The following is a 72,089-nucleotide window of genomic DNA, read 5'->3' as shown; positions in this document are numbered from 1 at the left end:
CCGCCAGTTCAATGGATCTCAATGGCGGCACAGCCACTAAATTTATACCTGATGTTACCCCAAGTTAGTTTCCCCCTATGGTTCCTCTGCCTTCAGGAGGTAGTTCCCGACTCCCACGATCCCTCACCAGAGCTGCGTCTCCAAAAGCCACCACAAGCCTCGGTGCTGCTCATCTACCTACTCTGACCCGCGAGGACAGGGATCCGTGTGTAGAGCCACACTTTTTCCAATTACACGTAAGCCTTCTTCATGAACGGTAGATTGGTAAATAAAATACCACAGATATCCATGACCTTTTGGAACGGTATGAATCTGACTTCTGCGGGTCACCGAAACCTGGTTCACAGACAACTATGGTGGCCATCCTCCTTACAGCAGGGTACAAGACCTGTATAAAGAACAGATTCTGTGATCCAGGTTGTGGGGTTACCCTCATCTCACATGGACACTGCTCTACCACTAAGACCCCGCACTAACCCAACTTCCTCTTTTGAAAGCTTGGCCTGTAAATGCACCATAAACCCCCAACACATGCACGACTATCATGATCAACAGCAGACCCCCAGGGGACTCCTCTATGTCCTCTAACGAATGGGCTGTACACTGTTGTAATCTCCAAATCATCTCGGACAAAATCCTCATAATCATGGACTTCGGAATTGTACTCAACATACTTATGAACAAGCGCCCTTCTCGAACTAGTGTGACCGCTTGTGTCTTAGCCTTTGGTCCTTCTCACAAACACATGCAGGAATTCACACCCTTTCTGGCTTTCTTTGGTCGATTCTATTATAGATGTCAAGGTTTGTCCTATTCCCAGGTCTGACCATATGCTCCTCTCCTCACACCCGCTGTTCCTAGAAAGGTGTCATGCTCCTGAGTCTATGATATGATATGATAATTTATTTATAGCGCGCCCATACACAAGTGTTTAAGTGTCTAAGTAAGCTGGAGGGTGCATCTTGGTTCGACCCACGCAAAGAGTCTCTCCCGCAACTTTTACAGAAAACCTTTCAAACTCCTGCCATCCTCAGTGACTTGCCTGAAGATCTCTTTGTAAAACCACGCAGGGATCTTACCAGAAGACTTGGAATCTTGGCTCCTACCTATTCAAATTAAGATCCCAACCAAAAATAGCAATTAATGTTTTTACATTTTATATGTCTTACTGAAACAACAAAACTATGTGCTTCAATGACATTGGTGACAAATACTGCCAAGGGAAAAAATAATAATAATTAGACACTTAAGAGGATATAATAATGTCATGAGACGCAAAAAGAAAGCCTAGCAGCACAACCAAATTCTCATGCCACCAATATATCTGGTAAAAGTTTCCAAACCTGAAAAAGCCACAGAGGAACTTGCGGACAATCCTACCTGCTGTTCTGATGTAAGATGAAAAATATCCAATCTGACATCACTCGGCAGATCAGATCCTCCTGTGCCACTCTCATGGAAACTAAACCCACAGCATCCTTCTCCCCCTTCCAACGGATTACCGCTACCAGTATCATCATAGCAGTGCCGACAGACTGCAGAACATATCTTCCATTGGTGAGCAACTCCAATAATGGAGGACTTTGCCTTCCATGCACCTGCATTATCTGTGCTAATAAACAACCTGTTTCAACATGGGAGGTTTCCCGGCTTCCGAAAAGGTTCCTGCATTTCCCAGTTCCTAAATTAACCAATGGATGACCTTGATGTCCTTGCCAATTATCTCCTTATTTCCAATGCTCCATTTATTGGGGAGATCCTGCAGAAAATTGCCATCCAAGAGCTGCTTGAACAATCCTTGAACCTTCTCGTTGAGCAGGAATAGGGATTTTGTCCTACCAGAGGAGCGGGACCACTGCCTCATGAGGGAAGAGTTCCTGAAATCGCTGGACCCCAACACTCCTGCTATCTTCAACTTTTGATACTGTGACCCAGTGCTCATGACTCGGGCACCCGGTAGCCTCTTAGGGTAAGGCAGGATGTACTCTAACATGGACCTCCTTCTTCCTGGATGCTGGAGCAGTGCAAGTAAAATTGGGGTCCTTTCACTCCAAGGTCTACGCAAGAATGGTGAAGATCCTCAACGTTAAGTGCTATCTCTGCGGCTCTTCCATGCCTACGTGAAGCCTTGAGCAGACCTCATTGCTTCTTCCTCTATGGCATTTAAAACGCATTCAGCCGGCACTCTGATTACCTTCGGTCTAGAAGGGTCCACCAATGTCCATTACACCATATCATCCCGTCTCTCACTTTCTTAGGATTTGCCGATAGACAACTGAGTGCTTATAAAATAGCGATGATCCGGTCAATGCCCAGCAACCTTTCACCTGGTGACCTAACATGGGAACCTGTCATACTCCTGTTTCTTCAGCATTATGTCTGATAGATTGCCCTCTTTACCCCAAGTCCACAACCTCACAAACAGCTCACACTTCCACTTACTTGTGCTCTAAAGAATCCTTACTTCCCTGAAGACGTCTCACAAGGTGAACGTAAACAGAGCCACAGTCCTATGACATCTGGATTACTTTCATTCTGTTCATCTTGGCCTGCCAAACACATGATGTCCCAGGAGGATAACTCAGCGGCAATGTGCTCGCCTTGGAAACAAGACGACACGAAGCAACACAGGTTCGATAACCGGGTCTGCGCTTAGAAACCTCCGAGTATTAAGCGAGTTATAAATACCCAACATAAGAGAAATATTCCTGTAACAGCACCTCGATGCCCCGGGCTGTGTGAGTGCTTTAAAAATTCAAATGAATAAATGATCCAGGATATGCAATAACTTTAGACTAAGGCAGAGAGGCTTATTCTTGGACTCACGTCCAAAGATCACATTACTCAGTCCTTTATAATCCCTCCATTTGTCTCCTAAAGCAAGAATTGATTTAAAGCCCCTCTGTTCCATTCTCTATAATAACCAAGGTAATTGGCCAACCAAGCTTATGCAGGAAAATAAAACATTGCTCCTCACATCCACAATGTCCACAGCACTCACAGTGGTCAAGGTCAAGAAGCAGAGGTTGGTGCCACTTTGTGGAACATCCTCCATATTGGTCTCAAACAAGAAGTGATCCTTTTGAGATTCCAAAGACATCTCACAACTTGACTCTTCAAGAAAGGTTTCTACCCCTGTTCCTCCTCTACGGTCCTTACAGTGCAGCGTGAGGCTTCTCCACCGTCTCTGTCTGCGGGTAAGTGGACTGTCTGGGTGTGATGCCAGCATGGGTGATGTCATTATAGAATGTGTTTCCGCTTCGTGTTCAGCTCAGGAACATTGGAGATCAGTTACCCGGGAACCGGTTTAAACCCGAAGGCCCTTTAAGTGAGGTAGCGCTATATGTGATGGATGAGGATGAGGAAGTTACTCATACACTAATAATATGACCGACTCAGTTGGGAAATTTTGCTGTTTAATTAACAATTATCTAAAACAGGGAGTACCACGGACATCAACGGACGTCTCAAAAGCTAACTCAGTGAATTACGTTAAAAAAAGACATCTATATAGTAAAAACGTATCATCATTGACATCATACTACGTGGCAAACTAAGAAAACCTAAGTTGGATTGTGGTAGGTCAATGGAGAACATCTAGGTATACTTTCTATGGGGGATTGTGATTGGGTCCCTACAGTCAGGTGGACAACTATGCCCACCCCTAGTGCAAGTCATCTTTAGTGCCATGAAATACACAACGTTTCATTGGTTCTCAAACTATAGGGCTCTTTGCAATGTGGCCCTCTATAATTGGTTGGCACGCTTGTACGCTTCTGGAATATTCCACTCGCTAGCACGCAAGCTGGTACCCCAGGTGCTGGAGAGTTGGACTTGACCATGCCTCCCCACCCAAATAGCCCATCATCCATCATCACTCAAGCTGTCTCAAGCCATTCGGATTGTCTTTGATCTTGGCCTTGCAAAGTATCACTGCTCCTGAGAATAGAAGGGAGTGTGAGCATGCTCTTTATCTTCAAGTCTCGGTGTAGCTTGTCCAAAGTCTATTTCCATCTAGACAATGTGACAGGAGAACGTGTTTTAAGATCCTTCTTCGTATTTAATCCTATTAAAATGAATAAAATTTGGCACTTATTGTCTTTCCTTCGCACCTTAACAGGAGCTTGTCTCACCTCTCATGTTCATTGAATCTTTCCATGATAGATATCCTGTTGCTTGGCTGCCTTAACCTTGATACTTGGCCAGACAAGCCTTCTCGATTCTTCCTCCATCGTCAGCTGTTTTTATTCTACTGCGCCACACTTTTCAGCCCTTCTGTTCATGCGGTCCTAGTTTGCTAAAACACGACGTGGAACATCCACATTCTATATTATTGCGGCACCGCCTGCAGTCTATTCACTACGTATAGCCAGGCTTCATGAATACTTACTTGCTACTTGTTACTACTTGCGTTACTGTATCTGTACAATTATAAAACGGCTTGCATTTTCTGCAGTGCTCTTTGCACATACAATCCTCATTCCGCACGTAAAGGGTCACTCGATCCTCTACTTCGATATCAGATTCTATATGGTCTATTCACCTTCTCTCTTGGCATCTCTTCTTAGCGCGTCATCTTTGCTTCATGTGACGGCACCAGTCTCCTCTTTCATTCATCTTTACACATCTTCAGGGATCCCTCTCAAGAGACTGCCAGCTCTCCGCGCACACATGAAGAAAGATTTTCTCACTGGATACCTTGTCTCAAGGACGTTTCGTGTTATAAGCATCATTACCGGTGTTGTGCTTGTCACTATTTCTGGTTCCCAACATATAGGCAAAATGGGGGCAGCACATCTGGTAGAGGCGTTTGGCTCCTCCTCTACAGGTTGGTCCCCTCTGAGGATAGCTCATTAGCTATCTGAAACATTCATTTTAGGACTTACCTGCAATTTACCAGAACTCTAGAGTACTTCGCGAGTGTGTCTGTACTTCACGAAACATATGTGCAATGTGCTTCTCTCTACCTTAGTTCCCGGCTAGCTCCTAGACACGGATATGCTATCTCAAGCTAAGAACTTTCAGTGGTTCCCTTCCCCTCTTTGTCCAAGACGCTGGGCCCCTCAAAATGATTGTTTTGCAGCAGGCACTATATACAATAACGCAATACAAGTAAATGCAAGCCAACACACACTGTATTTAGAGTGCATTACACATGTCTATATTTTGAGGCACAGAGTGCTTTTCACAGAAATCACAGTCTTTGGTAAAGTCAGCAAATTAGTAAGTAGACCACAAACCCGCTACTGAAATACAAGTTATTTTTGGATAGCCCGTCTTTCTCATCTTTTTAAACAACTGAAGATGTCTTCACTTTATATTGAATTACCTGTATGCCTTTATGAATGTCTAGCAAACCTCTGGGCACCAGAGCGGTTGTGGAGGCCTATGCAGCTCTGGGTGGATCCCTTCCAGGGGTGGAGGTTTCAGGAACCATCAACGGCATGTGCCACCCAACCCATCTGCCTAGAGAAGCCTAAGAAAGCACAGCCAAGGCTTTGTGGATGAAAATCTCTCAATTAGGACCATAAGTCATGGTCCAGCGCCATGGCTTCCAAACCTTCCAAGCAGTAAAGAACACTCTGTTTTGCAGTTTGAGGGAACACTTGGCTGAGCCTCAATGTCCACATTGTCCTCCTAGGCCGGTGGCGGGAAATACTGCCTGTGTATAAGATTTATTAACAGCATCTTGTGCTCTAATATCCCAAACTCCTTTGAAGGAAACTGAGCATTGCCAAGCAGTCAAATTATACAACTTAATTTCAAGGCCCATCTAACATCCTGTACAAGGACCTCGCACTTTGCGGGAATCGATGGATAGCCATGAAGTCACGCTCTGTAATCATCATTACGGTCCGGGGCGTCGAGGACGTCATGGGGACCATATTGAGCAAGTTCACAGAGAGTTGATTTGGAGATGTGGGCCTGGGTTTCTGGCTTGATAGATCTTTTGTGGGTTCCTGGTCAGGACTGGGGGTTGCGGTGACCACTTACAATTGGCTTCTGACTATGGTGATTTATTCACATTTCCACAATGCCTTCTGGGTTTTCTAACATTACCTCTCTGATCGGCAGACGATCTTGACCATCTGGCTTCCTGTCCGTTACCCTGATGCCAGGATAAAAGTCATCTTGGCAAGAAGCTTTGCAACTATTCCTGTTCCTCGCCTTCGTGGTTGCTATGCGAGGGCATCTGCGTGATCTTTGCTGGATCGGTCCTGTGAGTTTGGATGGATATGTCTCAGAACTAGTGGTTTTACTAACTGGCTCTTCTGGATCAGTTCTGGGGTGCAACTCCTGTTATATTTTACATAACTCTGTTTGATACAACACAGATCCAACAGATCCAACACAGCAACTTTCTGGAAGGTTAATCCAATTTGTGTGCAAAGACCTCTCAATCCCAACAGGTTGTAATACCTACTAATGTTTTGCCCAGCTATTGGCCATTAATCTATCCAATCAAGGCGAGTCTCTTAAAGGGGAGAGCGCTTACATCACGGCTGATAGGTAATCTATCGGATCCACCCAAACCTGTGCTTTTCTATTTGTGAATGCTAGTGGCCCCCTCTTTGGCAATTATACTAATTTATTGGCCTCAGGCAGTTGTTCCTTTTGCCCAACGAAGTTTTATCCACCCACGTGGTCAGAAGAAGTAATTGGCTGCATAAACCCTGTGCTTAGTGGGGACTCGGGACTTGCCATTTCTCAAGGGAAGCGGAGGATGACAGTGAAGATAAGGCTGTGAGGATAGCGAACCCAGGCACATCTCTAGTCATGATTGATTTGGAGCTGAAAGCCCTGTTATCCCCTTTGAGTAAATCTGGAAGAAGAGTGATATCAGAGCTTAAGGCCAAACATCTCAGCTGGCTCTGAGGTACACCAGTTGTTTACACTGGAGGAGTAGAGCCAATGGTGGGTGGGGGAGTGGTGATGTTGATTGTGAGGAATTGCCATCAGGCTTGGGTGCCAAGCCCTAGCTCTTTTGATTTTTATTAGTAGATCCCCTTTGTCGCAACTCCGTACCAAAAGCATAGTGTACTTATGCCCTGCTGCATCAGAAGCTTGATCCACAGCACCCGGTCGGCTCATGGCACAGGGCAGGTTCCAAACTATGATGATCATAAGTGCCCTATGCGGGTGGCATCATGATCACTAAGAATAAGCTATGCCTGAGTTTAGGCAGAGTGCATGGCGATACTTATAATCATGGCCACTGCGTTCCAATTGATATTGCACATGTGTTAGTGCACAATTTTCTAATCCTAGTGGCTTGACAGGCCAACGCCACCACTGTCTGCTTCAAAATGGTATGTGAAGTCAACTTGTTATCTCCTCCCAATATTTGAAACCCTCGATAGACAAATGTAGACACAACCTTGAGATCAAAATAATTTAATTTCCACTTAAAATTGATCTTGGTTCTTTTTTTGTGGGTGGCGGGGACACATGACCACACCTTAGTTTTCATAGTGTTAAGTGTTAAATAATTTTATTTTACGTATAACTACAGAGCAATGGGCATCTCGTCTATGATCACAAGATCTTCTGCGTAGGCTAGCCAATACACACGGCAAGCACCCATTTTAGGAAGTAATGAGATAGTCTCTCCTAGATCTTCTCCAATATCAGATATAGATACATTAATAAGAATAGGGGCCAGCACACCGCCTTGTTGCAGACCATGCAGGGTAGAAATGGGAGAAGATAAAGGGCTGTCACTTTTTAGGCTGACCTGGATGACTGTGTTTGCATGTAAATATCTGAAAACCTCCACAAGGTGAAGAGGGCATCCCCATTTTAACAGTGTATGCGAAAGGAGGGAGCAGTTACTATGATGGAATGCCATGGCAAAGTCAACAAAAGCTATATAAACTGACCTGCCGGTAGAAATTATGCTATCTTTAAAAAGTGTGCAGAAGAAAACCATTCTGGTCCCTATACCTTTCATGCAGCCAGACTGATGAGTCTCAAATATCCTATTTTCATCAGCCCTTTAGAAATGTGTATTCGTTATAGAGGCAAAGATTTAGCTACAGAGTTCCTAAGAGTGGGCTAGGTCTATAATTCAAGGGGTCTGACCTATTGCCCTTTTTATAGATAGGAACATCAAAAGAGGTATTCCAAGAAATCGGCAGTAAGCAAGTAACCGATATATGTTGAATAACTGCATACAATATGGAAGCCCATAGAAAAGAGTCACCCTTTAAGGTGACGTTCGAGAAGACATCTAGTCCAGGGGTACGAGAGTTTTTACTCTTAACAATGATACCATAGATGTCCTCAACGTCAAAAGGCAATATCCAATGAAACACTTGAGTAAGAACCACATCAAGACACTGACCATGACCCATAGAATGAATAGCTTGAAAGTGGTGGATCCATACATTTTCAGAAATACAATTTATTTGTGAGTAAGCTGGTAGATTAATGTTTGGATCAAGAAGTTTCCAAAAATCAAACATATAAATTTGGACCAAACCTTCTGTATAATTATGAACTGAGAAAAAGAGATCTGTCAACACCAGAAGTGCCACCAAGCCCATGTTCTAGGTGAGATTTCAACTTTATAATTGTTCTAAATTGCATATGAGCCTTTTTAGCCCCGGTGTTATATCCAGGTCACAAGTACATAATCTGTTGACAAAGTCCTGACCTGTAATTATCCATTCCATGTGTAAAGGCAAGTGATCACTTAAGCTAGTATCACCAATTTTGAAGCCAACGCACCCTTGGAAAATGTCGTCTGGTACAAAGATATAATCCAGTATAGCCCTATGACTCCCCAGGAACCATGTGTGCCGGGCAGGTATATCGCCACTGATATTTCCGTTAAGTTTCTGGAAACTGCAGATCTACATTAGGGCTATCAATGAATTACCCCGAAGAAGAGCCTCGGACTGACCTTTAGACAAGAGCAGAGAGGTCTTGTTAGGGTCCAGACAGGTAGAATTAAACTCTCCGCAAATCAGTACACTTTTTGAGTTGCGTGCCACCTGCCACTTATCAAGGGTTTCTTCGATGGCATCAAAGAAGGTTTCTTGGGATCCAATATACGTTGTATTTGTATTTGTATTTGTTTATTTATAACGCGCAGACCATCAGTCCCGGGGGCATCAGGGCGCAATTTGTACAGGGTTGCAAGAAAAGAACATACAGGCAGATAGATTACAATAAAAGTATACCAATACAACATAATAACAATCTTAATAATTACATATATTACACATGGTACGTTCATCGAAAGGGAAACATTTAGGCCTGAATCCAGACTCTTATTCCAAGCAATTTTGACCACTTGGACATAAGGGATTCGGATGGGACCAGCTGAAAGCAGTAAGCCCCGCCCCGTACCGAATGCCCACCAGGAGGCCCTGCAAGGGTTTCAGAAAAAGGGTGCAGCTGTCGAGGAGGAGTTTCTCTAGGAGTCAAACCTCTTGGAACAAAAATATACCATATGCATTGAAGGGAAAATTATCTGATTGGAAGAGATGTAAAAAAAAAACTTGTGTTCCATGATACAATACGAATGTGCCTACTACTAAAGTCGTAATCTATCTTTGACTTTCTTTGTATACTTTGATTGAGGCGCTCCCGCCAACCACGACCAAATTTCTACATTATTTGATTTTGGATTTGGATTGGATTTGAGACCTCTATTTTTTCTAACATTACTTTTGTTGAATAAAGCTGTCATTAGCACAGGTGATCTGTAGCGGACAAACCCTTAAGGTTTGGTAAGTATGGTTGTTATAGAACACTCTGGTTTCAGGCAAACATCTAGGAGTTTTTTTCTCTTAGTTCATAGCCTAAGGGAAATAATTGAGAAGCTGATGATAATGGTGCATTCTCTATAAATTTAGACCGCACGTGAGGTATATATACGTAGACCTAAAGTGTAATCATTAGTGAACTCTACTTGGTCAATGTCACTAGAGACAATAGACCGAAGACTAGGAATAGAGCTGAACCGAGCCAAGATATTTGACCTATTGAGGATAATTTCCTCCGAAGATACAGGAAATCTTTGCAATAATAGACTTTTTTAAATCAGTCGCTTTAGTCGGGAGTTTGAATGTCTTCTCTTGAATTGCTTCATTTGGTCTAATAGCATTGAACAAGGTTGCGATTCTTCTTTGTTCCAATGTAGAAAAAACACAACTACAAGAATCTGAGTGATTTTTCAAAAGGTATGCCTTGTCAGTAGCGACAATAAGGGCTGTATTGACTGACGTTGATAGAGCCGGATTTCGTGGCAATGACACTGGCTGCATTACAGGAGCTTCGGGAGAGGACAGAGACCGAGGCACACACCTCATTAGAATATGTTGGAATATTATGTAGGATATCCAAAGTCTTGTCGTGTAAGAGGCCTTTTGAGCCTCTAGGAACAACCACAGAGGGTTTGTTATTAGTTTGGAGTATGCCAGAGCGATTCGCAGAGAGCCCCACATAATTTTTGAAAATATTCTTCCTGTTTCTCCCATTTTTTTCTTTCTATACAAGAAGGGTCTCAGGCTCCACTAAAGGGAGCTGGATATAACGGGAGGAACTTTCTTGATCCATAGTTATTTTTAACCCTCGTAGATTTCATGTTCTTTGATTTTATTTTCCTCTGTGCAACAGGAGGTTTGCGAGAAATGTTCCTTCTTTGTCGCCGATTCAAGATATTGGGTATTGTGGACTCGGTCTCCTGCTCCACACTTATTTGTTCCTCGTGATGTACTTCCGGTAATATCATCTTCTGTGTTTCATGGATAGGGCTAAAGGAAGGGTACCCAAAAGATGGAAGTGGTGAGTGAACCATGGCTTGGCAAGTATCTTTCAAGGCATGTGCCGAGTGTGTTCATCCATCCAAGTATTGGCTAAAATAAAGCCTTCTAAGAATGCAAGCTTTGAGCTGATCCGGGTAAGGACTGACTTTGGATTGTTTATGCTTGTGTTGATGTTGTCGTACAGTCTAACCAGCGAGTTCAAAACATAATTTAGTAAATAATCTTGTAGTACCAAGTGTTGGTTGTGAATTAGAGCTATTCAATAGCTCAGGCAAGAAAAGAGGAGGAGTTAAGGGAGGCACAATGTGTCTATCTTCTTGCGAATTATGAAAGAAAACTGGAGAAGGCTCCAAGTAACGTGATAAACAAAAGGTTGGTGGTGTAGTGCCTGGGCCAGCAGCAAGACTTACCGGCAGGTAGGAATCCGTTTGTCAGCTTTTCATAAGTTCATCGTCAGAAATATCGATGTGAGTCAAAGCCACTATCGTATTAAATACAAAAGAGCTCTTCAGTTGAAGGCTCACCAATGGGGGCCGCATCTTTATTAGGGAAGAACGCTGTAATTTTGGCGAAACGGGCTGGATCACCACCCAAGTGGCCTCGACACTTGCGTTTGGGAACGCTTCCGAAGGCGGGAGCCACACGGACATGTTTCGAGGAGGTAACTTGATTTGTTTTGAGGTTCGATGGTGAGGTCGAGGGCAGGTTAGTGTTGTTCAAGACCGTAATAGGCGGGTCAGAGCTCCCATTCGACAGTTTAGGAGAGCGGGAGGAAGTTGGGACTTTGCTCCGTAATTCATACATGGAAGTTTCTTAAAACAACAGGAAATGGAGCACACTCACCGGTTGTTATATCGAAGAGGCAGAGTGAAATGATCTTATCCATGGGCAACGGCAGACTTCAACAGGCTGCACTCGCCACCATGCAGGGATAAATCTTCCAGGTAGAATGAGGAACGGAAATAATGGCCCCCAGCTGCCCCTTCCTTCACCTTCTACTAGCCTCAACTGCCCACAACTCCATTTCCCTGCACTTGGCTGCGCTTCGCGCTGGGGTAGCTTATTTAAGCGTCATTGCCGTCCAGGCTTGATGCCGGCCTCTGATGGGAATCAAAAAGCAATAGACTCCAACAGTTCCAAGGGGCCTTGTGAATACCGGTTCTCTGATAGAGGTGCACCGCCTTGCCGGACCATACACTCTGTGTGAATGGACTCAAAGGGGTCAGCATCCAAGAGAACTGTAATTACACCGATGCCAGCCCGCAACTTCACTTCTCCACACTTCTGGCAATAATCAATAAAACCGCCTTTGGCCCTTCAACTGGAAATAATTGAAGGCACAACCCTTTGGAAGTCTCCCACCATGGAGGATTGCATCCAGAACTATTGTTCCATGTCCTGCCTTAAACTGATGAATAGAAGCATCTAGGCTTTGATTGGAGAGAGCTGTTAATATGGGCCCTTGGGTATTGAATTCCATTGGATTACTACAGTGGACAACCACAGAAATAACTTAGCAGGGTTGTCCCAGCCAAGGGTTTCCAATGGCTTTCTTGTAGTGCAAAGATGTGCTGGCCTAATGAGCGGCAGAGGCTGTGTCCATTCTGAACAGGAATTGACTATTGGCTCTAGCTCTCCACTAGACGTTGGAGGGTTGTGACCTACTGACGGGTTGTGTTGCTTCCTCAGGGCCTCACTTGTCTCCAGTGGAGAAATGTCTGCAACACTGAGCCCAAGCTATGCAGCTGGCATCAGACACAGTATCGACATCTTGGGATTTGCTGAGATCTCGACGCCGTCCCAAGCCTTCTCAGGCACCAGCCATGAGAAGAGCATTTCATTGTTTTGTGACAGAAGGTAATTATGTTGGCGAAAATAAATGATTTTATAATCTCTAGAGTGCTCTGTGCTGCAGGTGCACTGTCATGATATGACACCTCGGGTGATAATTCCCTTCCTCCCTCAGGAGGAATTAACTCAGGAGATAACATCCTACGACTAAAGAAAAAGTGTTTTCACACAGAACTTCACGCTCATTTTTTGAGAGAATATTTGCGAGCCAGCATTATTCCTAGTGGCCTGGTCATTCGAAACACTCCTTGTCTCTTTCTAGACGACAAGGAATACGTGACAAATTTCAGTTACGTGGCAACCAAGTGTAGCCGTGATCTCATGGTATTAACCATCAACATTGCACTAGGAATCGCCACAAATATCAAAAAAGATCTTGACCTTGAGGAAACTACTTTCTCTACTAACGCAGCAATTGCCAATGCCAAGAACTTACTAACAGACATCAATAAGCAATTTGATGACTTCAAGACTGCTACCCTGAATCGCAAAACTAGGAAACTCCAAAAAGATACTAAAGAGTTCAACTTGGAAGTAATTTATCCTTACATCTGCGACAATTACCTAAATAATTTAAATCAGGGTCCACCACAAGGCAACCAAAGGAATCGCAGAAGAGGGGTAACATTCTCAGGTTCCAGCAGTGGATCATCCTCTGATGACCAATCTCGACAACAACCTTGATCAGAAGGCCCACCACCAGTAAATTTTGGATATCCTGGTCCATCTCCATTTTTTCCTTTTTTAGGGGGTGGGGGGTCTGGCAACTCCCAATGGGGCCCGCCGCAATGGGGGTTCCAACCCCGAGGAGGAAGAACAAATCAACGCCCCAGACGCCGCAGACAGAGATTCTAAATCCATCTGAAAACCCTGAAACTATTACAATTTTCAATCTGGCCAATATTTCATTGGCAGAAGCCGAGACTTCACTGCTCACCAAGGGTCTGTCCTTTGTGCTGACAGCACAGACTGACTGGTATAACTCCGAAATGGAGATCCGCACCTTTTTAAGGAAAGTTAGATTAAGAACTTTCTTCCATGACCACAATTTGGAACCAGAGGAAACCGACGAAGATACCGGCCTACATAACCCATCGTCCTTCACCCCCTCTGATGGCCAAATACCGAACAAGCTCTTAACATTTGGAAGATGTGTGTTGGAAGACTTGATCGCTTACGGAAGAAAACTAGCAAAACCAAATACAACATGTTCTTAGCTGAGAAACAGGCATTAACACCGCTATAAACCAATAAAAGTATTATTATCAAACCAGCGGACAAAGGCGGAGGTCTAGTGATTATGACTATAGACCAATACAAAAACATGGTTCTGGCACTACTTGACGATCGAGAAAGCTACTCAGTACTTCGCAAAGACCCCACTCGGGAAATATCCCAAGAAATTTCTGAATCTGTGAACTTTGAATTACAGCGCAAGTGGATCTCGCAAAAAGAAGCGGGATACCTAATAAAACCAGCTGGCAGGACTCCCTGCTTCTATTCTTTGCCTAAAATACACAAAGACCCTACAAACCCACCGGGACGACCGATAGTTTCAGGATGCGGCTCAATCATTGAACCACTATGCAAATTTGTAGACATCTTTTTGCAACCGATAAGCATTCTTACTCCAACCTACCACCGGGACACTACTCACACAATAACAATATTTGAAAACCTAGAATTCAATCCATCGGAACAACTGCTGGTCAGTATGGATATTAAATCACTGTACACCAGTATCCCACAAGAAGATGCCATCGAATGCATTAGGGAATGGCTAACTTCGAATCCTCCCACAACCAGGACCCCAGCGAATTTCATTATTGAAATTATGACCATTGCACTCCGTCAAAACTTTTTTACTTTTGACAACACTACATACCTGCAAACGAAGGGCACCGCAATGGGTGCAGCCTTCACGCCCAGCCTGGCCATCTTGTTCATGGCCAAATTTGAGAAAGACTTTGTATTCTCCAACCTTAACAACTGGCAAACCTGTATCAGCCATTGACACCGCTACATCGATGATGTTATTTTTATCTGGACCGGTAGCCCATCTGAACTCACTTACTTTTGGACCTGGCTCAACACTTGTAATCCAAATAACCAGTTTACAATTGACCAAAGTTATTCTGAAATAAAATTTCTTGATCTATCGATTCGCTCCAAAGATGGGAAACTTATGTGTGATCTATATCGCAAAACAACAGCTCGCAATACCCTTCTACACTTTACCAGCAATCACCCGGAACACACAAAAAACAATCTACCTTACGGACAATATTTACGAATACGCCGAAACTGTTCCTCTCCAGATGATTACAAGCAACATTCACAGAGTTTGACCATACGCCTTAAAGCACGAGGCTATCCCAAGAAACAACTAGATCAAGCCAATAAGAGAGCTTGCAACTGCAACCGTGAAACCCTTTTACAACTACAACAAGGGAATGTAGACTCTACGGATACACAGTTTACTTGCGTAGTAACCTTTGGAGCCCATACTTCGAGAATCAAACAGATCATTAACAAGCACTGGCACATAGCTCGCCTGAACCTACCTGAGGACCCTGCTCCCAGATTCGCCTACAAACGAGGAAAAAACCTAAGAGAACATCTTGTTCATTCACTGTTCCAACCAATTCCAAGTGCCACCCGTACTCTCCGACCTCTGCAAGACCACCACCCTTGTGGAAACTGTGTTGCCTGCAAATTTACCAAAAGAATGAGCTTCTTGCAAATAGGCACACGAAAATGGACACTCAGGGACCTGACAAACTGTAAAAGCCAAAATGTAGTCTACTGTATAGTGTCCTTGTGGCCTCACATATATTGGCCAAACAACACGAGCAATAAACACCAGAATATCGGAACACAGGTCAAAAATCCGGTGTAAAAATCTGACAGCGCCCTTGGTTGAACATTTTTTGTCTGAGAACCATACTCCTAACAACATCTTGTGGTGGGTGATAGACAAAGTCAAAGGAGGACCTGACATCCACCATAGCCTCATGAAGAAGGAAGCATGATGGATTCACAGGCTAGACACATACCATCACGGCCTGAATGAGATTTTTCAACCTCTATCATAATGATTAATGGTGCTGGCTCAATACTCTCTCAATGTTATACGCATCACCAAACTATGTCTTGATCAACTCGATTCTGGCCCCTCAGGGTGCTCGGTAGCAACAAAGTTCCTAATATCAAGTTTTCAATGAGACACACTAGATATTTCATGAGGTGCATTAGCCACGCCCTTACTACAATAACACAGAACCAAATAGTACCTCTGCCTTCAGTTGCGCCTGTATACTTTTTCACTGAACATACATTTTTTGCCCTCTAAAACCCCCGAATCGAGCTCATTATATCTCAACTTTCTCCACCTACCGCCAAAGTTCTTGCGTGACACTGGCGCCTTGCGGAGTGTTGATCGACCCCCCTCTGTTGCTCAAACTGATTGCCATACTCGCATTCGGCTATGTCAAACAAGGGGGCATGTGTGCCTGCCAACACCGGGTTTGTCAATAATGACAAAGAGGCAAGCGTGCATGCGTGGCGTCTCTAGCAACGAGCATATTGCTCGTCCTACATGACGGGTGGATTTCTCCTTCCGCATTCCTGGAAGCACGTCTCGGGGATTCACTCGCAATAGAGACAGCGCCGACTTCAGCAGCAGCACACCATGACTCAGCGTTTTAGCAACAAGGTGAGCCCGGGGTCGCCGGTCTGTGCGCATATACGTGGCTGTCTGGCCCACGGGCTCAGCCCACGTGTGATGCACCGGACCACGCTTCCCCCTCACACCGCACCAATTTTAAAGCATTGAATCTCTTTTCACTTAAAAAAGCACTGAATAATCATGCGAGCCAATTTCTGGCACTAATCTGTCAATTTCTCAAATATTGCTGAAACACTGGATGTTCCCTCCCTCTCCTTCATCGCCACATGACTTCACCTAGACCTCAGCGGTTGACAGTAGCAGCACCAATTGCCAAACACCAGATTGGATATACTTTTGGGGTCACATGCCTCCTTTTGCTCGCCGCTTTTAATCTGTACACTAACACACTGGAATGCCACTAGGCACCTAGCTTGTAAATATTAAGGGCCAACTCTCAATTTGCACTCAATTCCTTTCCCAAACCGCCTGTACCTAAGTATGATAGCAGTCTCTGTGCTTTACTTACCTCGTGACTTTTGGAGCAGTAACTAAACTACTGGCTCTCCATTTTCAAAACGGTCTTTCCGTATGATTTGTCCACTCTTCACAGCCTCGCGACCACCCCTGAATCTTCTGCCCACATTGGGAAGTTCATCAATCCTGTCCTGGCATCTGCATTTTTGGGTCCCGGCATCTGACGGATTCCTCTTTTCCAAAACGTGGCTACACCAATGCGCTTGAGATAATGCGCACCGGCAAGTAAGTTCATAAACCGGTCGCTATGAGAACAAACTTAGTCTAAACATAAGTCCCATTGATTGGGACTCCTGCGGTACTATACCCACTCACACCATACCAATGTTATCCCTTACAGGGCCCCTGATTATGAGCCCTGATGAAGGCGGACTTCGCATCCACCCACTACCGCCGAAACGTAATAACTACAGGGAACAGTGATATACCTGTATACTAGGAATCTTTGCCACCAACCAGCTCTTGATCACGTTGGCTAATGATCAGATATCTCGTGTCAAAAGACCCTGCATCATTCATTGACTTTCCAATTAAATGACTTTCAGCACCAAATAAGGGAAACGCATGATGCTGAGAATTTATTAGTAAAATTGCACATGCATTTAGAAAAATCTATTTTTCAATTTTCGAACCAAATCAGAAGTATCATTTCCTTCGAGTTGTTGGATTTTACTTTTTCAAAAGATGTTAATTGTATATATCATTTGTTCACAACTTGTTTCACAATGTGTTGACTATTTTTTGAATGTAAATAACCATTCATAACAACTTAATATTTTGTATTGTTTGTGTTTACATGTTCTGGCTGTTCACTTTATACAGTAGTAAAAGATATTTTATGTATTGCTTGCATTTGTCTACTAATTTTCTACAATCTATTTGTTTAAATGTTTTATTGTTTCCTTAGCTGTTTAGACATAACTTTCCGAATGTGTGGTGATATGTACCTAGCGGCTGATTCATTTAGTGATTGCTAGAATTACCCAACCCATATCTCTTTCTCTTTAAGCACTTCAAGAGACCAGGCCAAATAATTGCATTGACCTGTTCCGCCTGAACTTTGTGATTACTACAAAAACAGTAAGGGTACATCTCTCGTTTCATAGCACTGTCATGATAGCCAGTGGTGGAAATTGAAAAAAAAATGGTGGTGGATCCCACAAGGGCCGGGGTGCTGGCAGAGGTTGGGTGAGGCGCTGCCCAAGGAGGTGGGGTTTAGGGGGGCGGAACTGGCAGTTGACCTCCGATCAAAGGAAATGTCCAAAATAATAGTTTTAAATTGCGATATTTCGATAATGCAGCTTCTTTTCCAAACTATACATCAATTCCACTTTAAAGCACTTCCATGGCACTGGTGATGAGTTACTTCACTCTGCGGATAGTAGTTTTGACCAGTGTTGCTGAGTAAATATTATTTAAAATGCACAATTTGCATTCCATTTTATTTTTAAAAAACTCCACCTTGGGTACTAGTCAAACGGGATTTCTGTTCACCATAAACAATGTTTTCCTTTACTTAAATCATACCCGCAAAGCTCCTGCAGCTCACCACTGAAAGCGGTTTGGGTGGCTGCATCGTGTGTGATGTTAATAGGGGTATTCATTTATGCAATGTTTGTCGGTTACAGGTATCCGACAAACATTGCATAGATAAATAATTAATTTGGGTCCATGTATCTGACAAACATTCCATAAATAAATAAATAAATACACTGGGTCTGTAACTTCCTCTTTTGACCTCTTGCGAGGGGTCGCCAGAGGAAGTTACAGTTTGCTCGGCCCTTCTCCCCTGGACGGCTGACTCTGGCCGGATCCCAAGATCCGGCTACACATCTGGGCCCGGATCTCGGATTCAGCGAGAGGCGGCCCAATAACCAGCGCTGATGATAACCTGAAATCCTGCAGGCAGCATGCCAACAATGAACTATGTCATGTTATGTCATGTAGTCTTGACCGCACACCCTTACAGTTGGCATAGTCTCCAGGCGCTCACGTGGTTCTGTAAGAGAGTGGGTTGGGTAGGTTAGTGAGGGGAGCTAGGATAGTGGTTGTGCTTTTCTGTTGGTGCTTGTAGAACCAGGAGAGAGTGGCGTCTAGTGCGGGTCAGGTGGTCTGGTTGGATTGTGCGCACTGGGGCTTTTCTGCTTCTCTGAACGACTCACACTGTGGTGGGCGGGCTCAAGGCGAGCAGGTGCGTGCACACACAATATCGCGTAGTGTCAAAAGCATATGGCACATCTGTGGTACATGGGCTGCAGCAGGTGGAGTGGGTGGGGCGTGAGTGCGACTGGGGGTTCCAGGAGTGACACCACTGGAGAGGATGGGTGTAGAGGGGCCTCTGGCCTCTCTCTGTCACTCTCTCACGTGCTCCTCCGTCCCTTCTCCTCCCCACCTCTTCAGGTCTGCACTCTCTCCTTCCACCCCTTTGCTCTTTCCTTTCTCATTGGTCCCTCGTATTCTACGTTCACCACCAAGCCCCCTCGCTCGCTAGCCCCCCCTTCGCCCCCCAATGCATTTGAAGGCTATGGGTTCCACCGGAGCGCACGGGACAGTGCAACGCAGTACACAATGCGACACAATACAATGCAACATGACACAGGGTGCAATGCAGCTCAATGCAACGCAGTGCACCACAGACTAGAATCGAACGTGCACCGCACTATACAGTGCATTAAAATGCAGTGGCAATGTCGACGGCGCCACGCGCCAGCACCCGCCTATAGCTAAGGCACGGATGACCTGCTGACAGCGCCCCCTGGCACGCACGTTCTGGGGATGGGGGAGGGGCTGGCTCTGGTGTAAGGACACCTCGTGTCTGCGCAAGTGATAAGGTCTCGCCAATGTCAGGGGCGCCCCGATACGTCCATCGAGGTCTTCCGCGCGCTCCCGCTCCTTCTGCCACCCGTGGCGCCCCTCCCGCTCTAATTCCCACTAATTGCCCAGTGCAGTTTAAGGGGATAGATTACCCGGATGGCTTCCCAGACGTGGAGGGTTGCAGATGGGATCTGGAAGGTGGCTGCCCGCCCGCGGACCCCCGGCCCCTCCCTCAGGCCTGTGAGATGAAGGGCCATCTCTTCAGCGCCGCCAGTCTGCCCTTCCCCAGACTGCCGCCCCTGCCACCCGGGCAGCGTGGCAGTCTGCTCTACGCTACAGTGGGGGGGGGGCACTTGTCCCAGGCCCTAGAGCGTTACGGTGTGGAGGCCGGGTGGTTGCACACTCTGTATGAAGAGAGCATTTAAAACATGTTTTTGTTTTGTGCTGCATGAGACGGGGCTCTTTAAGCTGCTTGTACCTTCTCTGTGCTGCAAACCCCCACCACCCCCAAGGTTCATCCGTTGATTTGTTTTAATGCATGCCATGGCATGCCGGGACCTTTTGCAGTCCCATTCTCACCTCGTGAGAAGCGTTCAAAGGGGTGAAGCTGCGAATGCCAACACTTGCCTGCGGCCCTATAGATTGCACATTTCCTGAGCTGCCAACTGCAGTTAATCACGTGTCTTGAAATCTGACAGTATGATATGGCATTTATAACGCGCCTGTGCACAAGTGTTTCAAGGCGCTATGAGCCAAGGAGGAGGAAACAGAGGGGGGGACACAACACCGATCTTATTAAGGTCTTGTATCATTCAGATCGCGCAAGTGCAGGGAAGAGGGAGGGGAGAAATGCCCAGGGGTGGGGGAAAGGAGGAGTGCAGTTAGCTTACAAGTGCAGCCAGCAGTTGGGTCATACGTGCAGAGAGAAGCGACTGTAGGGTTGCAGATACAAACCCTTAAGTGCTGGGCATCCCGGAGGCAGTGTGAGAGCAACTGGACATGCAGGAGCCTGGGCCCGAGTTCAGAGGGTGACCAGGCGACCAGTGCGCGGAGCAGTCAGTTACATCAGCAGGGGAGAGGAAGAGAGAAAGCGGAAGTGAAGAGGAAGGTCTTGAGTTGTTTCTGGTACCGGAGGTGTTTCTGCTCAAGTTTGAGAGAGGCAGGGAGGCTGTTCCAGACGGAGGCTCCAGCCGAAGAGTTAGATCTGCCCGCAACTGTCTGCTTGGAAAAGCGACTGACCCTCAGAGAGTTGGAGGTGGATGAGTGAAGAGTTCGAGAAGGGTCATGCTTAGGAAGAGAGAGTTGGAGGTACAACGGTCCCAGGCCCCAGAAAGCTTGTGGGCGATGCAGAGGGTCTTGAACTTGATCCTTGCGGCCACTCAGGGCCGGCCTTTGGGGTGCCAGCGCCCTGGGCGAATTAGCGCCCCCTCCTTCCTCTGCGCGCCCCTGGTCAAAAGGGGGCAGGGCCAGGAAGTGCCGGGGGCTAATGGCGCCCTGGGGGGGCGTGGCGCCCCGGACAGTCGCCCGGCTCGCCCCCCCTAAGGCCGGGCCTGCAGCCACTGGGAGCCAATGAAGCCGTATCAGAGTATTGCTTCATTAAGTTTGCCGAATTCTGGAATTTTTATGCACAGCGCGTTTCCGCGCCTTGCTTTTTTGACAGTTCACTGGATAGAATAAAACCAATTAATTACCGATATCTTAATCCATCTGTTTTACTGCGCTGCCTTTTAGCGATGCGTACCCTCTCTCGCGCTCATTCCAGCTTTAAAAGTGAACCATGCTTGCTTTGCCTGTGCCCCCATATTCTTACCCCTTGTAGTGCCCGGATCACTCATGAAGGATGGTTGTGTCACAGAAAAGTCATCCAAATGACTGGCTACACTGGTGGGTGGGGAGATTCCCTGGTGGGTGGGACCAAGTCAATGAATGATACAGTGCCCCCTATGCCCGGAGAAATGATCAACGTTATGCCCCTCATTTCTAGCCATTGCATAATGATTATCTGGTATGGGGTACCCGGCCATGCTAGGAAACCTCCAACTGGCGGTTAATACATTCATTACACTGTCTCCACTCGAAGCGTTTGGGTTTTAATAGCGGAATTCATAAGATAAAGTCAAACCCCTCCTGGAGCTTTCTCGATAGCAATTCGGGAGATACGCTGGCAGCCATGTGTGCACAGCTGGATTCCTTGGAAACCATGTGCAAATAGTCACCAGGAAGTGACACCTCCACTGCACTTGAGGACAAGCACGAGACAGCAGGGTGTCTTTACAGCAATGCTGGGATACCGTGGCTTCTGCAGGGTCCAGTCACTGCTGTGCACTTCGCCGACAGTCAGAGGACGTGCACAAATAGCAGGAAATACAGCCCCCCCTAAGAGCTACCTATATGACGACACAGTAACACATCAAAACACGGCACCGCAATTATACAAATGTGTCAAAAGAAATCCCCCTTACAATAAAATAAACGGCACACATACCCATTCCCACATATTAAAATAGCAAAGAGGGGTGCAGCGTGAAAGGCGAGTAAAGAAAGGAAAGAAAAAAAGCAAAGATGAAAAAAGGAGAATGAAAGAGAAACTTAGAAAAGGTTAGGGGGTCGCGAATTCGTAGTGGGGTGCATGAGTGACCAGCTATAACAATGTCACCTTCATATTACTACAGTGCAGAAGAATTTAGCCCGTCCAGACGTACCCCTCAACACCAAAATAACGATTTAGGTCCTAATGAGCTATGTGCCTCCTCTAATGCAGCAGGAGGGGGTGCAGGCAATAATTGGGGTGAGCAAAGTGAAGGAGGAAGGATGCTTCAGAAAGGGGCCTTTATGGGGCAAAGGGTATGTCCTCTCTAGAGCTGGCTGCTTGCTCTGCTTGGCAAGGGTGCATGGCAGTGCTTGAAGACAGTGAGGGCGACAGTGATGCGCTTGGCACCTGACAGTGGTACTCAGTGCTCTCAAGCGAACCTCTATTGGAAAGACTGCTCCACGTGTTGCCTTTGTGGAAGTTCAAGTCAACTGTTTGCACTTGGTTTATACTGGATCCAGTTGGTAGCGTGTGGGTTTATGCCATCGTTTCTACCTAGGAATTGCTTATTGGTGCGTATGGGTATTAATTGATTAAATAGTTGTCACCCTTTCATTATTGGCTCAAACATGGCTTTGATTTGTTGTATTTGCAGTCATAATAACAAAGCAGATTCCGGTTCTGCCATCCATAAACTCACAGCAGCGTTCCCCTGCCCCCTGTTAGTGGCACTGCACCATAGCCGGTCCAGAGAAAGCGCACTTAACCCTGTGCCAGCCCTGGTCTTCTTCACAGAACCCTGAGGGTTGTGCACCGCCTACAACATCAAGCATGGTGGAGGGGGGGGGATATAGGAGGGCGGATTGGAGAACACTGCGTGAGTAAAGGGGGCCCCAATGTCCACCTTTCCCACCCTCCACCTGCAAGGTGACATGCAGCGCTCCACAAAAACACCTGAAGGCCAGCATAACACATCACAATGCCTTAGGGTGTGTGGCCTAAGTATGGGTGTACAAGGGCCACGCCCTCTAATGAGAGCCCCACCCCCCTCGCCTAAGGGGGTTGAGGGGGCTAGTAAAAGAGTAGAGCTGAGGCACACTGGCATTATTACCTATGATGCGCCCAGGACCCCTTTTAAGCAAAAGAAGGGGCAGTGTGCCCCAGCTCTCACACGCAGCAGGCAGCCCTTTGTTTCAAGGATGCTTTAACCACGAACTCCTTGAAAGAACGGTCTGCCTGCTGCCGATGTCTCTGTACTCAGAATCAGGAGGAGGGCTGGGCAGGGCTGGGCAGTCCAGCCCTCCTCCTGTTTGAGTATATAGATATCCGCCCGTGTAGCCAAAGCACTGCATGGTTACATGGGCTGCTTGAAGGTGTCAGTACTCCAGTTTATTTTTCTAACTGAAGTACGGCACATGCAGGCAGACCATGTAACCATGCAGCGCTTTGGCTACATGGGCTGCCTGAGGTGGGAGACTGCTGGGGCTCTGGCCAGCCCACTTACAGCGCTATGCACTCGTCGCCTGTGCAGTACCATAGCCGCAAGCATTTTCTATAATGGCATATGATCCCCACGGCTCATCGTTTTCAGTGCCACAACGACGGGTTCTGCGGGGTTGCAGGGTTCTGACTCCAGATAGAAACCTCTTGAAGCAAAATAATCAACCGAAGCAATGGGCCTGTTCTTGAAGCCAACTCGATAGCCTTTTCACTCATCGGAGCAGCGTCCATGGACCTGCAAACATATAGTGAAAAACATTACCATTTTCATCATAGCCCAAACAAAACGGTTCCCAAAAAGAGTGTCACCTCGATCCTTCTTAAGAGGAGTCCTTGCCACTTTTATTTCCTGGGTGCTCCTCTTTCTCCAGCTTTTCTGATCAACACCATTCTGTTCTCTAACTGTCTTTCTGGCATTAAGCCACGCATTTTCACCCGCTCTGCATCTTAACTCTACTAACACTGAGATTCTTTTTTTCCCGCCCCCTTCGCCCCATGGCGGCCTCGTCCCCACTCTTCACCTGTCTGGAATCTTGGCATCATCTCTGACCCCTGACCTTGCTTCACTCAACCCGTTTCTTCTCTTGCTCGTTCTTGTCATTTTTAGCTTCATGGCATTCGTAAAACACGCCCTGTTCTCGCCTTCTCTGCTGCCAACACTCTTATTCCCACCCTAGTTTTATCCCGACTCCCTTGCCTCGGGCGTCTCTGCTTCCCCTACTCCTCAGTCTGTGTTAAGCTTGGGCCTTCATCCCCTTACTTGCTGGTCTCTGCTCTCCATTGGCTATCTTTCCCGCCCATCTCCAGTTTCACTGCTTGTGTATTGGTTGGAAATGTGTGCATGCATGGTCTTGCCCCTCCCTATCTTTCTGCTCTCATTTATGTGTATTCTTCCGGTTGCACTCTTTGCTCTCTCCCAAAGATTCTATTAATTGTTCTACGTCCACACAAGTCCAGCTCCTCTTGCACTCATTTCCCTTCTCGTCCCTAAAATTTGGAAGGGTCTTTGTCTCTCCTTACGCTCTGCTTCTACACTTCCTTTCTCTCTCCTTAAGCTCCGCTCCCGCACTTCCTTCCTCTCCCCTTACGCTATGCTCCTACACTTCCTCCCTCTCTCCTTACACTCTGGTTCTACACTTCCTCCCTCTCTCCTTACGCTCTGCTTCTATACTTCCTCCCTCTCTCCTTACGCTCTGATTCTACACTTCCTTCCTCTCTCCTTACACTCTGCTCCTACACTTCCTTCCTCTCTCCTTACACTCTGCTCCTGCACTTCCTTCCTCTCTCCTTACACTCTGATTCTACACTTCCTTCCTCTCTCCTTACACTCTGCTCCTACACTTCCTTCCTCTCTCCTTACACTCTGATTCTACACTTCCTTCCTCTTCCCTTACGCTCTGCTACTGCACTTCCTCCCTCTCTCCTTACGCTCTGCTTCTACACTTCCTCCCTCTCTCCTTACGCTCTGATTCTACACTTCCTTCCTCTCTCCTTACACTCTGCTACTACACTTCCTCCCTCTCTCCTTACACTCTGCTCCTACAGTTCCTTCCTCTCTCCTTAGGCTCTGCTCCTACACTTCTTTGCTCTCTTCTTGCACTCTGCTCCTACACTTCCTTCCTCTCTCCTTATTATCTACTACTACACGTATTGCTCTCGCCTTACATGCTGCTCTTACACTTCCTGCGTCTCTTCTTGTGCTCTGCTCCTACAGTTCCTTCCTCTCTCCTTACGCTCTGCTCCTACAGTTCCTTCCTCTCTCCTTACGCTCTGCTCCTACAGTTCCATCCTCTCTCCTTACACTCTGATTCTACACTTCCTTCCTCTCTCCTTACACTCTGCTCCTACACTTCCTTCCTCTCTTCTTGCGCTCTGCTCCTACAGTTGCTTCCTCTCTCCTTACGCTCCGCTCCCGCACTTCCTTCCTCTCTTCTTGTGCTCTGCTCCTACACTTCCTTCCTCTCTCCTTACGCTCTGCTCCTACACTTCCTCCCTCTCTCCTTACGCTCTGATTCTACACTTCCTTCCTCTCTCCTTACACTCTGCTCCTACACTTCCTTCCTCTCTCCTTACACTCTGCTCCTGCACTTCCTTCCTCTCTCCTTACACTCTGATTCTACACTTCCTTCCTCTCTCCTTACACTCTGCTCCTACACTTCCTTCCTCTCTCCTTACACTCTGATTCTACACTTCCTTCCTCTTCCCTTACGCTCTGCTACTGCACTTCCTCCCTCTCTCCTTACGCTCTGCTTCTACACTTCCTCCCTCTCTCCTTACGCTCTGATTCTACACTTCCTTCCTCTCTCCTTACACTCTGCTACTACACTTCCTCCCTCTCTCCTTACACTCTGCTCCTACAGTTCCTTCCTCTCTCCTTAGGCTCTGCTCCTACACTTCCTTGCTCTCTTCTTGCACTCTGCTCCTGCACTTCCTTCCTCTCTCCTTATTATCTACTACTACACGTATTGCTCTCGCCTTACATGCTGCTCTTACACTTCCTGCGTCTCTTCTTGTGCTCTGCTCCTACAGTTCCTTCCTCTCTCCTTACGCTCTGCTCCTACAGTTCCTTCCTCTCTCCTTACGCTCTGCTCCTACAGTTCCATCCTCTCTCCTTACACTCTGATTCTACACTTCCTTCCTCTCTCCTTACACTCTGCTCCTACACTTCCTTCCTCTCTTCTTGCGCTCTGCTCCTACAGTTGCTTCCTCTCTCCTTACGCTCCGCTCCCGCACTTCCTTCCTCTCTTCTTGTGCTCTGCTCCTACACTTCCTTCCTCTCTCCTTACGCTCTGCTCCTACACTTCCTTCCTCTCTCCTTACGCTCTGCTCCTACAGTTCCTTCCTCTCTCCTTAGGCTCTGCTCCTACACTTCCTTGCTCTCTTCTTGCACTCTGCTCCTACACTTCCTTCCTCTCTCCTTATTATCTACTACTACACGTATTGCTCTCGCCTTACATGCTGCTCTTACACTTCCTGCGTCTCTTCTTGTGCTCTGCTCCTACAGTTCCTTCCTCTCTCCATACGCTCTGCTCCTACAGTTCCTTCCTCTCTCCTTACGCTCTGCTCCTACAGTTCCATCCTCTCTCCTTACACTCTGATTCTACACTTCCTTCCTCTCTCCTTACACTCTGCTCCTACACTTCCTTCCTCTCTTCTTGCGCTCTGCTCCTACAGTTGCTTCCTCTCTCCTTACGCTCCGCTCCCGCACTTCCTTCCTCTCTTCTTGTGCTCTGCTCCTACACTTCCTTCCTCTCTCCTTACGCTCTGCTCCTACACTTCCTTCCTCTCTCCTTACGCTCTGCTTCTACAGTTCCTTCCTCTCTCCTTAGGCTCTGCTCCTACATGTCACGCCTCAGGGAACCTGGCGGCTTTGGAAGAAGTGGAAGCTGCGCCCGCCATAGCGGGTTCCATCACGTTTTATTTGGGAAGCGCGCTGTGCAGGTCTAGTTATCGTAGCGATGTGCCTGACACCGGTATTTAATCCTTTCACTTCAGGTGCGTTGCAACGTACAGTGTTTTCGTCCTGTTTCCAGCGCTGCTGTTGTTTTTTTCGTGGAGTTTCCCTTTTTCCCACTGTTGTTCCTTCTTTCCCTTTTTTTTTCCGTTCCTTGCGCTCCGTACCTTTATCCAGTATTTCACTTCGCTTTCTTGACTCCTCCTCCCTTGTCTGTTCCGTTCCCATCTCTTATCCTTCCTCCCTCCCGTCTTGTGCCTTTCTCTCTATACTTATTCTGTTTATTCTTGCTTCCTTCCTGTATTGTACTTACCTCTCTTGGTCCTCTTCGTTTGCCCTCCTCTGTTCCTATCTGCTTACATCTCCGTGTACCAACCATTGCCTGTCTTGTGGATTGCCTCGCCCAGCCCTCTTCTGCTTATCCAGTATCGGAACTACTTCCTGTTGATATCCCGGTGTACTGACCTCAGCCTGTCTTGTGGATTGCCTCGCCAAGCCCTCTACTGTCTATCTGTACTGGAACTTTTCCATTTATCTGGTCTCATACCCGATTCTCATTGGAATCTCTTCCATTTCTGGACCGTGTTCATCAGATTACTCTCCCTCTGTTGCTGCCTCCGGAGTGTGTTTCCTACTACCTCTCTGCGTTTGAAGATCCAAATCTTCCGGGGTTTTTTGTGCCACTGGCTTTTTCCCCATTGACCAGCGACCGAGGAGGGTTGCCACAGATCACCCAAAGGGTGTCACTGTGGCGTCCTACCTTGGTCGTCCCTATCTTCAAAAAAAAGGCGTGAAGGCTCGAACAAAGGACAATCCAAAGCTGACTCAACGCCGGAGACTTCAAGGTGAGGAGGAAGGGGAGGAAAGGGAGTCTGGAGCATCTCAGGAGGAAGAAGAGATTACAGACATTCCTGACACTACACTTCCTTCCTCTCTCCTTACACTCTGCTCCTACACTTCCTTCCTCTCTTCTTGTACTCTGCTCCTACAGTTCCTTCCTCTCTCCTTAGGATCTGCTCCTGCACTTCCTTCCTCTCTCCTAACATTCTGCTCCGACACTTCTTTCCCCTCTTCTTATCTGCTCTTACACTTTCTTCCTCTCTCCTTACACTCTGCTCCTACACTTCCTGCCTCTCTGCTACTACACTTCCTTCTCTCTCCTTACGCTTTGCTCCTGCACTTCCTTCCTCTCTCCTAACATTCTGCTCCGACACTTCATTCCCCTCTTCTTATCTGCTCCTACACTTCCTTCCTGTATCCTTATGCTCTGCTCCTGAAATTCTTCCTCTCTCCTTACACTCTGATCCTACACTTCCTGCCTATCTCCTTACACTCTGCTTCTACACTTCCTCCCTCTCTCCTTACGCTCTGCTTCTACACTTCCTCCCTCTCCCCTTACACTCTGATTCTACACTTCCTTCCTCTCTCCTTACACTCTGCTCCTGCACTTCCTTCCTCTCTCCTTACACTCTGATTCTACACTTCCTTCCTCTCTCCTTACACTCTGCTCCTACACTTCCTCCCTCTCTCCTTACGCTCTAATAATAATAATAATAATTTGGCATTTATATAGCGCTGCGAACCCTCAGGTATCTGAGCGCTGCTTATTATTACCCACGGTGTGTGGTGCTCATTTATCGACCTCGGAAGGATGAAAGGCTGAGTTTGTCCCCGCCGGGATTCGAACCTGCGTTAGCAGGCTCTGCACGGATGTCAAAGCGAGCGCTCTACTCGCTGTGCCACTTGACCGGCTCTGCTTCTACACTTCCTCCCTCTCTCCTTACGCTCTGATTCTACACTTCCTTCCTCTCTCCTTACATTCTGCTCCTACACTTCCTTCCTCTCTCCTTACACTCTGATTCTACACTTCCTTCCTCTCTCCTTACACTCTGCTCCTACACTTCATTCCTCTCTCCTTATACTCTGATTCTACACTTCCTTCCTCTCTCCTTATGCTCTGCTCCTACACTTCCTTCCTCTCTCCTTATTATCTACTACTACACGTATTACTCTCGCCTTACATGCTACTCTTACACTTCCTTCATCTCTTCTTGTGATCTGCTCCTACAGTTCCTTCCTCTCCCCTTAGGCTCTGCTCCTACACTTCCTTGCTCTCTTCTTGCACTCTGCTCCTACACTTCCTTCCTCTCTCCTTATTATCTACTACTACACGTATTACTCTCGCCTTACATGCTGCTCTTACACTTCCTTCCTCTCTTCTTGTGCTATGCTCCTACAGTTCCTTCCTCTCTCCTTACGCTCTGCTCCTACAGTTCCTTCCTCTCTCCTTACGCTCTGCTCTTACACTTCCTTCATCTCTCCTTACACTCTGGTTCTACACTTCCTTCCTTTCTCCTTACACTCTGATTCTACACTTCCTTTCTCTCTCCTTACACTCTGCTCCTACAGTTCATTCCTCTCTCCTTACGCTCTGCTCCTACAGTTCCTTCCTCTCTCCTTAGGCTCTGCTCCTACACTTCCTTCCTCTCTTCTTGCACTCTGCTCCTACACTTCCTCCCTCTCTCCTTATTATCTACTACTACACGTATTACTCTCGCCTTACATGCTGCTCTTACACTTCCTTCCTCTCTTCTTGCGCTCTGCTCCTACAGTTCCTTCCTCTCTCCTTACGCTCCGCTCCCGCACTTCCTTCCTCTCTTCTTGCGCTCTGCTCCTACACTTCCTTCCTCTCTCCTTACGCTCTGCTCCTACAGTTCCTTCCTCTCTCCTTAGGCTCTGCTCCTACACTTCCATCCTCTCTTCTTGCGCTCTGCTCCTACTGTTCCTTCCTCTCTCCTTACACTCTGCTCCTACACTTCCTTCCTCTCTTCTTGTACTCTGCTCCTACAGTTCCTTCCTCTCTCCTTAGGCTCTGCTCCTGCACTTCCTTCCTCTCTCCTAACATTCTGCTCCGACACTTCATTCCCCTCTTCTTATCTGCTCTTACACTTTCTTCCTCTCTCCTTACACTCTGCTCCTACACTTCCTGCCTCTCTCCTTACTCTCTGCTACTACACTTCCTTCTCTCTCCTTACGCTTTGCTCCTGCACTTCCTTCCTCTCTCCTAACATTCTGCTCCGACACTTCATTCCCCTCTTCTTATCTGCTCCTACACTTCCTTCCTGTATCCTTATGCTCTGTTCCTGAAATTCTTCCTCTCTCCTTACACTCTGATCCTACACTTCCTGCCTCTCTCCTTACTTTCTGCTTTTACACTAGCTACCTCTCTACTTACACTCTGCTCCTACACTTCCTTCCTCTCTCCTTACTTTCTGCTCCGACACTTCATTCCCCTCTCCTTAGTATCTACTCTTACAATTCCTTCCTCTCTCCTTACACTCTGCTCCTACACTTCCTTCCTCTCACCTTACACACTGCTTTTACACTTCCTTCCTCTGCTCCTACAGTTCCTTCCTCTCTCCTTAAGCTCTGCTCCTGAACTTCCCTCCTCTCTCCTTACACTCTCCTCCTACACGTCCTTCCTCTCTCCTTACGCTCTGCTCTGCCAATATATTCCCCTCTCCTTCGTATCCGCTCTTATACTTCCTTCCTCTCTACTTACTTTCTGCTCTTACACTACCTTAGTCTCTACTTACACTCTTCTGCTACACTTCTATCCTTTATCCTTATGTTCTGTTCCTACACTTATTCCTCTCTCCCTACACACTTCTCTTACAATTCCTTCCTCTCCATACGCTCTACTCCTAAACTATCTTCCTTTCTCCCTGCACTCTGCTCCTACACTTCCTTCATCTCTCCTTACGGTCTACTCATACACTATCTTTCTCTCTCCTTGCACTACGCTCTTCCACTTCCTTACTCTCTGCTCCTACACTTACTCACTCTCTCCTTATGCTCTACTCCTACACTTCCTTACTCTCTCCTTGCACACTGCTCCTACACTTATTCCTCTCACTTTACACACAGCTCTTACACTTACCTTCTCTCTCCTTACCCTCTGCTCCTACACTTCCTTCCTCTCTCCTTACGTTCTGCTCCAATACTTTATTCCCCTCACCTTACGCTCCATTCCTACACTTACTTGCTCTCTCCCTATGCTCTGCTACTACACACCATTCCACTCTCTTTAAGCTCTGCTTGTACACGTCCACTCTCCTTATTTTCTCCTTCTACACTTCCTTCCGCTTGCCTTCTTCTTTGCTCCTACACTTTAGTCCTCTCTCCTTATGCTCTGCTGCTACGTTTCCTTCCACTCTCCTTCCATTCTGCTTGTACATGTACTTCCTCTCTCCTTACTTTTTCCTCTTACACTTCCTTCCTCTCTCCTTACGCTGTGCTCCTACACTTTCATCCACTTCTCCTTAGACTCTGCTTGTACATGTCCTTCCTCTCTCCTTACATTCTGCTCTTACACTTCCTCCCTCTCTCCTTATTATCGGCTACTACACTTATTACTCTGTCCTTACACTCTGCTCTTACACTTCCTTCCTCTCTCCTTACGCTCTGCTCCTACACTTCCTTCCTCTCTCCATATGCTCTGCTCCTGCACTTCCTTCCTCTCTCCTAACATTCTGCTACAACACTTCATTCCCCTCTTATTATCTGCACTTACACTTTCTTCCTCTCTCCTTACACTCTGCTCCTACATTTCCTGCCTCTCTCCTTACTTTCTGCTTTTACACTAGCTTCCTCTCTACTTCCACTCTGCTCCTACACTTCCATCCGCCCTGCTTACACTCTGCTCCTACACTCCCTTCCTCTCTACTTATGCTCTTCTCTTACACTTCCACCCTCTCTCATTATTATCTGCTCCTACAGTGATTCCTCTCTCTTTACCCACTGCTCTTACACTTCCTTCCTCTCTCCTTACGCTCTACTCCTAAACTTCCTTCCTCTCTCCTTACACTCTGCTCCTACACTTCCTTCTTCTCTCATTACATGCTGCTCCAACACTTCATTTCCCTCTCCTTACACTCTATTCCTACACTTCCTTACTCTCTCCTTATGTGCTGCTACTACACGTCCTTCCATTCTCTTTAGGCTCTGCTTGTACACGTCCTCTCGCCTTACGCTCTGCTCCTACACTTCCTTCCACAATAATACCACTCTGCTCCTACACTTGCATCCACCTCCTTGTGCTCTGCTTGTACATGTCCTTCTCTCTTCCTACACTCTTCTTCTACACTCCTTCTCTCTCCTTATGCTCTGCTCCTACATTTCCTTACTGTCTGCTCCTACACTTCCTTCCTCTCTCCTTATGCTCTGCTCTTACACTTCCTTACTCTCCCCTTATGCTTTGCTCCTGCACTTCCGTCATCTCTCCTTACCCTCTGCTCCTACACTTATCTCTCTCTCCTTACGCTCTGCTCCTAAACTTCCTTCCTCTCTCCGTTCACTCTGCTACGACTCTTCATTCCTCTGGCCTTACGCTCTGCTCCTACACTTCATTCCTCTCTATTTATGCTCTGCTCCTACACGTCCTTCCTCTCTCCTTACTCTCTGCTCCTACACTTCCTTCTCTCTCTTTACGCTTTGCTCCTACACTTCCTTTCTCTCTCCTTAAGCTCTGCTACATTTCCGTCCTCTCCTTATGCTCTGCTCCTACACTCCCTTCCTCTCTCCTTACGTTATGCTGCTACACTTCCATCCTCTGTACTTGCTCTCTGTACCTACACTTCCTTCCACTCTCTTTACGCTCCGCTCGTACACTTCCTCTCTCCTTATTTTTTGCTCCTACACTTCAGTCCATTTCTCCTTAGCTCTGCTTGTACACATACTTTTCTCTTCTTACGCTCTGCTCCTACACTGCCTTCCTCTCTACTTATGCTCTGCTCCTACAGATCCGTCCTCTCTAGCTTCTCTCTGCTTGTACAATTCCTTCCTCTCTCTTTACACTCTGATACTACACTTCCTTCTTCTCTCCTTATACTCAGCTCCTACACTCCCTTCCTCTTTCCTTATGCTCTGCTGCTACATTTCCATCCTCTGTACTTACTCTCTGTACCTACACTTCCTACCTCTCTCCTTACACTCAGCTACTACACTTCCTTCCACTCTCTTTATGCTCCACGTGTACACTTCCTTTCTCCCTATTATTTACTCCTACACTTCTGTCCTCTCTCCTTATGCTCTGCTCCTACACTTCCGTCCACTTCTCCTTATGCTCTGCTTTATACGTACTTCTCTCTTCTTACGCTCTGCTCCTACACTGCCTTCCTCTCTACTTATGCTCTGCTCCTACACTTCCGTCATCTCTACTTACTCTCTGTTCGTACAATTCCTTCCTCTCTCTTTACACTCTAATACTACACGTCCTTCTTCTCTCCTAATACTCAGCTCCTACACTTCCTTCCTCTCTCCTTACACTATGCCCCTACACTTCCGTCCTCTCTGCTTACGCTCTGCTCTTACACTTCCATCTCTCTCCTTACTTTCTGCTCTTACATTTCCCTCCTCTCTCCTTATGCTCTGCTCCTACACTTCCTTCCTCTCTCCTTATGCTCTGCTCCTACACTTCCTTCCCTCTACTTACTTTCTGCTCTTACACTTCTGTCCTCTCTGCTTACTTTGGTTTCTTCAAGTAATGGCCAGTGAGCAGGGGTCAAAGTTTACGAAAAGAAGTAGTGGAACTATGTTCCCTGCTTGCCTGCACCCACTCCCCGCAAACCCCATCACCACGTCCCCTCCCACACACAATACACACCCCAAACACTTGCACCTGCTATTTAAGGGAACGTTCAGTGCAGTGCACTGAAAGTGCAAGCTTTAACTTCTTCCTAAACACTTATTTTAAAACGAAACCATTCCGGAACCGTTTCTTTTTAAAATAAAAGTATAGGAGCTGTAAAAGGTAATTTAAAAAAGTAGAGGAGCACCGCTCCCGACCGCTCCCGACCGCTCCTGTTCACTTCGACCACTGCCAGTGAGACATCTAACCACAGAATCACTGAATCTAACACCTGGAGAAAGAGAAACCCTCTGGAACAACCTAACAGGATCAAGGAACCTTCCAGTTACACAACAACCTTACCACACATTCGTGGTAAGAAGACATTCCACGCAACAGACCCAATCCTTTGCACCTCACTCCCTCTTCATAAATGGCTACAAGAAGGCAACCTTGGATTGCAGCAAGGCCTAACTACTCACGTGCTCCCAGGCATTTTTGACAGAAGATAGAGAGAGCTGCCCACAAACTCTCAAGAACATCTTGCCGCTCGTGAAACTACATTGTGTAGCAAGAGGGACACTAGCGAGCTAATGCCTTTGCTTGGTGTTGCCATGTGTGCTCTGTCCTGATAGGGTTATTCTTAATGTCGTGATCCCAACCCACAGACCTGGCCACACACCCAATACACTGTCTACTTGCAATCTTGACATCCTCAAGGTGGACGCCACTGAACAATTGATAAATGGTGAAGTAAGACTAATTAATAAGACAAACACAAGAAGGTTGGGAAAAACCCCAAAAGCCTTCTGGAGTCCCATGAGAGAAATGTGCAGATCCCCAGGTGCACCCCCTCAGATCATGCTCTTCCGAGCCACCCTAAAAGCAATCCCTGGAGAACTGGCAGACACACTCTTTACATTAGCTCCAGGATCCTGAAAAAAGCTGGAACCAGAGAATAAATTCAACAAAAATGTGCAGCTGGGGAAGAGTGCTCAGCCAATCATATGGCTGGAAACCTGGGTTGAAACGGCTGCTATGTGTCTGCATTGCACCGGTCTCCTGCTCCCCTTCCCTGAGCGATGCCTACATTTGTGGGCCCTTTTCTCCCAGCACCTCCTCCAGTTTATTGACGCAGGCCGTGGCACCACATCATCCCCATTACCCCATTACCCCGCCCACCTGACTTACCTGCTGGCCCAGGATACGACTGCCGTGCCCCTTCCCCATCCTCGCCGTGCCCCCATAAGAAAAGAAAAGGAACGTAGTCTCTTTTCTATTTTCCATGCACTGTCCTCTTTGTTTTCACTTTTTTTTTAAAGGAGATTGGGCTTGTGCAATATGCATGGAGCCATTCTCCTGTCACGTTGACACAATTTGCTCTCTGGAGGGAGCCCCAGTGTGCAAATAGCCATTACCCACGTGTCTGTGGTCATAGATATACCCAAGCCTCTGCGCGATGTGCAGGCGGTTGCCAGCCCTGTAAACCCCCTTAATTGTTATAATGGTACAGTCTAGACCTGGCAACGCCACATAGGGAATAAAGGAAACTTGAAAGGAAGAGGAGAGACAGCCAAAGATGGGAACATGTCATGTCTTTAAACCCTGGAGGATACTGACCAGCATTCAAGAGAACCGAGCAACACTTTAACGCAAAGATGAGGCTAGAGTCCCAGAATACGTCTAGAAAACTCTTTTCTACATCAAAAGGACTGTCAGACCCAAAAGAGATCAAACAAACACCTTGCCAGGCCAAATATTTCGTAATAACACAGCAAATATCTTCATTAAGAAAATTGGTAACATGTAAGCGATGTTACAAGGTAGCAAAGACACCAAGACCCTTGTCCTTGATTACCCCCAGAACCCCACGCTAATTCATGAAACTCACTGAATCAGACACCACCAAAACACTGCATGAAAGGAAAGCAGCAGCAACACAACCCCCACCATGGCCAGCATCAAGCATTAAAGGGCAACTCCAACCCTTAGCACCTAGCCGAACCCAAGCCGCATTCCAATCAGCGGTTATACTTCCCTCAGAAACAAACACCATCTCACCACTTCTGAAAAAAAACACAGATGAGCCTGCGGTCGTGGCCAACTCCAAAACTATAGCCAACATTCCATTCCAAGCGAAAATACTGGCAAGCCAGCTTATTGTTGTGGCCTGAATGTAAGACAGGACGCAGTAGGGTTTCTAACAGTCTTTATTGACCGAGAACATGGGAGAATGTCTTAGGGCGGACTGGTGGCATAGGGCGCTTACTCACTGTTCGCTGACCAAGTCCTGTGCTTCCCCAGTTACTTCACTGTGGAAGGGTTGTGCTCACCGGTGGCACGCCGTAAGCTCATAGGGCCCCCATGAAGCCTCCAGTGGCTGTGGTGTTATGCCCTATGAGCTGTAGTGATGGTTCTGGAGTTGAGTCTCCTTTTTCTGTAATCAGGAGCAGCGCTCCTGTGCGACCGCTCTAGCTGGCAGGGCGCCAACTCTGAAGCGGGAACGTTTTCCCGCGGAGCGTGTTCTCGCGAGATCCCGTGTATCGAGATCTCGCGAGAACACGCTCCCGCGATCACGTGATGTCCCCACACACCTCCTCTGCTGGGAAAAAGGACTGGGAGGTCACTCCATGATGAAGTCCGCATATTTCCCGGGCTTCCTTCTCTCTCTCTGGGGCCTGCCAGGATCCGGGTATGTAGCGGGATCGATGAAGTGTCCTTGGGAGGGCGCTGGTGAATCGGGATCTCTTTGTCCAGCTCCTTGCTGTGATCCCCTGGGTGTGGTTGGGAAAAGGGAGCTTGCGAAGTCGTTGCGATGTTGCGGCTCTATGATGTCTCCACTCGGGAGATGATGGTTCTCGTATGGCTCTTGGCAGACCTGATCTCCTCCAGTGTCTCCAGGGGAGTGTACAGTATCATCTTTCCTGCGGTACATGGCTACCCTCTCTAGATTCCATCTCCTGCCATCGCTGGTGCGGATGTGGTTTGTCCCTCTCTCCATGACTTCTATGGGACTGCTGTATCTGGAACCTGTGATGGTGTCCTTGTGGGGAAGTCGTATCTTCACCAGATCCCCTTTGTTGACTTGTGTGTGTCGAGCGGCTCGGCGCAAGTCCCCCTGTGCTTTCATTGCTTCTTTGTTGCGCTGCATACGGCACGTTACGTCAGCCATGTCGACGTCTTCGTCGGCCCTCACTTGCTGAAGCCATGGTGGTACCAGTGAGGATGCCGCCCTTCTCCCCCTCAGCAGATGGAACGGAGAAACACTTGTGACGGCGTTGGGGGTGAGACGGTGAGCCGCTACGGCTTCTTTGGCCGTCTTGTATGGGTCTAGGCCCGAGGCGTGGGCCAGTTGCAGCGCCCCTTTGATGAAGCGGTTGGCCCGCTCGACTAGGCCATTTGCCTATGGGTGGTATAGACTTGCTTTCCGCTGTTTGATGTTGTTAAGCCTGAGAAATTTTTCCATTTCCCTGGATACTAGTTGGACTCCGTTGTCCGTGACGAGTTCTTCGGGCAGGCCCTCCCGCTGAAATATGGCGGTGAGAGTTTCAATGACTGTTCCCGTAGTGATGTCCGGGGTGAAGTCTGCTTCCACCCATTTGGAAAAGTAGTCGACCAAGACTATCCCGTATCTGTGCTCAGGGGGCATGTTGTCCAGCGGTCCTATGAAATCCAGCCCCAGTTTTCGCCACACCCCTTTGGGGACTTCGGTGGGCAGCATGGGGGCTTGCCTCACGGCTAGGCGCTTGTCGCTGTTGGAGCATTCGTGGCACCTATCGACCATCTGCCGAACGTCCTGGTCCATACCTGGCCACCAGTATGCGTCGCGTATCCTTCTTCTGGTCATGTTGCACCCTAAGTGGCCCGAGTGTGCTCTGCACAGTATGACTTTGCGGATTCCGCTGGGTGGGATGATTTGATCACCTCTGAGAATGAGTCCGTTCATGGCGGTAATTTCCTCATTCACCTTCCAGTAGGGGCGAAGGCCTTCAGGGATCGCTCTCTCGTTGGGCCATCCATTTCGCACCCAGGTGCTTACGTGCCTTAGAGCGACGTCCTGCTCGAACTCTTCTTGCCAGTGGCGCTCGCTCATTTCCATGTACTCGACGTTCCTCAGGTCGCCGATGGACGCAACGACACATTCGTCTTCCAGGAATGTGGTGCCGGGGGCGCTTTGGTTGAGGAGCCTGGACATGCAGTCCGCTTGTGCGTTTTTCCAGCCCGCAATGTGTTGTATCTCGTAAGTATACTCTTGGAGCTTCGCGGCGATCCTGGCCAGTCTGGGGGTGGCCGTCTTGGTGCCGCCCGGGCTCAGCATGTGGATTAGCGGCTTGTGATCGGTGATCAACTTGAATCTTGTCCCCCATACGTATGATCTGAAGTAGTCGACGGCCCAAGCGCATGCCAACATCTCTTTCTCTACCGTAGAGTAATTCTTCTCGGATGAGGATAATGCCTTGGATGCAAACGCCACAATGTTCTCTGTATCGCCCTTTTTCTGGGTCAAGGTGGCCCCTAGGCCGTATGCGCTGGCGTCAGTGGTGATGTAGGTGTCCCATTCAGGGTTGTATGGTTTGAGGCACGGCGCGTGTAGAATCCTATTCTTGATTTCGCCGAAAGCCTCATCTTGTTCTGGGCCCCACGAGTACACTGCCCCCTTCTTCAGAAGCTCCCTCATGGGAGACGTGGTCTCAGAGAACCTGGGGACGAATTTGGCATAGTACTCAGCTAGGCCTAAGAATGAGCGCAGTTCCTCTTTAGACATCGGCGCCGGCGCCTCAGTAATGGCCTCCATGAGGTTCCTTTTGGGGCTCACCCCATCACTCGAGATGCAGTACCCAAGATACTCTACTTTGTTCACCCCGAAGACACACTTTTCATGGCGTAGATGAATGCCTTCCTCCTGAAGTCTGCTTAGGACTGACTTGAGCGCCTTGTCATGGGTCTCGCTGTCCTTGGCGTATACCAGAATGTCGTCTTGGAAGAATGAGACATTGGTGAGGCCTTTCAATAGGGAGTTCATCAGCCTCTGGAATGCGGATGCTGCGGACGATAACCCGAAAGGCATGCGGGTGTATTGGAAGGTGCCGAAAGGAGTGATGAACGCAGTCAGGGGGCGGGAGGACTTGTGTAGGGGAATCTGGTGATAGGCATCACGCATGTCCAGCTTCGAGAAAATGGCCGCCTCTTTCATCATGAGGACGATCTCATTGATGCTGGGGAGCGGGAAGCTATCCGTGATCACCTCCAAGTTCAGGCTTCTCAGGTCGATGCAGATCCTGAGGTCGTTGCTGGACTTCTTCTTAACTAGCACCACCGGACTCAGCCATTGCGAGGATTCCATGGTTTCAATGGTTCCTTCCTCGACCATCTTCCTCAGGTGAGCGTCCAAACCTGGTCTTGCGGTGGCAGGTACCGCCCTTACTTTGTGCTTGACTGGGGTGGCGTTGGGTTTCAGTCGAATTTTGTGTACGAAGTTTCTCACTTTTCCCGGTCTCTCGGAGAACAGGTTTGGAAAGATCTCCTTATAGTTTTGCGCTGCTCCTGACGAGATCATGAGCACCTGTTCCGGAGTGCTGGGATCTAGTTTCATGCTGAGTTTGTGTTGGTCATCCCACCCCAGCACGGCTGGACCTTTGGGGGAAAAATACACCTTGGTGGTGGTAGACCTCCCCTTGAAATCGATGCGGGCTTTGATGTAGCCCAGCAGGTCGACCGTTGCCCCTCCAAACACGGTGGGTTTTTGCCTGGTGGATCTAATCTCCACTCTTTCTTGTCCCATCATCTCCTTGTACGTGTCGATGGGCAGAATGGTAAGGTCGGATCCCGAATCAGCCATGACACGCGTTTCCATACCGTCCACTTTAATGGTGCAGTGGGGCTTTTCTCTCCTGGCATGGGGGGCATTGACCATGACAACCATGGGTCTGTCCAGCAGTTCATCCTCATCGGTGGAGGTGCAGTCACTGTCGACACGGGACACGGTTTTCTCCCGCCACGTGCATGCTGGAGCCATGTGGCCAATGCGTCCGCACTTGGAGCATTCTTTATTCCTGGCGGGACAGTCGCGGTCGTTCGCCATGTGCTTGAGACTGGCGCATCTGTAGCATTTCGGTGCCTCCTTTTTCCTGGGACTTTTGTCCTTGGGGCCGTCGCGGGATTGTTTGTCTCTGCGACCTCTCCATTGTAGCGCCGCCATTTCGGGCACAGGCAGGTGACTTCCCGCCTCCTTGCGTCTGCTGGAGGTTTCTTCCTCCGCCCTGGCGATCTGGATGGCTTTATCGAGGGTGACCTCCTTCTCCTGGATGAATTTGTCCTGCACTTTCCTAGAGTTGGTGTGGACGACGAGCATGTCGCAGATGACCTGTTCTGCATTTTCTCCGAAGGCGCACAGAGAAGCGAGTTCCCTCATCCTGGTGATGTAGTCATCCACGGTTTCGCTCCCTTCCTGTTTGCGAGTATAGAATCTCAGCCTATGCAGTACAATATTCTCCTTATTAGTGAACCTCTTCATGATGCGACGCGTGGCTTCTTTGTACACGTCGTCGTCATCGGCGTCTTCGTCGGCCGCCGGTATTTCTTTAAGGCCTGCAAAGATACGCTGACCTTCAACCCCTAGCGCATTCAACAGCATCGCCCTCTTCCTGATTGGGGCATATCGCGTGCCGCCCACCGCTTCCAAGTAGGTGGAAAAAAGGGGTTCCCATTGCATCCACGGAATCGCCGGTGTCCCTGGCAGGGGGAGAAACGCAGGGGGTGGCGTGGCGCCTTGCATGGTGGGTCCGTGGGACTTCAGGTATCCTCGTCGCCAGATATGTTGTGGCCTGAATGTAAGACAGGACGCAGTAGGGTTTCTAACAGTCTTTATTGACCGAGAACATGGGAGAATGTCTTAGGGCGGACTGGTGGCATAGGGCGCTTACTCACTGTTCGCTGACCAAGTCCTGTGCTTCCCCAGTTACTTCACTGTGGAAGGGTTGTGCTCACCGGTGGCACGCCGTAAGCTCATAGGGCCCCCATGAAGCCTCCAGTGGCTGTGGTGTTATGCCCTATGAGCTGTAGTGATGGTTCTGGAGTTGAGTCTCCTTTTTCTGTAATCAGGAGCAGCGCTCCTGTGCGACCGCTCTAGCTGGCAGGGCGCCAACTCTGAAGCGGGAACGTTTTCCCGCGGAGCGTGTTCTCGCGAGATCCCGTGTATCGAGATCTCGCGAGAACACGCTCCCGCGATCACGTGATGTCCCCACACTTATCCATCCAACAACTGCAGAAGCACAGATCGTCTCCATGACAATTACGTTTTCGCTCACACCATGTCACCAAAACCACATTCTTACACACGAAAGAGACCTTCAAAAATGGTGCTCAAAAAAGTGAAAGCAGTGCTCCTTTTTTGTGTTTTCCTTTTTTATGTATGTGTTATACAGTGCACAAACACAAGAAGACTAGATTTGCTGGCAGCCTAGGTGGTTGGTAAATAATGGCCCTTGACATATTGCAAAACAATCATGCCGTATGAGACACGGCTCGCTATTGGTTTAAATCGTTGCTGAGTAACAGGGCAAGACAAGTTCATTGGGAGCGTTCTTTTCCAAAGCCACACCCCTCCAATGTGAGGCTCCCATAGGATCTAATCCTCAACGCCACAGACTCATCACGGACGACATCCGCCCAGTCTTTGAGGCGCATACCAACTCAGCCAAGAATGCAAAAACCTTTGCTCAGTCTTAGATTCGAGACGTCGTGAGCAGTGGCTATCTGCACGAGCATCGCAGTGTGACACTGGCAGCCATGTTTCGTGAACGTGTGGAAACCTTGCCTCTGAGGGGCCACGTCACTCAGTCTTATCTGCAAGCATCGCCAGGAAGAAAGGACTACAATTATCAAACTGACCCAAGGCACCTGAAGGCGCCTGCAGGCACTTTATGGCGCTGGCAAACATGTTCAACCAAGGACCGTTGCTGGAAAGTGTTTTATTGGCAGGGGCGGCTCAGAGGCAGGTATGTGCATGGTGTTACAACTGCACTGCACACAGTATTTTGTCATAGTTTATCATACAAAGATCTGCTTTACTGTGAAAACAGCAGAAATGTCAGCCGTGTTCCCCAGGTAAACATGGTTTGCCTGCTTAAGCTCTGCAGGGAGAGAACACTGCGCATTTTAACGGTGACTCCGAATTTTAATGCAGACTCTGAATTTTAGCCAAGACTTTTAACTAGGACTCTGCATTTCCTCAAAGGTGACCCCAGATGTGAGCAAGAGTGTGAGCCTGTGTGTGAGACTTGGGCTGAATCTAGTATATGTCAGCATGGTGGATGGATAAAGCGCATGCCTGCTAAAAGGTGCATGTGGATTTGACACTGCACAACATCATGTTAGCATTTTGCTCCACATCAGTTATGGACTGAATTGCTATGAACCATCAAAAGTAACATTTATTAATCCGTTTCCTCTAACCCCAAACACTTGTGTATAGGCGCGCTATAAATAAAATATCATATCATATCCCCTACTGCTGTCTCTCACTGCTGTGTTTGTGGTGTGGGATGGTGTGAGGAGGGACTTGGCTTCCTCTGAACTGCAACCCCAGCACAGCAGAAATGAATGGTGGCCTTCAGGGGGAGCAAGGATTTCCTGGACATCCTGAGAGTTAAGGACTGTTCTTAGGCAGCTAAAGCCCATGCACAGTCCAAGGTTGGATGGTCGGAAATCGGCATCAGGTGTAATCACTGTCATCATTTTGGGCAGTAATCCCTGAGGGAGGGAGCTACACCCTTTAAATGTCCACACTCATGCCTAAACAAACAGTCAAACACACGGTGATTATATTTCACTTAGTACTCCCTTTCAAATACCAAGTTAATACCGTGGCTAAAAAGTCAGTCCCCCAGCTTGACACCATAAACCAAATCCTCCCCTTACCAAGCATAAACCAGACCTCAACAATACCCACCACCGAGCATACTCACTACCTTCCCATGAGGAAGCATAGCGCGATCACTCTAGGAGATGCCAACACTACCATGGAAACATATCCACAGACCCTACGCACCACCACATTCTTCGAATGTAGCAGCTCCTCACATAGTTTAATGCGACTGGACCCGCTCCTGTCAAACTTTACCCATCTGGGAACTAACATAGAGAGCCACCATCGCAGGCCCCCACCAGCAAACGGTGTCTGGCCCTGTTCCCGGCAAACCCGTGTCAAGCCCTACCCACCTGGGTATCAACTCACAGAGCCACCACTGCAGAGCCTCATAGCAATTATGGTTTAAACATTACGGTTGGGTCATATCATGTCACGTATCGGGTACACAAGCCGGTATATGCTCAAGTCAGGCAACCCTGTGTTTATAATGCAGCACACTCCAGCCAGGAACTCCTCCCCCGACAATGAATGTGGCGTACAATAAAGCAGGTTTTATTTTTAATGAAATACGGATCCTTTGAGTAGGCCTCCAACCCGTCTCGCACCCAACCTTCACAAACACCCCGTGGCACAATGGACCAGGAACCAGGCCGGTGTGTCTCAATAAGATATTTATTAATTTATTATTTAATGGAAAAAGGAAAAATACAGCAGCCACCAATATATGGCAACACAAATGCAATGATTCCTACAGAACAATTGGTTCAGATATCCTATCACAGTTTACACAGATCTTTAATGGCAAAACAGGAAAAAGAACAGTTTTTAATCAAATGATAGCACCAAAGTTTAGCACTCCTTCCTGCAACACTCACCCGCAAACATCAGCAAACTTAATTACTTTGAATGGAAGGCAGTGGCAAGGATTAAGGATAGAGAGAGAAAATTTTGATTTGGAATAAAGCCCACCACCCCAAAATAGACAACTAGAAAAGAAAGTGAAAACCCATTTTCGGAGCAAAATGGCAGAATCGGATTTTGATTATTACTCGCACAGCTCCTCACAACTTCTAGGGGACAAATTGAAAGTAAATTCGTGGTGCTACCCTTGATGAGATAGGGAAGCTTAAAGGATACTAATCAGCTCACCATAGCAACCTGGAAAGTAAAGGAACAATCGATTTCGGGAGAAAGCAAATGCAAAAGGAAATATACAAACATCAAATGCAAATTCATTTTATACAGGATTTGCAATGACAGATAACTAGGGAAGGGGTATAGCTTTCAAAATCGGAAATCGGTTTACAAGGACAGAGATACATAACAGATTGCATTCTAGACAAACGGGTTTGCTCTCAATGGGACTATGATTTGGGTTTTTAAATAGGACAGATGCAAATTAGAAGTTCATGTGGTAATGCACACAATACACAGGTAAATTTGGTTTTCAGTCACACTGAGACTAATTCTGTTGAGGCTATACTTTAATGACTATAGTTATTAAAGAAAGACACTAGGGACTAGGGAGTTAATTTCGAATTTTAACCAACTCGTACCATCAATGGGGAATTAATTGATTTACTTCAAAATAATGCTAAGGATTTATTGAGATAATTGAGAGGTTTATCAAAGGAATACACTAACATACACAGGCTAATGCAGATTCTTCTATGGGAAGGTGAATGAATTAGACTGGCAATTTGGGGCTTTCAGTGGGATTTCAATGGGTTTTTCAGTGGGATTTTCAATGGGGTTATCTGCTACGTACAAAGTAAGCCTTGGTTGGGGATTCTGGAAAGCTAGCTGGATCTCAGGACACTCTGGACAGGTACGGCAAGGGATCTGGTCACTGCATTCTCCTGGATGGGATTCTGGACAGCCAGCTGGATCTCAGGACACTCTGGACAGCTAGGCAATGGGCTTGGTATCTGCACTCTCCTTGGTGTTGTTCAGCTGCCTTCTCTTCATCCTCCTTCTCCTGTCTCCCTGGATTCTTGTGTGTGTCTGTGTGTGCCTCTGTCTAGTACAGCCCCTCTCTCATGTAGCCCAAACGACATCATTCACTTTACAATCTAGCAGGAGTACTCTATAAGTTAGCTTACCGTTCCTCTCTCCGCCCCCTGGCATCATTGGTTCAAGGGGAGAGAGCTCCATCTGTCTGTTTGGGATGTATTATTGTTCTTTGTTCTCAGGTCTACTTTTTAGCACAACTGAGTTATGCCTCATAACTCCAAACTTATACTAACCCCAGCCATGTGAACCACATATGCAGCTGTGGAATGTGGAGTTAGATAAACCGATTACAAAATCCGTACAATGTAGAATGGCCATTTGGCACATTTTTGTCCTTTTCACACAATGTATAACAGTTATAACTCTGCAAATGATCAAGCATATCCATAATGTTCATCTCAATCTTTCCACCAACTGTCGTATTTGTCCCATTTTTAAATCAGCCAGAAATTAGTTTTTACTGACCATTTCATTCCACAAAGTCCTAGGAACATGCACTTAGTCTCTACAAATCTGCCTGGAAATTGCATGGAGAAATAGCATAAAACTAAATTATTTCTTATTCTGAGTGCTGCGAAAAATGCTTGAGTTGAAATCAATCTTTAAATGTCAATTGAAAGGATTGGTCCTTCTCTGTGGGAGGGGTGCATCATCCCCCACAGCCCACTGTCTTCCTGGGTCTGCTTGCAACTAGAGAATTTTACACCCTTCTTTGAAGTCTGTCAGTTCATCTTTAGTAGGGGTTGCCGGAAGGACTCACCCCTCCTCTATAATGCTCCATCCACACTTCACTTTCTTTGTTCTCTCTGAGCCCCTGCCTTAGAGTCTGGCAGAGCAGGGAATGAAGTCACCCTTAATCACATTGCAGGTTACTGCAGAATAGTTCACTTTCAGTGATAGCAGGGCATTTCGCCGTGGAGTTTCGTGCTTTAAGCCAAACTGGTTTGTCCAGTGTTGCGGGCCACTTCGAAGGTGATTGAAGTCTTGTGGGGGAAAACATAATGTACCTTGCTTTAGTCAATCACCCCCCTACCCCCACATGGATTTCCCTGAAGTGGAGCTGTCTTTTCTCAGTGGCTTTTAAAAGTAATTTTTCTTTTGCCATTTGGAAAGTGCTGCGGTTCACATGAAAGGGAAAAAAGCTGTTTCCTGTGGAGTGTTGAATTTCTTGCCCCTTACATGCATTAAAAGTCAACCAAGGCCATTTTATTGATGTAGAACATAACTTCTTGTCATTTAGATGGAATCCGGGCCACAAAGAGCTGCATTTGTTGCACTGTTTAACTTTTTATCATTCAGATGGAATAAAAGCACATGCAGGGCTGTCACTGGAGAAAGGTGTTCAAATGCTTGCCACATTGTGCCAGGGAAAGCATAGCACAAACGTCTTTGGTTGCAATGTTTAATGAAGCTTTTCAGGGGACAGGGATTTCTGTTTAGGGCCTGTAAATGCACCCAAAACCTGGCCTCCCTAGGAATAAGGCCAAAACTCCTTCACCGGAGGCACAATAGTGACTATGTCTGGCTGGAAAATCCAGAGAATCATTCGATACCACAAACAAGTCAGGAACTACCCAGCCTCCAGCCATGAACTATGACCAGGGACCTGGAAAATGGGCCCACTAACACCTACAAAAGAGCCTCTGGAAAAGGACCATCCAACCAGGCTAACACAGCATACTCTGTACTTTGAACCACCTGGACAGACACAACCTGCTCATCAAGCTCCAAAGATAACCAGGTGCGGATCCTCCGTCATGTAATCACAGACATTCACTCCTACCGATATGCTCACTCTCCACTTTACACCAACGAGTAATAGAATGTAGCTTTACCCCTCAATCAATTTCAGCCTAGCTGCACACATACCTACACAACTCCTTGAAGACCTAAACAGTGTGTTAGAATGCAGGTATACTTCATAAAAAATCAGCCTAGCTGCACACATATTCTCTTACACAGGTCTCCCAGCACCCAAAGTGTAGACTCAGAGGCCACCTACCTTGCTGCACACATTACACTGATATCTCACAACCACAGCCAAACACTTAATACTACCATACTCTCTGCACTGACCTGCACCGCAGTCCCTAAGGGCATTCAACCCACATCCCTTTGAGATCATGCCAATGGTATCATAGAGAAGGTCCTAGACCCCTCACCCCTGAAACTTAATACAGGTAACATGCCAGGCTCATTAATGCTTCCAGCATTGCGAAAATTAGAATTATATTGCTTTCTGAAGACAAAAGCTACATATTGGGTGACATATATATTTTGGGGTCAGAATGCCCCACACAGCGGAGGGTGTCTCATGTATTACACACACATTATGAATATCTAAAAATGTAGTATGGGAACTGTAGGGTATTTTGTGTAGATTTGGGGTCTGGCAGTATTTCCTTACCGCCAAAAGGAGAGTGGTAATTTGGTGATAACTTATCGTTCCATCTAGATTGGGTTTGGCCTTACCTCCTTCCAGTGACCATGTTTTATTACACTATATTGGATAACTTAGTAATATACACTATTGGCGGTATCTTCTGGTGGTAAATTACTTGGTAGTGAGCATAATTTCCTCCCCTATTTATGGCCCCATCATACACAAAACCTTCCTTATTCTTATAATACTCTTGTGATATATGGAGAGCCTTGGACCTACATTCAGGAACACCACACTTTCATATAGAGTGCCACCTGTGGCTGTTATCACTGATTTATCTACACCAGTGAACTATGCGTCCATGGCCCCATTACTGGTTCATAGTCCCCCAGTAATGTATATATTTGATACACCCATTGGGGGCCGCCACCAATCTCATACACCTGAAACCAGAATTGATTCACAAAATAGTGCAATTCCATGCATAGCAGCGAGTAGCCCCATATAGATAATGAAATCCATCAAAGCCCCGATCAAACCATTTAAAAAAGGAGGGAAGTGCTGCATAGAGGACCACTTAGAAGCGGTGCATGACATATTTAAAGCCCTCCAGATACCTAAGGAACAATACAGACAATATTTTCATTTAACTCTGGATGCCCCCACAGCCAGTATCATTAGGGGATTAAATGAACAGCAGAATATGACATGGGCAGGGTTTGAAAAAGAGATTAGGCGTCATTTTTCTCCTTTCCAGTCATAACAGGAGGCGAAAAAAGTTGCTTACACAATTACGGCTGGGCCTAATACGTCACCTCGCCAGTTTTTGCATAACTTAAAAAGAGCTTATTCTCGTTTTGAAGTATCTTTTGACCCCAATTCAAATGAATTTAAAACTGCTTACTTCTATGGGCTACAGAAAGATATCATATCACAGTTGGTCCGTGAATGGATTGTACACCAAAGCACAAAACTATATGAGGTACTCTATTGTCAGGGTAAAGAAAATGATAAAATGAAAGACACTAGACCAAAATCTAAAGAACCCTCAGCAACAGTGATGGAAATCAGGTCATCCAAAATGTTCCTTGAGTCTGCTCAAAGTCCAGGTAAAAATAATTTGACACCTGAACAAAGGGGTAACCAACAAAATTCGTCACTCTGCACCAATGTTTCAATCACATGATCCTAGTAATAGGGATAGCTACATAATCCCTAGGTACTTAGGAGATAGGCCCCGAGCAGGATATCGGCCTGATGCGGCAGGTATGAACAATAACCAGAGACAAAGTCAGGATCAAAGAAATAATGGTCTCTACCAGACATTGGGAACACAGAGCAGATTTTATCCCAACACCATGATATATGGCAATCAGGATAGACCCCGATATGTGGATCGATTTACTGATAATGGGAATCAACATAGTGGTCAGTACCCAGAGCATGAGAGACAGGACATGAGGCACAATATGAATTACGCTCCACGTCAATACAATGATTCACCACCAAAAGGGGACTACAACCAAAGGATGGGTGCACCCCGCTCCCCTCCACATATGAATCAAGAATTCGGGAACAAACCCAATAGAAATCATTCCCCTGAGAGGTATCAGAATAGATTCAATCAGGGGGAAAACAACCAATATCGATCTAGGCCACAGAGAGAGGATTCTAGAGAAATGAAAAGATTCCAGTGTCTCGAGGCCCAAGTGAAAATGTTGGCTGAGCAAATAGGAAAGCTCTGTATAGCATAAAAGCAGTCATCAAAGGAGGGGGCAGAAGGCCATAGTACTGACCGGGCAGTTTCTGATAAGTAACTAAGTATTTCTGATACCTCCAGTGCCAAGAAAACAGATTGCTCTGATGTGACCCTGAGATTCCTAATGATTTAAAAAGGAAAGTACCAGTAAATGAACATGTGACAGAAATTGCAAATACATCTAAAAAAGAAGTTCGGTTTAACCTAGAGCTAAATCAAACAGTGGAGATTTGTACAAATGAAACAGAAAAACTTGAAATTCCAAAAGAACAAAGAGACAGATTTAAGAAAAATGGCTCGCGTATGGGGAATACCATTGAACATGGAGTATGTGGGGATGATATAACTCCTTCCCTGGGCAATCAGAACAATAACCAAACACAGGCAGAAAAATGAAATACTCAAAAGGAAGGTACAGGTCAATCACCTGAAGTATTCTTTGAGCCACATATTTCTGAAGAAGTTAAAAGAACTGGTACCATACTAAATGATTACAAATGCACAGAGTTAGACAATGACAAATTGCCAAGTGATGTTGTTACACATGTTCAGTTGGAGGATTATAGTGTGACCTCTGATGATCCCTGGATGGATAGGCGGACAGTGGCCACACTCCAAACAACCTCTGAACATGGGGAAATGAATAACGTCTCTCACACAGAAATGGACAGAAAGGAGGGAAAAATGTCTTTCCATTTACCAGTGTGCTTAGCAAAAAGTGAAAAAGGCCCGAGAAAGATGGGTCCTGAAATTAGTAAGAATTCACACTTCTTATGTGTATTAGAGGAAGTTGAAGACAGGTGTTATGCTCCCATCCCTGTGGAAGAAAAATGCCAAACATTTGCAATGATTGACACTGGCGCACAGGCCACAATTATGTCCAAAGAATTGGTAAAAAGCATCAATGAAGGGAGATCTCCACAGAATCAGATCACAGTGAGGCAAAATGAATGCCCCGTGCATAATTGTAATGGGGAGGATGTGCCTATTATAGGCGTTACCGAGGTTGACATAAAGATAGGAAAACACAGAATAAAACAGGAGGTATTGATCACATCTATTTGTGAAATTCCATTTTTGATGGGGACAGATTGCCTGAACAGATTGTCTCCTCTTATAGATGGGGTGAATGGAGTACTGTGGTCCTTAACCAAAAAACCATTGAGACCTAAGAAACTAAAATCACAAATCAGCAATATAAATGACTGTCGCACCGTTGCCAAAACAAATGATGCAGTGGAGGTATATCTCCAGAATAGCTGTATAACTAGCGTCACTGTTATCTTGATGTGTCAAGATAAAATGCAAAATGAAAATGAGAAACAACCTGTACAAATTTATTTAGACCCTAGGAAAACATTGCAAACTGCAATAGATGAGCACACATTACGTTTTTATGTAAAAGAGAAGACATGCAAACAGAATACTACTCCTAAAACAGACACAGAAAAACACATTACTACTCTTGCTGAAATACACATGGAAGATGAGCAACCATGGGTTCACATTGTATAAATGACCATTCTAAAGTAAAAAAAGCCACCTTACCGCTTGAACAGGAAAGAAGCTTTATTAATGAGAAATTACTGCAGAAAATAACGGAGAGGGAGGAGATCCCAAAATTTAGACTTAAGAACCAATATGTATCTACTTTGGACAGTCCAGGCTTTGAAAACCAAATTGAAGGCAGATGCATGCTGAATATTAGTATTGGGCAGAAAACAATTTACCATAATGTGTGTATAGTGAGCGGGACACACAATGACTTTTACATGGGTAATGATATCATGCACAGAATGTGTATCGTGTTAGATTTCCTTAATCAAAAAATATGTTCACGCCTAGGTGGGCCTGCACCTGAATTTGAAGACAAAAGAAGGGCTTATCATTGCGTACAACTGGTCCCATATGCAATTGAATTACAGCTGAGGAAGGATACTATTAACCCTGCATTCAGCAAGCAGGTTGCAATAATGCTAAAGTGAAAAAATGGACAGCAGATGAAGGATTCTGATGCATTTGTGTGCTTGAATGAATCTATAAAACAGCAAGGCCTGGATTATGAATACATTCCATTGATAGATGTTGGTGAAGGGTCTGTAAACATTATGGTAAATAATAGAGGGTGTCAAGATATTCATTTAGAGGAAAATTCTTCATTAGGAATGGCCATACAAAAATCACATTATACTGCAGATCTAAATAACATGATGATTGGAAATATCCCTGAAAGGTATGTGGATGCCAGGGGTGTGTTGCCAGAATACCTGGATTCTCAGCCCAAAGGAATCTTTAAAATTCAATCTGTGTACCCTTATGATTCAAATGAGACAGTGTGCTGTCATCAAAAGTATTATATAGTATTTGACTTAAATGAAAATGAAACAGAAAATCAGCCCATTGAAGTAGAAGCTGATATGCCAAAATATTTAAAAGTGGCAGCTTTGCAGAGAGACACAGCCACACAGTTGGAAGAAAGCACAGAGATTCCTCCACTGGAAGATTTCCCAGAATTCTCAAAAATGGTAGAGGAGCAGATTTTATCAGCAGATGCATGTGGTAGCCATGAAGATAATAATGAATTGAGAAAAATATTGCTTATGATTGCGGCCTAAATAACTTACATGTTGCCACACTACCGGAAGGGTGTAGTAGAAGCCCAGTATTTGTGTGCCATTATAGATTGCCACTGGCATGTTTAGAGTCATTGGCAGAGATAATCATAAATTTGGAGTCTCTGGGAATTATCAGGCCTATTCATAGCACATCCAACACACCTATTCTAGGTGTGTTAAAGCCAAATGATCAATGGCGTCTATGTGCAGATTTGAGAGAATTAAATAAAAGAGTGCCAGTGTCCAGATGGCCACTGCCATTCATTGATTAAGGCCTGGCTCAGGTGCATGGCTCAAAAGTGTTTACTACATTAGATCTCACATCTGGATATTGGTGCGTGCCATTGGCAGAGGAGATTCAGAATCTATTTTCAATTTCATTTGATAAGACCCAATACGCATGGGTTAGAGTTCCATTTGGGTATGTCAATAGTGGGAGTGAATTTGGAGTATTTTTGAGAAAGGCTATGCCTGATGCAGCAGAAAGAGGAACCATAGTGTACGTGGATGATGTAATGATGAAAAAATGAAAGCTTAAAAAGCCATTTTGATGAAATTAGACATGTTCTTGGTCAATTACAAAAGGCAGGTGCTAAAGTATCTTTACAGAAAGCACAAAGCTGCAAGAAAAAGGTGAATTTTCTAGGCCATGAAGTGACTGAACATGGACTAAACCCACAAAAGAAGAAAGTAGAGGCCATACAAAAACTAAAAGACCCTAGAAGTGTGAAAGGTTTGAAAAGTTTATTATTAATGACGGGGTATAACAGAAAATGTATTGAAAATTATGCTGAAATGACTCAACCATTGACTAAACTACTGAAGCTGAATACACCCTGGAAGTGGGAAAAAGAGCAATCTGAGGCAGTGGCTGAATTAAAGGAATGTCTTATAAAGGCACCATGTTTAGCAAACCCCATAAAGGATAGGGAATTCTTTATAGAAATAGGTTTCTCTGAACATTGTATGTCAGCAGTGTTATCACAAAAACATGATTTGAATCACAAAACCATTGCGTATGCAAGTAAAGCATTTTCCCAAGTGAAATCAAATTCAGTGAATAAGAAAAGACCCTTTTGATCACTGTGTGGGCGCTACAGCATTTCCGCCCCATTGTTCAAGGAGAAAAGGTAATTATTGCGACAAATCATCAACCATTGCAATTTGTAGACAGTACAAGAATTAGGTCAGGCAACCTAGCAGTGTCCAGGCTTACTTCATGGACACTGGCATTGCAGGGCTTTCCTGTAGAAGTGAGATATGGCCAAAATAAAAAGAGCCCAATTGCTCAAGGTTTGGCAGATCTACATGACTGTGCAGCTGAACATGTGTCAAATGAAGTAGAAGTGGAATCTAGTTTACAGGAATTTGGACAGTCACCACACAAAGCTTTTGGTGAAAAGACGTGCAAGGACTTGCCAACTGTATATGTTGACTGTTGTGCTTTTCACATTGAAAATGACAGTAATAAACAATTGGTGTCAGGAATAGGAAATGTCTGGTTGAAATGTGAATGCATTCCCAGTATAGGGATGAGAATTGGGGCTAGGGGCAGTCAGGTAGCGGAATTGGCAGCCATTTATAAAGCAATTACTACTTCAGTTGATAATGAATTTTATGAAATTGTCCTGGTGACTGATTCTGATTATGCACGAAATAGCTTTGTGGAATATTTACCTGGCTGGAAAGCGAGAGGCATGATTACATACAATAAAAAGCCTCTCAAACATGGAAAAATGATACAAGCCATTGACAAATTGGTGCCAGAGAATGATTTGACAATATACTGGAGGAAAATGTGTGGACATTTAAAAACTCCAGGAGAGGATAAGGAGGGAAATGATAAAGCAGATAATTTAGCCAAAATTGGGGCTGTGATGGGAGAGTTGCTACCTATTGAACATTTACTGGGTGAAATACAAATTGATGCAGTTACATGCTCTAAAGCTCCAAAAGAGGTAGATCAACCAGTGGTGCAATGGAGTTATGATACACCAGACCAAGATCTGATTCAGGCACAAAAGGATGATCCAATTTTGGGAATCTATTATAATCATTTGATAGACCCTGAACAAAATCATTGAACAGAAAATGATTGCGTGGGAAAGGAAGAGTTGAGGGTGCTATTAAAGAATAAAAAAACGAATTAGACTAGAGGATGGACGCATGATTAGAGAGTCCATAACAGGACAGCTACAGTGGGTGGTGCCCCTTTCATTCAGAGGGCTAATGCTACACCATGCACATGATGCAATAACTGAAGGACACATAGGTTCACAGAAGACATTAGAGATACTGAAAGATTATGCTTACTGGCCACATATGTCCCAAGATGTGGAATTATATACTAGGGGATGTCTAGTATGTGCCCAATTTAAACCTGATTCACCAATGCATAGAGCCCCATTAATGAAAAGAGGCTTAACTCTTTCATGTTCAGATTTGCAAATAGACTATGTTGGGCCTGTAAAATGTTGAGCAGGGGGAACCGGTATATTTTGAGTGTGGTCTGTTTAATGTCAAAATGGATAGAGTGTATTCCTGCACCAGATTGTAGTGCTCAAACAGCAGCTACCTTGCTGGTGAATCATATATTTTCAAGATTTGGGTTACCACAAAGAATAGAATCAGACAGAGGAAGTCATTTCACAAGCGCTTTAATGAGTAAGGTGTGGCAAATACTGGGAGTGAAAAGAAAACTACATGTTGCATATAGACCCACCTCTTCTGGTGAAATTGAACGTTGTAATAGATCTGTTGTGGACATATTAAAGCAGTTTGTAGCAGAGGCAGGTTCCAGCTGGGATTTATGTTTACCTCTGGTTTTGACACCTGCCAAAACAACAGGTATCAGCCCCCATGAAGTATTGACAGGTAGGAAGATGGTGTTACCACAAGACATGCTGTACAGGACACATGAACAGACACTTGTAAGCGCATCTACAGTTCATGAATATATGGAAGAACTGAGGAAGCATTTACAACATGCATTTGCTTTTGTGCAGCAGAATTTGGGAAAAGCCGCTGACAGTGCAAAATCATATTATGATAAAAAGACCTCTGTGAAAAAGTATTGTGTGGGGGATCAGGTGTATAAATTTAATTTTGGCAAAGGTAAAAAGAAAAATTCTAAATTTCTTTCTGCCTGGCAGGGGCCATTTCAAATCATAGATAAGGTGTCTCCAGTGGTTTATAAAATATTAAAAACAGAGGGTGAAACAGTAACAGAGCAATTTGCTCATGTTAACCAAATTAAGCCCTGGCATCCCAAACATGAAGTAAGGAGGCTTGAGTGTGTAGAAACAGATCAAGTGCCCTAAATGCATGAAAGAAAACACATGGGTCTATTTATAGTGCCCAATACCAGAGAAATAAAAATAGATGTGGTTGATTGTTGTAATGGAATAGATGTAAATAAAGATACTATATCTGATGATCATTAAAAGGGTGCTGAAGCTAATGAAATTATTTTATTACAAGGTTGAAATATGTTAAATGATCAATGATGCTGTGTATGTTTGTTTTCTCTCTACCATGTGCTTAATTTCAGAGACCAAAGAAAAAGGGCGAAATGTTTTGGATTAAATATTTTATTTTTGGTAAAAGGGTGAAATTTGTATTGTGCTATATACTTAACCTGTCTATTTTCTGTGTGACTTAGAATCATTAATCTGTATTTTGAGGTTGGAGGTCACAGGACCGGAGGACAGGGGAGGTGATGGAGTCCTGGAGTCCACGGGATGAAGATCAAGTGATGCCTGCCTCCGGATGGAGGTAAAGACAAAGTAACCGGGATGCCAAAAAAAGATGACTCCTATGGAAAACCATCCAAGAGTGCCAGGATGACAGAATTCAACAGATGAACCAGATGATGTAAAGTTGATGGTGGGGACGTCTCAGAGGTGGACATCATTGTCATCAATGAAACTGAATTGAACTGAACCTGCAGCGTTGTGGGTGCATTAATTCCGATGCATCCTGGAAGGATAGAGTCCCACACCTTTATTGTTTTATATAATTATTTTAATTTGTTATGTTAATTCATTGTTTTAATTATTTATTTTAGTTTATTATTTTATAATTGGCTTCAAATATTGGGTTAAAAAAAAAGAACATTGTACTATGGACAATTCTGTTGGAGAAAAATATGTTCAATATTTTAGGAGAACTAATGGACTCATTTGAGATGAATTCTGATTTTATGCTGGTTAAGCAGTGATTTATTGTGTAAAATGTGAATATTCATTTTGTTGAATTGCTATGATGGAAAATAAAAAAGAGCGCAAGTTGGGTTTCCTCCAATTGTGGCTTGGACCACTGCCAAATTGTCAGAAAAGGATGGATAATGAAGTATAATATATAGCGCCTTGAAGTTTATAGCAACTCACTGAATGTGATGGCATTTTGTTACCAGCAATAATGTGGCATACACATATAGCCGGTCCTCTAAATGACCTCCTTCAGAAGAGCGGGCCCAGTCGGCAGGGGTTGCCTTTGTAATCTCAGTGTCTGATATGCACAGCGAAAATTCCAAGCCATTGCCAAGACACCAAGATCATCCGTCTCTCGAGCCCAGCAAAAGTGAAGTGCCTCTCCCTCTGTCAGACTTTTCCCAGCAAAACTCTGCACCGTCCCATTCTGCCTACGTGGCACAACTGCAGATACACTTCCTTCCAATCATATTAGCAGAAAATGTATTCTGTTAACACCCTCATGTCCCAAACAATGGTAGCTTCAGATTATAATAACTGTATCTTTTTTCGATTTCCTGCTGCCTTCCTGCTTTCTGCATTCAACACAGCAAGAGAAAAGAAGAGAGAAAAATCCAGTGCACATTTAAAAAGGAATTTCAAAATAAATCCTAAAGAGCATACGTCCTCGGGCTTCTGAAATTTGATGTTTGTTAAGATTTGTTAAGATTGTGCAATACAATACTAATATCTTCTTTTCCCTGTCCATTATTAATTTCAAAATATGTATTTTCACCACACTTTGTACATGGGACTACATAATAATGTTAATGAGTTAGCATTAGTGATTAGTAATTGTTAATTAAATCAGTCAGTTATATAAATAATGTTCAATAATGTAGTCCTCTATGCATGAGGTAATCCAGAGAAAGAAAAAAAATGATGCACTTTTATTCTCTGTAGTTTTATATTGGGATTTGGCTGCATTATGAATTCCATACCTTGCATGCCTGCAGCCACATATTCACCTGTTACACTGGCAACATAGGACTGGCTATATGTGTATGCCACATTATTGCTGGTAACAAAATGCCATCACATTCAGTGAGTTGCTATAAGGCGCTATATATTATACTACAGAACTGGATAGAAAGAGTTATTGACAAAAGTACAATGGGTCGTCATTTGGTAGCATGGCCGAGTCTCTAGGCTAAGCAAGTTCAGATGAATCCTAAGATGGATGCCGAATATAAGATGGTATCTTGGGAGCACATGTTAAAATAGCTGAATATTCTGATGCAGGAAATGTAGACAGTGATGGATAGTAGACCAGCGTAAGGCCTGGGAAAGCTACACCACTTAGAGCAAGCAGCTGCTTAGTTAGCAACAAATAAGACAAACTCAATATTTTTTCCCACAGTATAGCCTGCCAAGTGAAGTTGGCAGCTCTTGACAATCAGATATGGGACCGCTTTTGGCAGACGATAAAGGATAAATAATAAGTTCCGGCTGAGTCTCACGCAAGCATATCAGATTATATGTCACTCAATCCATGCTTGCCAAAATGAAGTCATGTGGGCTTGGTAAGTGACAGTTAAACCAGCCAATCACAGACAAGTAGGGGTTTATTTCTGGTTTAAGGGACCAATCAAATTTGTACTGTGCAATTATATGTAATGTTGCATCAGTCTCAGAAGTGTATAAAAACACAATGATTTTGGAATCTCAATGCTGCTGTTTCTGGTGTCTTGTGAACATGCATTAAAGGTGACTTTTGAAGCAACTGCCCGGGCGTCTGTTTTCAGCCTCTGTCTCTGTCCTGTCTCCAGTGCCTGGGTCCACAGGTGTCAAAGTTCATGGAAGGGATGCAGAAGGTCCTCCTGTCACTATATAGGCGCTATACAAATGCACCATAACATAACATAAACAAAAAGACCAAACTAATACAGGGCATAACACTAAGCAAACTGGGATACTGCAGCACCCCTCTATTGCAGCCTCCAAAAATGACTCCTCATACAATTTCAACTAGTGCCGAATAGAGCCGCTAGACTATTCTTACACTGTATGCCCAGCACTAAAATGGCTGCCAAGAGAGAAGAGCTTCAAACATGTAGCGCTCTTCACTAATCAAAACTTATTTTGGAAAAAATGCTGCCACAGATGCTACGAGCCAGCCAGAACCCTGAGACATGATATGATAGGTTATTTATAACGTGCTTAATACCCAGAGGTTTCTAAGGGGGGACCCAGGGATTGAATCTGTTTTGCTCTGTGTCGTCTTGCTTCCAATGCAAGCATGTTGCCACTGAGCTATCCTCCCGAGATCCTACCTCCATAGCACTCTTCAAGAAGACCATTAAAGCTCTCCTCTTTAACTCATCTGATTAGTATCTTACTTTCTAAACCTGCTGGTTGACCGGATCCTGTTTATTTCTTTCTCTGTCTGCCCCTCATATGCGCTCTGATGCCTATGGGCGCATGTAGGCTTTATATATATATATATATATATATATATATATATATATATTTTTTTTTTTTTTTAAAGAATGGATACCGCACGTGTCTGTGTATTCCAAATATGTGGTGTCATGCCTGAGAATGACCGGCCTCATTTCCTGCTGCAGCAATCAAAGGCCTCCATTCGGTGCGGCAGGAAGGTGGCAGCTGCTGTCGAAAGAATGCAGAACATGTCTATGGATTCCAAATATGTGAGGTCAGAGCTGAGAATGTCCGACCTCCTTCCCTTCTGCAGAAGTACTTAGGAATCCATTACGTGAGGTAGGAAGGAGACTGCTGCTGGTGAAAGGATATAGCGTATGTCTGGGGATTCCAAATATTTTGGTTTGAGACCTAAGAATGACTGGCCTCCTTTCTTGCTGCAGCAGTATACCGGCATCCATTTGGTGAGACAGGGAGGAGGTTGCTGCTGCTGAAAGGATGCAGAGCAATTCTGTGGATTCCAAATATTTGGGGTCAGACCTGATAATGGCGTCCTCCTTCCCTGCTGCAGCAATACATAGGCATCCATTTGGTGAGGTGAGGAGGTGACCCGCTTTTGTCGAAAGAATACAAAGCATGTCTGTAGATTCCATATATGTGGGGTCAGACCTCAGAATGACCAGTCTCCATTCCTGCTGCAGCAGTACTCAAGCATCCTTTCGGTGAAGGTGAGAGGCCGGTGCTGTGGTGGAAAGGATGCAGAGCGTGTCTGTGGATTCCATGTATGTAGGGCCAGAATTGAGAATGACTGGCCTCCTTTCCTGCTGCAGTAGTACACAGGCATCCTTTCAGAGAGGCAGGCAGGTGGCCGCTGCTGCTGAAAGGATACAGAGCGTGTCTGTGGATTCCATATATGTGGGGTCACTCCTGAGAATGACCGGCCTCCTTTCCTGCTGCAGAAGTACACAGGCATCCTTTCGGTGAGGAAGGGAGATGGCTGCTGTTGCCAAAAGGATATTTGAGCGTGTCTGTGGATTCCAAATATATGTGGTAAGACTTGAGAATGACCGGCCTTTCCTGCTGCAGCAGTACACAGGTATCCATTTGGTGAAGGTTGGATGCCTCTGCTGTGGTGGAAAGGATACAGAGTGTGTCTGTGGATTCCATATATGTGGGGTCAGACCTGAGAATGACCGGCTTCCTTTCCGGCGGCAACAGTACGCAGGCATCCTTTCAGTGAGGCAGGGAGGTGGCCTCTGCTGCGGAAAGGATACAGAGTGTGTCTGTGGATTCCATATATGTGGGGTCAGACCTGAGAATGACCGGCGTCCTCTCCAGCTTCATCAGTATGCAGGCACCCTTTCAGTGAGGCGGTGAGGTGGCTGCTGATGCCGAAAGGATACAGAGCGTATCTGTGGATTCCAAATATATGTGGTCAGACCTAAGAATCACCAGCCCTCTTTCCTGCTACAGCAGTACACAGGTATACATACGTTCAGTGAGGCACGGAGGTGACAGCTGGTGCCAAAAGGACAGAGAGGATATATGTGGATTCTAAATATATATGGTCAGACATGAGATTGACAGGCCTCCTTTCCTGCGGCAGCAGTACACAGGCATCCTTTAGGGAAGGCAGGCAGGTGGCCGCTGCTGCTGAAAGGATACAGAGTGTGTTTGTGGATTCCATATATGTGGGGTCAGACCTGAGAATGACCGGCCTGCTTTCCTGCTGCAGCAGTAGTCAGGCATCCTTTCAGTGAAGATAGGAGGCCACTGTTGTGGTAGAAAAGATACAGACAGTGTCTTTGGATTCCATATATGTGGGGTCAGACCTGATAATGTCCGGCCTGCTTTCCTGCTGCAGCAGTTCTCAGGCATCCTTTCAGTGAAGATAGGAGGCCACTGCTGTGGTAGAAAAGATACAGATAGTGTCTTTGGATTCCATATATGTGGGGTCAGACCTGAGAATGACCGGCCTGCTTTCCTGCTGCAGCAGTAGTCAGGCATCCTTTCAGTGAAGATAGGAGGCCACTGTTGTGGTAGAAAAGATACAGACAGTGTCTTTGGATTCCATATATGTGGGGTCAGACCTGATAATGTCCGGCCTGCTTTCCTGCTGCAGCAGTTCTCAGGCATCCTTTCGGTCAAGGTAGGAGGCACGGTTGTGGTGGAAAGGATATAGAGTGTGTCTTTGGATTCCATATATGTGGGGTCAGACCTGAGAATGACCGGCCTCCTTTCCTGCTGCAGCAGTACACTGGTATCCATTTGCTGAAGGTAAGAGGCCACTGTTGTGGTGGAAAGGATACATAGCGTGTCTGTGGATTCCATATATGTGGGGTCAGACCTGAGAATGACCGGCCTCCTTTCCTGCTGCAGCAGTACCCAGGCATCCTTTCAGTGAAGGTAGATGGCCGCTAGTCTGGTGGAAAGGATACATAAGTGGGCTGCTTCATGTGGACTGCTGAGTGGGATCATGTTCTAACAAGTAGCCAGTGTAGTTTGCACAAGGTGGGGCTGATGCGTTCCTATCGCGTGATGGCCGCCATCATTCCAGTGACGCCATTACGTTCGAGCTGTGGGTGATGCTATCACACTCCATGCCTCTGGGGTGTTATGAGTGCAGTGAGAGTATGAGGGCCTGAGTCATTCAGATAAGACCCTTATCACAGAGCAGTTTACGTTTATATAAGAGTCTTCACGGGTGTCACGAGGCGGGTGCATCGGATCACGCAACAGACAGGGCTATTTCATCACCTTTCTGTTCTCCACGGGGAGGGGTCGGAGGGGGCAGCAACTACAGCAGGGAGATTCGCAGGCAGAAGTGGCAGGACGGAGAAATCCAGCAAATGTAGGGCAAAGGGCCGCATCTGGGAAGAGCCATTAAACTCTTTATATTTTTACTTTATTTCTGATTCCGATTTTGGGTCTTTTTTTCCCTCCCTATTTTGTTCTCCGTGGGGTGGTTACCCCCATTCACAACCTTGGACCCCTCAGGTACGGATACCCCTTTAATTCTTACCGTTTAATGGGCTTTCAAAATGTGGGAATCTCTATATTTTGTTGGGATTAAAAAATGAAGCATTTTTTTCTGAAATCTATAATACAAACAATGCAGGGCTGTCCAAGAGGTCCAGCGTCCGACCCCCATTCCAATCTACACAGATCTGGGGCACCCGCACCCAGGCACGCTTCTGCTAGGGAGCTTTAAAGTCCTGTTGCCCACTTCTCCATTCGGCTTTAGCTGAGGACACACGTGTAGCGATATCCTCCGGGCCACCGTAGCATTGTTGCACACTCTTGCAAGAGTAAAACCACTCAGATTACTGTTTTGTGGTCGGGGGTTTCCTTGACTGCTTACTTGGAAAAGTCCTTGTGAATTTGTCCGGTTTCTCTAGGTGTTTGCTTCCACTCTTAGAAGGGCAAGACCTTGTACTTTCCCCCTCTTTCCCTAGGGGGCTCCCTCTGCTCTTAGAAGGGCAAGACCTTGTACTTCCCCCCCTTACCCTAAAGGGCTTTTTTGACACTTATAAGGGCAAGACCTTGTAGTATCCCACTCTTTCCCTAGGGGGCTCCTTCGACACCTATAAAGGCAAGACCTTGTAGTTTCCCCCTCTTTCCCTAGGGGGCTCCTTCAACACTTATAAATGCAAGACCTTGTAGTTTCCCCCTCTTTCCCTAGGGGGCGCCTTCGACACTTATAAAGGCAAGACCTTGTAGTTTCTCCCTCTTTCCCTAGGGGGCTCCTTCAACACTTATAAAGGCAAGACCTTGTAGTTTCCCCCTCTTTCCCTAGGGGGTCTCTGACTCCTATAAGGGCAAGATCTTGTAATGTCCCCCTCTTGCACCAGGGGGCTCCCTCTGCTCTTAGAAGGGCAAGACCTTGTAGCTTCCCCCTCTTTTCCTATGGGTCTCCCGAGACTCCTACCAGAGCAAGACCTTGTACGTTCCACCTTACCCTAAAGGGCTCCTTCGACATTTATAAGGGCAAGACCTTGTACTTTCCCCTCTTTCTCTAGGGGGTTTCTTCGACACTTATAAGGGCAAGACCTTGTAGTTTCCCCCTCTTTCCCTAGGAGGCTACTTCGACACTCATAAGGGCAAGACCTTGTACTTTCCCCTCTTTCCCTAGGGGGTTTCTTCGACACTTATAAGGGCAAGACCTTGTAGTTTCCCCCTCTTTCCCTAGGAGGCTACTTCGACACTTATAAGGGCAAGACCTTGTACTTTCCCCTCTTTCCCTAGGGGGCTCTTTTGACTCTTAGAAGGTCAAGACCTTGTAGTTTCCCCCTTACCCTAAGGGGCTTTTTTGACACTTATAAAGGCAAGACCTTGTAGTTTCCCCCTCTTTCCCTAAGGGGCTTCTTCGACACTTATAAGGGCAAGACCTTGTAGTTTCCCCCTCTTTCCCTAGGGGGCTCCTTCGACACTTATAAGGGCAAGACCTTGTAGTTTCCCCCTCTTTCCCCAGGGGGCTTCTTCGAGACTTATAAGGGCAAAACCTTGTAGTTTCCCCCTCTTTCCCTAGGGGGTTCCTTCGACACTTATAAGGGCAAGACCGTGTACTTCCCCCTTACCCTAAGGGGCTTCTTTGACACTTATAAAGGCAAGACCTTGTAGTTTCCCCCTCTTTCCCTAGGGGGCTCCTTCGACACTTATAAGGGCAAGACCTTGTAGTTTCCCCCTTACCCTAAGGGGCTTCTTTGACACTTATAAGGGCAAGACCTTGTAGTTTCCCCCTCTTTCCCTAGAGGGCTCCACCGACACTTATAAGGGCAAGACCTTGTACTTTCCCTAGGGGGTCTCTGACTCTCATAAGGGCAAGATCTTGTAATGTCCCCCTCTTGCACCAGGGGGATCTCTCTGCTCTTAGAAGGGCAAGACCTTGTAGCTGCCCCCTCTTTTCCTATGGGTCTCCTGAGACTCCTACCAGAGCAAGACCTTGTACTTTCCCCTCTTTCCCTAGGGGGCTCCTTTGACTCTTAGAAGGGCACGACCTTGTACTTTCCCCGTACCCTAAGGGGCTTCTTCGACACTTATAAAGACAAGACCTTGTAGTTTCCCCCTCTATCCCTAGGGGGCTCCTTCGACACTTATAAGGGCAAGACCTTGTAGTTTCACCCTTACCCTAAGGGGCTTCTTCGACACTTATAAAGGCAAGACCTTGTAGTTTCCCCCTCTTTACCTAGGGGCTCTGTCGACACGTATAGGGGCAAGACCTTGTACTTTCCCCCTTACCCTAAGGGGCTTCTTTGACACTTATAAAGGCAAGACCTTGTAGTTTCCCCCTCTTTCCCTAGGGGGTCTCTGACTCCTATAAGGGCAAGATCTTGTAATGTCCCCCTCTTGCACCAGGGGGCTCCCTCTGCTCTTAGAAGGGCAAGACCTTGTAGCTTCCCCCTCTTTTCCTATGGGTCTCCCGAGACTCCTACCAGAGCAAGACCTTGTACGTTCCACCTTACCCTAAAGGGCTCCTTCGACATTTATAAGGGCAAGACCTTGTACTTTCCCCTCTTTCTCTAGGGGGTTTCTTCGACACTTATAAGGGCAAGACCTTGTAGTTTCCCCCTCTTTCCCTAGGAGGCTACTTCGACACTCATAAGGGCAAGACCTTGTACTTTCCCCTCTTTCCCTAGGGGGTTTCTTCGACACTTATAAGGGCAAGACCTTGTAGTTTCCCCCTCTTTCCCTAGGAGGCTACTTCGACACTTATAAGGGCAAGACCTTGTACTTTCCCCTCTTTCCCTAGGGGGCTCCTTTGACTCTTAGAAGGTCAAGACCTTGTAGTTTCCCCCTTACCCTAAGGGGCTTTTTTTACACTTATAAAGGCAAGACCTTGTAGTTTCCCCCTCTTTCCCTAAGGGGCTTCTTCGACACTTATAAGGGCAAGACCTTGTAGTTTCCCCCTCTTTCCCTAGGGGGCTCCTTCGACACTTATAAGGGCAAGACCTTGTAGTTTCCCTCTCTTTCCCTAGGGGGCTTCTTCGAGACTTATAAGGGCAAAACCTTGTAGTTTCCCCCTCTTTCCCTAGGGGGTTCCTTCGACACTTATAAGGGCAAGACCGTGTACTTCCCCCTTACCCTAAGGGGCTTCTTTGACACTTATAAAGGCAAGACCTTGTAGTTTCCCCCTCTTTCCCTAGGGGGCTCCTTCGACACTTATAAGGGCAAGACCTTGTAGTTTCCCCCTTACCCTAAGGGGCTTCTTTGACACTTATAAGGGCAAGACCTTGTAGTTTCCCCCTCTTTCCCTAGAGGGCTCCACCAACACTTATAAGGGCAAGACCTTGTACTTTCCCTAGGGGGTCTTTGACTCTCATAAGGGCAAGATCTTGTAATGTCCCCCTCTTGCACCAGGGGGATCTCTCTGCTCTTAGAAGGGCAAGACCTTGTAGCTGCCCCCTCTTTTCCTATGGGTCTCCTGAGACTCCTACCAGAGCAAGACCTTGTACTTTCCCCTCTTTCCCTAGGGGGCTCCTTTGACTCTTAGAAGGGCACGACCTTGTACTTTCCCCCGTACCCTAAGGGGCTTCTTCGACACTTATAAAGACAAGACCTTGTAGTTTCCCCCTCTATCCCTAGGGGGCTCCTTCGACACTTATAAGGGCAAGACCTTGTAGTTTCACCCTTACCCTAAGGGGCTTCTTCGACACTTATAAAGGCAAGACCTTGTAGTTTCCCCCTCTTTACCTAGGGGCTCTGTCGACACGTATAGGGGCAAGACCTTGTACTTTCCCCCTTACCCTAAGGGGCTTCTTTGACACTTATAAAGGCAAGACCTTGTAGTTTCCCCCTCTTTCCCTAGGGGGCTCCTTTGACACTTATAAGGGCAAGACCTCGTACTTTCCCCCTTACCCTAAGGGGCTTCTTTGACACTTATAAATGCAAGACCTTGTAGTTTCCCCCTCTTTCCCTATGGGGCTCCTTCGACACTTATAAGGGCAAGACCTTGTAGTTTCCCCTTTACCTTAAGGGGCTTCTTTGACACTTATAAGGGCAAGACCTTGTAGTTTCCCCCTTACCCTAAGGGGCTTCTATGACACTTATAAGGGCAAGACCTTGTAGTTTCCCCCTCTTTCCCTAGGGGGCTCCTTCGACACTTATAAAGGCAAGACCTTGTAGTTTCCCCTCTTTCCCTAGGGGGTCTCTGACTCCTATAAGGGCAAGATCTTGTAATGTCCCCCTCTTGCACCAGGGGGCTCCCTCTGCTCTTAGAAGGGCAAGACCTTGTAGCTTCCCCCTCTTTTCCTATGGGTCTCCTGAGACTCCTACCAGAGAAAGACCTTGTACTTTCCCCCTTACCCTAAGGGGCTCCTTCGACAATTATAAGGGCAAGACCTTGTACTTTCCCCCCTTTCCCCAGGGGGCTCCTTCAACACTTATAAGGGCAAGACCTTGTAGTTTCCCCCTTACCCTAAGGGGCTTCTTCGACACTTATAAAGGCAAGACCTTGTAGTCTCCCCCTCTTTCCATAGGGGCTCCTTCGACACTTATAAGGGCAAAACCTTGTAGTTTCCCCCTTACCCTAAGGGGCTTCTTTGACACTTATAAGGGCAAGACCCTGTAGTTTCCCCCTCTTTCGCTAGGGGGCTCCTTCGACACTTATAAGGGCAAGACCTTGTAGTTTCCCCCTCTTTCCCTAGGGGGCTCCTTTGACACTTATAAGGGCAAGACCTTGTACTTTCCTCCTTACCTTAAGGGGCTTCTTTGACACTTATAAAGGCAAGACCTTGTAATTTCCCCCTCTTTGCCTAGGGGGCTCTTTCGACACTTATAAGGGCAAGACCTTGTAGTTTCCCCCTCTTTCCCTAGGGGGCTCCTTCGACACTTATAAGGGCAAGACCTCGTAGTTTCCCCCTTACCCTGAGGGGCTTCTTTGACACTTATAAGGGCAAGACCTTGTAGTTTCCCCCTTACCCTAAGGGGCTTCTTTGACACTTATAAGGGCAAGACCTTGTAGTTTCCCCCTCTTTCCCTAGGAGGCTTCTTCGACACTTATAAGGTCAATACCTCGTATTTTCCCCCTTACCCTAAGGGGCTTCTTTGACACTTATAAGGGCAAGACCTTGTAGTTTCCCCCTTACCCTAAGGGGCTTCTTTGACACTTATAAGGGCAAGACCTTGTAGTTTCCCCCTCTTTCCCTAGGGGGCTTCTTCGACACTTATAAGGGCAAAACCTTGTAGTTTCCCCCTCTTTCCCTAGGGGGTTCCTTCGACACTTATAAGGGCAAGACCTTGTAGTTTCCCCCTCTTTCCCTAGGGGGCTCCTTCGACACTTATAAATGCAAGACCTTGTAGTTTCCCCCTCTTTCCCTAGGGGGCTCCTTCGACACTTATAAATGCAAGACCTTGTAGTTTCCCCCTCTTTCCCTAGGGGGCTCCTTCAACACTTATAAGGGCAAGACCTTGTAGTTTCCCCCTCTTTCCCTAGGGGGCTCCTTCGACACTTATAAAGGCAAGACCTTGTAGTTTCCCCTCTTTCCCTAGGGGGTCTCTGACTCCTATAAGGGCAAGATCTTGTAATGTCCCCCTCTTGCACCAGGGGGCTCCCTCTGCTCTTAGAAGGGCAAGACCTTGTAGCTTCCCCCTCTTTTCCTATGGGTCTCCTGAGACTCCTACCAGAGAAAGACCTTGTACTTTCCACCTTACCCTAAGGGGCTCCTTCGACAATTATAAGGGCAAGACCTTGTACTTTCCCCCCTTTCCCCAGGGGGCTCCTTCAACACTTATAAGGGCAAGACCTTGTTGTTTCCCCCTTACCCTAAGGGGCTTCTTCGACACTTATAAAGGCAAGACCTTGTAGTCTCCCCCTCTTTCCATAGGGGCTCCTTCGACACTTATAAGGGCAAGACCTTGTACTTTCCCCCTTACCTAAAGGGGCTTCTTTGACTCTTATAAAGGCAAGACCTTGTAGTTTCCCCCTCTTTCCCTAGGGGGCTCCTTCGACAGTTACAAGGGCAAAACCTTGTAGTTTCCCCCTTACCCTAAGGGGCTTCTTTGACACTTATAAGGGCAAGACCCTGTAGTTTCCCCCTCTTTCGCTAGGGGGCTCCTTCGACACTTATAAGGGCAAGACCTTGTAGTTTCCCCCTCTTTCCCTAGGGGGCTCCTTTGACACTTATAAGGGCAAGACCTTGTACTTTCCTCCTTACCTTAAGGGGCTTCTTTGACACTTATAAAGGCAAGACCTTGTAATTTCCCCCTCTTTGCCTAGGGGGCTCTTTCGACACTTATAAGGGCAAGACCTTGTAGTTTCCCCCTCTTTCCCTAGGGGGCTCCTTCGACACTTATAAGGGCAAGACCTCGTAGTTTCCCCCTTACCCTGAGGGGCTTCTTTGACACTTATAAGGGCAAGACCTTGTAGTTTCCCCCTTACCCTAAGGGGCTTCTTTGACACTTATAAGGGCAAGACCTTGTGGTTTCCCCCTCTTTCCCTAGGAGGCTTCTTCGACACTTATAAGGTCAAGACCTCGTATTTTCCCCCTTACCCTAAGGGGCTTCTTTGACACTTATAAGGGCAAGACCTTGTAGTTTCCCCCTTACCCTAAGGGGCTTCTTTGACACTTATAAGGTCAAGACCTTGTAGTTTCCCCCTCTTTCCCTAGGGGGCTTCTTCGATACTTATAAGGTCAAGACCTTGTAGTTTCCCCCTCTTTCCCTAAGGGGCTCCTTCGACACTTATAAAAGCAAGACCTTGTAGTTTCCCCCTCTTTCCCTAGGGGGCTCCTTCGACACTTATAAAGGCAAGACCTTGTAGTTTCCTTCTCTTTCCCTAGGGGGCTCCTTCAACACTTATAAAGGCAAGACCTTGTAGTTTCCCCCTCTTTCCCTAGGGGGTCTCTGACTCCTATAAGGGCAAGATCTTGTAATGTCCCCCTCTTGCACCAGGAGGCTCCCTCTGCTCTTAGAAGGGCAAGACCTTGTAGCTTCCCCCTCTTTTCCTATGGGTCTCCCGAGACTCCTACCAGAGCAAGACCTTGTACGTTCCCCCTTACCCTAAAGGGCACCTTCGACATTTATAAGGGCAAGACCTTGTACTTTCCCCTCTTTCTCTAGGGGGTTTCTTCGACACTTATAAGGGCAAGACCTTGTAGTTTCCCCCTCTTTCCCTAGGAGGCTACTTCGACACTTATAAGGGCAAGACCTTGTACTTTCCCCTCTTTCCCTAGGGGGTTTCTTCGACACTTATAAGGGCAAGACCTTGTTGTTTCTCCCTCTTTCCCTAGGAGGCTACTTCGACACTTATAAGGGCAAGACCTTGTACTTTCCCCTCTTTCCCTAGGGGGCTCTTTTGACTCTTAGAAGGGCAAGACCTTGTAGTTTCCCCCTTACCCTAAGGGGCTTTTTTGACACTTATAAAGGCAAGACCTTGTAGTTTCCCCCTCTTTCCCTAAGGGGCTTCTTCGACACTTATAAGGGCAAGACCTTGTAGTTTCCCCCTCTTTCCCTAGGGGGCTCCTTCGACACTTATAAGGGCAAGACCTTGTAGTTTCCCCCTCTTTCCCTAGGGGGCTTCTTCGAGATTTATAAGGGCAAAACCTTGTAGTTTCCCCCTCTTTCCCTAGGGGGTTCCTTTGACACTTATAAGGGCAAGACCGTGTACTTCCCCCTTACCCTAAGGGGCTTCTTTGACACTTATAAAGGCAAGACCTTGTAGTTTCCCCCTCTTTCCCTAGGGGGCTCCTTCAACACTTATAAGGGCAAGACCTTGTAGTTTCCCCCTTACCCTAACGGGCTTCTTTGACACTTATAAGGGCAAGACCTTGTAGTTTCCCCGTCTTTCCCTAGGGGGCTCCACCGACACTTATAAGGGCAAGACCTTGTACTTTCCCTAGGGGGTCTCTGACTCTCATAAGGCACGATCTTGTAATGTCCCCCTCTTGCACCAGGGGGCTCTCTCTGCTCTTAGAAGGGCAAGACCTTGTAGCTGCCCCCTCTTTTCCTATGGGTCTCCTGAGACTCCTACCAGAGCAAGACATTGTACTTTCCCCTCTTTCCCTAGGGGGCTCCTTTGACTCTTAGAAGGGCACGACCTTGTACTTTCCCCCTTACCCTAAGGGGCTTCTTCGACACTTATAAAGACAAGACCTTGTAGTTTCCCTCTCTATCCCTAGGGGGCTCCTTCGACACTTATAAGGGCAAGACCTTGTAGTTTCCCCCTTACCCTAAGGGGCTTCTTCGACACTTATAAAGGCAAGACCTTGTAGTTTCCCGCTCTTTACCTAGGGGCTCTGTCGACACTTATAGGGGCAAGACCTTGTAGTTTCCCCCTCTTTCCCTAGGGGGCTTCTTCGACACTTATAAGGGCAAGACCTTGTAGTTTCCCCCTCTTTCCCTACGGGGCTCCTTCGACACTTATAAAGGCAAGACCTTGTAGTTTCCCCTCTTTCCCTAGGGGGTCTCTGACTCCTATAAGGGCAAGATCTTGTAATGTCCCCCTCTTGCACCAGGGGGCTCCCTCTACTCTTAGAAGGGCAAGACCTTGTAGCTTCCCCCTCTTTTCCTATGGGTCTCCTGAGACACCTACCAGAGAAAGACCTTGTACTTTCCCCCTTACCCTAAGGGGCTCCTTCGACACTTATAAGGGCAAGACCTTGTACTTTCCCCCCTTTCCCCAGGGGGCTCCTTCAACACTTATAAGGGCAAGACCTTGTAGTTTCCCCCTTACCCTAAGGGGCTTCTTCGACACTTATAAAGGCAAGACCTTGTAGTCTCCCCCTCTTTCCATAGGGGCTCCTTCGACACTTATAAGGGCAAGACCTTGTACTTTCCCCCTTACCTAAAGGGGCTTCTTTGACTCTTATAAAGGCAAGACCTTGTAGTTTCCCCCTCTTTCCCTAGGGGGCTCCTTCGACACTTATAAGGGCAAAACCTTGTAGTTTCCCCCTTACCCTAAGGGGCTTCTTTGACACTTATAAGGGCAAGACCCTGTAGTTTCCCCCTCTTTCGCTAGGGGGCTCCTTCGACACTTATAAGCGCAAGACCTTGTAGTTTCCCCCTCTTTCCCTAGGGGGCTCTTTCGACACTTATAAGGGCAAGACCTTGTAGTTTCCCCCTCTTTCCCTAGGGGGCTCCTTCGACACTTATAAGGGCAAAACCTCGTAGTTTCCCCCTTACCCTAAGGGGCTTCTTTGACACTTATAAGGGCAAGACCTTGTAGTTTCCCCCTTACCCTAAGGGGCTTCTTTGACACTTATAAGGGCAAGACTTTGTAGTTTCCCCCTCTTTCCCTAAGGGCTTCTTCGACACTTATAAGGGCAATACCTCGTAGTTTCCCCCTTACCCTAAGGGGCTTCTTTGACAATTATAAGGGCAAGACCTTGTAGTTTCCCCATTACCCTAAGGGGCTTCTTTGACACTTATAAGGGCAAGACCTTGTAGTTTCCCCCTCTTTCCCTAGGGGGCTTCTTCAACACTTATAAGGGCAAGACCTTGTACTTCCCCCTTACCCTAATGGGCTTCTTTGACACTTATAAAGGCAAGACCTTGTAGTTTCCCCCTCTTTCCCTAGGTGGCTCCTTCGACACTTATAAGGGCAAGACTTTGTAGTTTCCCCCTTACCCTAAAGGGCTTCTTTGACACTTATAAGGGCAAGACCTTGTAGTTTCCCCCTCTTTCCCTAGGGGGCTCCTTCGACACTTATAATGGCAAGACCTTGTAGTTTCCCCCTTACCCTAAGGGGCTTCTTTGACACTTATAAGGGCAAGACCTTATAGTTTTCCCCTCTTTCCCTAGGGGGCTCCTTCGACACTTATAAGGGCAAGACCTTGTACTTTCCCTAGGGGGTCTCTGACTCTCATAAGGGCAAGATCTTGTAATGTCCCCCTCTTGCACCAGGGGGCTCTCTCTGCTCTTAGAAGGGCAAGACCTTGTAGCTGCCCCCTCTTTTCCTATGGGTCTCCTGAGACTCCTACCAGAGCAAGACATTGTACTTTCCCCTCTTTCCCTAGGGGGCTCCTTTGACTCTTAGAAGGGCACGACCTTGTACTTTCCCCCTTACCCTAAGGGGCTTCTTCGACACTTATAAAGACAAGACCTTGTAGTTTCCCTCTCTATCCCTAGGGGGCTCCTTCGACACTTATAAGGGCAAGACCTTGTAGTTTCCCCCTTACCCTAAGGGGCTTCTTCGACACTTATAAAGGCAAGACCTTGTAGTTTCCCCCTCTTTACCTAGGAGCTCTGTCGACACTTATAGGGGCAAGACCTTGTACTTTCCCCCTTACCCTAAGGGGCTTCTTTGACACTTATAAAGGCAAGACCTTGTAGTTTCCCCTTCTTTCCCTAGGGGGCTCCTTTGACACTTATAAGGGCAAGACCTCGTACTTTCCCCCTTACCCTAAGGGGCTTCTTTGACACTTATAAAGGCAAGACCTTGTAGTTTCCCCCTCTTTCCCTATGGGGCTCCTTCGACACTTATAAGGGCAAGACCTTGTAGTTTCCCCTTTACCTTAAGGGGCTTCTTTGACACTTATAAGGGCAAGACCTTGTAGTTTCCCCCTTACCCTAAGGGGCTTCTATGACACTTATAAGGGCAAGACCTTGTAGTTTCCCCCTCTTTCCCTAGGGGGCTCCTTCGACACTTATAAAGGCAAGACCTTGTAGTTTCCCCTCTTTCCCTAGGGGGTCTCTGACTCCTATAAGGGCAAGATCTTGTAATGTCCCCCTCTTGCACCAGGGGGCTCCCTCTGCTCTTAGAAGGGCAAGACCTTGTAGCTTCCCCCTTACCCTAAGGGGCTTCTTCGACACTTATAAAGGCAAGACCTTGTAGTCTCCCCCACTTTCCATAGGGGCTCCTTCAACACTTATAAGGGCAAGACCTTGTACTTTCCCCCTTACCTAAAGGGGCTTCTTTGACTCTTATAAAGGCAAGACCTTGTAGTTTCCCCCTCTTTCCCTAGGGGGCTCCTTCGACACTTACAAGGGCAAAACCTTGTAGTTTCCCCCTTACCCTAAGGGGCTTCTTTGACACTTATAAGGGCAAGACCCTGTAGTTTCCCCCTCTTTCGCTAGTGGGCTCCTTCGACACTTATAAGGGCAAGACCTTGTAGTTTCCCCCTCTTTC

The 72,089-nt window shown here is 46.5% G+C and overlaps 1 long non-coding RNA gene across 1 annotated transcript; it reads left to right on the top strand.

Annotated features, from left to right (window-relative positions):
- The first annotated feature begins 41,398 nt into the window (after window positions 1-41,398).
- Window positions 41,399-57,369, top strand: LOC138550625 (uncharacterized). Its single transcript, XR_011294380.1, has 2 exons — window positions 41,399-41,753; window positions 55,079-57,369. It is a non-coding gene; the product is annotated as an uncharacterized lncRNA (long non-coding RNA).
- The last annotated feature ends 14,720 nt before the right edge of the window (window positions 57,370-72,089 follow it).

The sequence above is a fragment of the Ambystoma mexicanum genome, chromosome 1q, assembly GCF_040938575.1.
Source record: "Ambystoma mexicanum isolate Mex_15411 chromosome 1q, UKY_AmexF1_1, whole genome shotgun sequence".
Taxonomy (NCBI): Eukaryota; Metazoa; Chordata; class Amphibia; order Caudata; family Ambystomatidae; genus Ambystoma; species Ambystoma mexicanum.
Note: the sequence above shows the minus strand (reverse complement) of the source record. Positions and strands in the feature narration are given on the sequence as shown.